This window comes from Primulina huaijiensis, chromosome 2 (assembly GCF_012295235.1).
Source record: "Primulina huaijiensis isolate GDHJ02 chromosome 2, ASM1229523v2, whole genome shotgun sequence".
Lineage (NCBI taxonomy): Eukaryota > Viridiplantae > Streptophyta > Magnoliopsida > Lamiales > Gesneriaceae > Primulina > Primulina huaijiensis.
The window spans coordinates 24,103,674-24,171,235 of NC_133307.1; the positions used below are offsets into that span (position 1 = coordinate 24,103,674).

General features: G+C 35.2%; 9 protein-coding genes across 17 annotated transcripts; 6 read left to right on the plus strand and 3 right to left on the minus strand.

Annotated features, from left to right (window-relative positions):
• Positions 1-1,049: 1,049 nt before the first annotated feature.
• Positions 1,050-19,214, plus strand: LOC140970803 (inositol hexakisphosphate and diphosphoinositol-pentakisphosphate kinase VIP2-like). 4 transcript variants are annotated; one of them, XM_073432713.1, is made up of 32 exons: positions 1,050-1,297; positions 1,734-1,873; positions 2,036-2,095; positions 2,298-2,344; positions 2,479-2,562; positions 3,209-3,272; positions 3,748-3,901; positions 7,693-7,763; positions 7,966-8,070; positions 8,546-8,638; positions 8,897-8,971; positions 9,507-9,592; positions 10,100-10,306; positions 10,385-10,484; positions 10,588-10,658; positions 11,743-11,824; positions 12,577-12,732; positions 12,908-12,950; positions 13,271-13,353; positions 13,552-13,614; positions 13,689-13,763; positions 14,716-14,838; positions 15,021-15,262; positions 15,344-15,388; positions 15,723-15,789; positions 15,949-16,020; positions 16,359-16,615; positions 16,786-16,843; positions 17,071-17,238; positions 18,034-18,108; positions 18,477-18,736; positions 18,842-19,214. In XM_073432713.1, exons 2-32 carry the CDS (start codon positions 1,805-1,807, stop codon positions 18,894-18,896), a joined length of 3,210 nt encoding a protein of 1,069 aa, XP_073288814.1. In that variant the 5' UTR covers positions 1,050-1,297; positions 1,734-1,804; the 3' UTR covers positions 18,897-19,214. The 4 variants fall into 4 exon arrangements, with proteins under 4 accessions (XP_073288814.1, XP_073288812.1, XP_073288813.1 ...); XM_073432711.1 differs by having other exon boundaries at positions 1,050-1,286; positions 1,724-1,873; XM_073432712.1 differs by lacking the exon at positions 1,050-1,297 and adding an exon at positions 1,358-1,373 and having other exon boundaries at positions 1,724-1,873.
• Positions 19,215-23,879: 4,665 nt separating this feature from the next.
• LOC140970791 (plasma membrane ATPase 1-like) lies at positions 23,880-31,749 on the plus strand. Its single transcript, XM_073432693.1, has 22 exons — positions 23,880-24,101; positions 24,196-24,251; positions 24,362-24,481; positions 24,592-24,690; positions 25,147-25,284; positions 25,404-25,538; positions 25,646-25,825; positions 26,052-26,258; positions 26,341-26,460; positions 26,545-26,664; positions 26,797-26,919; positions 26,997-27,101; positions 27,203-27,347; positions 28,032-28,196; positions 28,328-28,566; positions 28,803-28,835; positions 28,928-29,009; positions 29,262-29,422; positions 29,739-29,924; positions 30,006-30,188; positions 30,271-30,446; positions 30,713-31,749. The coding sequence occupies exons 2-22, from the start codon at positions 24,198-24,200 to the stop codon at positions 30,807-30,809; spliced, it is 2,868 nt and encodes a 955-aa protein (XP_073288794.1). The 5' UTR covers positions 23,880-24,101; positions 24,196-24,197; the 3' UTR covers positions 30,810-31,749.
• Positions 31,750-32,734: 985 nt separating this feature from the next.
• Positions 32,735-35,157, minus strand: LOC140970792 (mitochondrial outer membrane protein porin of 34 kDa-like). The gene is made up of 6 exons (XM_073432694.1): positions 34,998-35,157; positions 34,799-34,866; positions 34,033-34,143; positions 33,738-33,824; positions 33,441-33,649; positions 32,735-33,318 (listed from the first exon to the last, which is right to left on the minus strand). Exons 1-6 carry the CDS (start codon positions 35,044-35,046, stop codon positions 33,012-33,014), a joined length of 831 nt encoding a protein of 276 aa, XP_073288795.1. The 5' UTR covers positions 35,047-35,157; the 3' UTR covers positions 32,735-33,011.
• A 665-nt stretch (positions 35,158-35,822) lies between these two features.
• LOC140970793 (FACT complex subunit SSRP1) lies at positions 35,823-41,034 on the minus strand. 2 transcript variants are annotated; one of them, XM_073432695.1, is made up of 16 exons: positions 40,841-41,034; positions 40,023-40,208; positions 39,524-39,629; positions 38,971-39,107; positions 38,735-38,818; positions 38,562-38,656; positions 38,357-38,465; positions 38,112-38,198; positions 37,891-37,983; positions 37,425-37,622; positions 37,169-37,314; positions 36,930-37,077; positions 36,705-36,803; positions 36,446-36,625; positions 36,269-36,347; positions 35,823-36,187 (listed from the first exon to the last, which is right to left on the minus strand). In XM_073432695.1, exons 1-16 carry the CDS (start codon positions 40,892-40,894, stop codon positions 36,060-36,062), a joined length of 1,929 nt encoding a protein of 642 aa, XP_073288796.1. In that variant the 5' UTR covers positions 40,895-41,034; the 3' UTR covers positions 35,823-36,059. The 2 variants fall into 2 exon arrangements, with proteins under 2 accessions (XP_073288796.1, XP_073288797.1); XM_073432696.1 differs by lacking the exon at positions 40,841-41,034 and adding an exon at positions 40,563-40,581.
• A 944-nt stretch (positions 41,035-41,978) lies between these two features.
• On the plus strand, positions 41,979-46,040 carry LOC140970794 (ubiquitin-conjugating enzyme E2 2-like). Its single transcript, XM_073432697.1, has 6 exons — positions 41,979-42,037; positions 42,340-42,472; positions 42,575-42,600; positions 43,141-43,230; positions 44,154-44,242; positions 45,559-46,040. Exons 2-6 carry the CDS (start codon positions 42,348-42,350, stop codon positions 45,685-45,687), a joined length of 459 nt encoding a protein of 152 aa, XP_073288798.1. The 5' UTR covers positions 41,979-42,037; positions 42,340-42,347; the 3' UTR covers positions 45,688-46,040.
• Positions 46,041-51,297: 5,257 nt separating this feature from the next.
• Positions 51,298-53,746, minus strand: LOC140960361 (uncharacterized). The gene is made up of 2 exons (XM_073418613.1): positions 52,719-53,746; positions 51,298-52,413 (listed from the first exon to the last, which is right to left on the minus strand). Exons 1-2 carry the CDS (start codon positions 53,701-53,703, stop codon positions 52,379-52,381), a joined length of 1,020 nt encoding a protein of 339 aa, XP_073274714.1. The 5' UTR covers positions 53,704-53,746; the 3' UTR covers positions 51,298-52,378.
• A 1,234-nt stretch (positions 53,747-54,980) lies between these two features.
• LOC140970795 (protein IQ-DOMAIN 31-like) lies at positions 54,981-59,956 on the plus strand. 4 transcript variants are annotated; one of them, XM_073432701.1, is made up of 8 exons: positions 54,981-55,147; positions 55,343-55,393; positions 55,987-56,102; positions 56,442-56,705; positions 57,500-57,703; positions 57,803-57,868; positions 58,185-59,208; positions 59,679-59,956. In XM_073432701.1, the coding sequence occupies exons 3-8, from the start codon at positions 56,028-56,030 to the stop codon at positions 59,708-59,710; spliced, it is 1,665 nt and encodes a 554-aa protein (XP_073288802.1). In that variant the 5' UTR covers positions 54,981-55,147; positions 55,343-55,393; positions 55,987-56,027; the 3' UTR covers positions 59,711-59,956. The 4 variants fall into 4 exon arrangements, with proteins under 4 accessions (XP_073288802.1, XP_073288801.1, XP_073288799.1 ...); XM_073432700.1 differs by lacking the exon at positions 55,343-55,393 and adding an exon at positions 55,843-55,898 and having other exon boundaries at positions 54,982-55,147; positions 57,791-57,868; XM_073432698.1 differs by having other exon boundaries at positions 54,983-55,147; positions 57,791-57,868.
• Positions 59,957-61,638: 1,682 nt separating this feature from the next.
• On the plus strand, positions 61,639-64,146 carry LOC140970796 (tubulin alpha-1 chain-like). Its single transcript, XM_073432702.1, has 3 exons — positions 61,639-61,859; positions 62,594-63,199; positions 63,304-64,146. The coding sequence occupies exons 1-3, from the start codon at positions 61,767-61,769 to the stop codon at positions 63,946-63,948; spliced, it is 1,344 nt and encodes a 447-aa protein (XP_073288803.1). The 5' UTR covers positions 61,639-61,766; the 3' UTR covers positions 63,949-64,146.
• Positions 64,147-65,446: 1,300 nt separating this feature from the next.
• Positions 65,447-66,997, plus strand: LOC140970797 (small ribosomal subunit protein uS4y-like). 2 transcript variants are annotated; one of them, XM_073432703.1, is made up of 3 exons: positions 65,447-65,606; positions 66,000-66,381; positions 66,789-66,997. In XM_073432703.1, the coding sequence occupies exons 1-3, from the start codon at positions 65,579-65,581 to the stop codon at positions 66,967-66,969; spliced, it is 591 nt and encodes a 196-aa protein (XP_073288804.1). In that variant the 5' UTR covers positions 65,447-65,578; the 3' UTR covers positions 66,970-66,997. The 2 variants fall into 2 exon arrangements, with proteins under 2 accessions (XP_073288804.1, XP_073288805.1); XM_073432704.1 differs by having other exon boundaries at positions 66,870-66,997.
• Positions 66,998-67,562: the final 565 nt, after the last annotated feature.

The following is a 67,562-nucleotide window of genomic DNA, read 5'->3' on the forward strand; positions in this document are numbered from 1 at the left end:
TTTCTTTAGTTTATAAAAATACACAAGGACATATTTATCATTAAATAATTATCAAATCTTCATTAAATATCAAATAATTATTAATCTTTGTATCCACGAATTTTGTGACACTTCAATAACAATATTTACGATTTAGTGATTTTACAGATTTTATCTGGGTGAAAAAACATTGAAGCGTCATTCGTAAATCTATGACAAAAAATCGATATCATTCTGACAGAAAAAATATTAAAACTATAAATCACAATATAAACCAAGAGCAAGATAGTTAATTGATCTGATACACATTTAGAATAAAAAATAATTCTTTTGATATAAAAATAATATATTTTCACTATTCACAAAATTAATATATGAGTTTTTGTGATAAATCAAACATAATTTTCTTTTTCCTACACGAATTAAAAATAAAATAGCTGTCATCGTGTAACCAAATTACACAGTCACACATACAGATGCTACATAAATTAAATTCTATTTATTTCAGAGGGCTGATTATGATGGCGATCCACATACTTTCGCTTATTATCAATTTAATAATGACAAACATATTTAATAATTATTTATGGTCATTTTTATAATATTATTATTTTCTTGGTTCATGCCAAATATACTGAACAGTGATGTAATATAAATTTTAATTATATTTTTAATTGATATGAAAAACAAACAAATTCATATATCTATACTATCTATACTATTTTATTAAAGTTGAAGATATGATAGTAACTATCTAGGAAGGATACCAATTTTTTCTTTCAATTTTACACTTATATGATACTAATATTACACTTTTGTTCTTTTGTTTTTTTTAAATTTCATCACACACTTTTATTTTTATTTTTTTTATTTCAACAATTTGAATATCAATTTAGTCCCTCTATAATTTGTCAAATTTCAATTTAGTCTATCGATAATAATAAAAACATAGAGTAACTAGTTTACGACTATTTCGGAGGCAGGTGGTAAATCCGGTGGATAGATACAATAAGGTCCGATGTCTAAACTTGCCTTTTGACGCTCCGCTTTTGAACGTTATAAAAGACGAACCTTTTTGTGTATATTTTGTATATTCCAACAAAAGATACCTATTTTCCCCACCATGTCTTATATAATATAATAGGAAAAAATGGAAAATCCAGTCTCTGAGTCCGTTTCCGCACACCCGTTTCTTTATATTTTCTGTCCTACGATATCGGGCAATTGACAGCAGTAAAATCTTCGGGAAACGTCCATGTTTGGAACTCTTATTTCAACTCCGTTTTTGTGAAAATCTTGAAATTTTGGTGAGGAACATGTTCTTGCAAATGTTTGTTTTGTAGACATTGGAAACTCTTTTTCAACTCTGTTTTTGTGAAAATCTTGAATTTTTGGTGGGGAACATGTTCTTGCACATGTTTGTTTTAAGATATGATAAAAATCGTTACATTTTTTTGATCAGTGCTGAAGAAATTTGAGGGACTAAAATCTGGGTTTGGTCAACCTTTTTCTACAACATTTCTTCATATCTCTCGCTGTCTTGTTCTTTACATGTATATATGTGTGTATTAATATTATTGATATGTTTTGCGTACATAGGTGAATGGACTTCAAGAAACGTTCAGTTTCTTGCAGAATGTTTTTTCACTCTATTTCCTGTGGTCCTTTTTATTTATTGCAATAATTTGTGTGTGTATAATAATTAATATCGGTTCGCCGGTGTTCTCTGTTGATTAATCAACAGTGTTGGAGAGAAATCAATGAGAGGAGTTGAAGGAGGTGAAATTGGATTCACTTAAGTTTTCTCTTGTTTCGCATCAGAACAATGGAGGCGGAGAAGGATTGTATTAATCAGGAGAAAATAACCATAGGAGTTTGTGTGATGGAGAAGAAGGTACTGTGAATCCAAGATTATATTCTCTGTCTTTACATTCCTCTTCTGGGACCATGCATCATCAGTAATTTTCTCGGTCAACTGTATTGATCATTGCTGATTTTCTTGAATTGTTTCTTCCCATACCCCCTTTTTTTTACCATGTCAATGTTTTGTTTTTAGGCTTTTTCTGCGCCTATGCTGCAAATATTAGAAAGATTGCAGGGATTTGGAGAATTCAAGGTAATAACCTGGGGGCATCTTTAATGATTATGCCAATGAAAATAACATGTGATAAGGAAATTTGTGTTTGGGATACTCGTTTACTCGAATTGTGCTCATATTAATTGATCCCTTTTGGTAGTAAGTGAAGAATTAGCCTTTTAAAGTTTCTTTATGGTTCAAATTTGTTTTAATGCAAAATAATTGTTTTCCGACCATGCAGATTCTGTATTTTGGCGACAAGGTTATTGTTGAAGATCCTATCGAGAGGTAGATCTTCTTTAATTATAAGACGTTATTAATATTGAGATCATCATTTCTTTAATTTCTTTTGCTCATTTTTCTATTTCTTAATTTCCTATTCTCCTGAAAAAAATCGGTTACCTTTATCTTAATTATTGCAGCTGGCCTGCATGTGATTGCCTGATTGGCTTCTATTCAACTGGGTATCCCCTGGAGAGGGCCGAAGCATATGCAGCTTTACGAAAGTAAAATTCAACTCTAGAAGAAGTTTTATTTCCATGATCTCATCCTCATCTTCCATGATCTCATCCTCATCGTCATTCTAATTCATATCATGAATTGTCTGTTTCCAAGTGAATTTTTAACTCATGCATACTTAAGGTACTAGATGTCCCGTTGAAAATATTGTGGTACTAAATGTCCTGTTGAAAATATTGTGGAGTTGAAACAGACACTTCATGACAAGTTAATTTTTCGCTCATGCATACTTAAGGTATTAGATGTCCTGTTGAAAATATTGTGGGTTTGCAATCCTTTTGTGTTGGCTTTGATGCTTCCTTCATCATGTAAGAGGAAATTAGAATGAAGTGGTGGATGGAAGGAAAGTGAAATCTGTGGAGGAATCTTTGTTTTGGTTTGTAGAAGTCTGAAATTTTGTCTTCTAAGACTCTAATTCTAAGATTAACTGTGGAAGCCTGAACTTTGGTCATTATAAACTCTGATTTCAAAGATTAACTTGTCTCGTCTTCCACATGATCAGTAAATACTGATAGTGACGTTGCTGTTTGTTGGGGTAGGTGCAGTTCAACTATTTCCTTTATTATCGGCCATATCCATAAATATTGAAAATGGGGGTATGAGCAATCTCTGATCCTGGTTTGTCATTTTTAGGCCTTTCTCTGTAAATGAATTGGAGTCGCAACACCTTCTTCACGATCGGAGGAAAGTGTATGAGGTTTGCATCTTTCTGTCCATCTATAACGCCGAGGAGTTTATTTCTTGTTTTTGTTGATTCATTGAACACTGGGTCGTCCATCAAAAGAGTAGCTACTATAAAACATTTAATTTGATTTATTTGTTTGCTTAACCATTTTCTTAATTTTATACACCTTTTACTCCCTGATGCACACCAGTTTTGGATTCATGGAACCAAAAGGACTGGAGCCTTTACGATATATCTCCCAAAATATTCTTATTAGCCTATGCCTGACTTTGGCATCTTGCTAAATCTAGCATCTTTACCTGATTTTCTCAGCCATTAATCTTCCTTCCTAACCATCGTTTTACTTGATAAGATTTTATTTATATATGTTATGCTATTAGCGTTTGGTTTTACATATTCACTTCCTCTAAAGAAAATAACCTCATTTTTCTCATCCATTTCAACTTTTTTGGGTGGGGGTGGTGGGGTTAATTTCATGTCTATTCAGCGGCTTGAATTGTGTGGGATACCTGTTCCAAGATACGCCTTAGTTAACAGGGAATATCCTTATCAAGAGCTGGATTATTTTGTCGAGGAGGAAGATTTTGTTGAGGTCCATGGGAATAGATTCTGGAAGCCTTTTGTAGAGAAGCCTGTTGAAGGTAAGATCGCTTGGATATCTCAGTTCACTTGAACAACAATCACTAAGTGCTATGTTGAATTTAATGAAATAGGCAATATGTCTGCACTCTGAAAGCATAAATCGGCTATGACGATACAAATAACTAATATTTGTGTTATATTCTTCTAGTTTCCCTTTTCTGTTGAAACTCAGACTATGGTTGCATTTGTCATTTTGCACATATATGTAAAAATTGCCACTTTTACTTTTCTCAATAACATCTCGCCATGTTTTTATTATACTAGAAAATAAGACGTGCGTTGCACCTGAGACCACACTATTTTGTCCATAAACAACGAAATCCATTGAAAATAAATAATATTTAATGATTGGAATTTTTATTCTATTTTATAGAAAAGAAATAATCAATAATTAAATTCAATGAAACCTAACAGTAGGTTTTTCCGGCAAAAATATATATATGTAATTAAATTTAATTAAATGTATTATTTAATTCATGAAAAACATATAACTAATAATTTTATGTTCTAATTTTAAATAACTAGTCAATGAGAAAAGTGTGATGTTAGAATTGATGTTACCATTGATGAAATACAAAATTTGAAAACGAACATGTCATGCATGATCTTCATCATATGTTTCCCCACTACTATTTTATATTGCAGAAAAGAAAAGTGATTTTAGACAATATGTTCATAGTTTTGAATGAAATTGTTGATCACATTTTTTCTTCCTAAATTTCACGCCTTTTGTCTTTATCATATTACTTTGTTGCCATCTGTTTTTGTTCCTTCAATCTCTATTTTTGTGCTATTAACATCATCTACTATTTGTATTTCTTTACCTTTGTTCTTTGATATCCTCATTGGGAGACTCTTCTCTCTTTCTCCAAGCCATTCCTTGTAAGAATAGCAATATTCTTATCGTCTCCAATCTCAATTCTTGTGTTGTTATCGTCATCTATTGTTTGCTTTCTGTTATCTTTATTCATTTATGTCTTGTGAGAAAGCAATCTTTGAATCATCTCCAATCTCAATCTCTGACGGTCTCTTTTCAACATTCTAATGCATTTTGAAAATAAATTTATATTCATCATTATATCTTGTCTAAAGTTTTGTAATAGTTTGTCATAAGAAAAATGTTACTATACATACCTCAATTATTGGAATAATAAAATCTCCAACACTGCAATAGTAGAATATTCATTTTAAATAATGAAAGTTGTCAATACGAGATTACGTAATTAAATGAAACTTGAATTTTTGGCTAGTGCATTATTTTTTCTTTGATATTTAGTTCATTATTAATATATATTGAAAAAGACATTGCTCATCGCTCGAAAACGACATTCCTGATCAGGCATGACCTAACTATTGATTAGTTTGAATTTATAAAGAAACATCAAACACAATTTAAAATTTATAAATATAACAAATAGGTAAATAAATATTGTGTTTAAATATATATATTTTCTCATTTTAATTTTCTATATCATTATTATCTTGCATTGATTAAAATTTACTTTTATCTTTTTTGCATAATTCATTGCTTTGGAATTTGTTGTGGCTTGAGCCTTAGAAGTTTTAGCATTCTAGTTATTTTTATTTTAAGTTAATGTATCTATTACTATATATAATACAAGAACATCATATACTAACTATATATGGTCGTGGTAGTTTTAGCATTCTAGTTATTTTTTATTTTAAGTTAATTTATGTATTATTATATACAATACAATATCATCGTATACTAACTTTATGAAATCATGATGTAATTTTCGATTTGCCTAAAACACCTTCTTATCAAACTAAATACATGGTTTTACCATATTATAATAACATTTTTTATATTTTATTTTATTTACTACCATTTTAATTTAAAAATTGTGTAACTTTTATTTGAAATTATAAAAAACTATTATATTCTTTTTTTACGGGACATACACATCACGAGTATCACGATCCGCTAGTTTTAGTTAATAGTTTCTAATTTTTCTTAATATTCATTATGCTAAATTAAGATTTTTCTTTAAAATCAAGTTTATTGTAATATAAATCAAATATATGTGACTGATTATTTTATCAAACTTTATTTGATAGATATATATATTTGAGTTGAGTTCTATCTGATAGATGTCATTTTGAATTTAACATTTTCTGATAGACAAGATATACATTATAAATTTGGAAAATCAATAGATTTAAATTATGGTGAGGATTTTCCAATTTTTATCCTACCATGATAATTTATTTCACAAAAATATCGCCATAGTTTATTTTTAAAAATCAAGTTTATAATATATGTCAACTATATTAAATATTGTTATTACTATTATCCAAAAGACTGAAGACATTAGAGAGGATATAGACCATAGGATTAAACCAGGGTGGATGAAATGGAGGATGACATCATGAGTCTTATACGATAGAAAAATGCATGCTAGATTGAAAGGAGAATGTTATAAGACTTGTTTGACCAGCTATGCTTTATAGCTCGGAGTGTTGGGCCACTACAAGACTACATATGCATAAAATGACGTTAGCAAATATGTGTATATTAAGATGGATGTGTAACAAAAACGCAAAGATAGAATTATGAGTGAAGAAATTATTAGCTATTTAGGTGTAGCCTCATCGAAAATAAGATTAGAGAAAGAAGTCTAACATGGTTTGGTCACGTGAAGAGGAGAACAACATTGCCCCAATCCAACATATCTTAGACTGATAGATTAATGGAATGAGTAGAAAGAGGGGTAGACATTGAAAACTCGGATAAAAGTGGTTAATGATGATATCTTAGATCTTAAAAGATGATATATGAAAAAATCGCTTTGTTTGGATAACTAATATCTATGTGGCTGACCCCACAACTAACAGGAATGTGCTATGAGGATGATGATGATTTTTTTCTTTTAATAATTATAGTTTTGTATAACATTGTAATGTATTTTTATCTTAGCACAACTTTGATACCAAATCTTATTTAGTTCTTACACCTTGATTTATCTGTTATTTTATCGATTGACATGGATCAATCATTGCATGCTTCATACCATTTTTGTTTATCATATTTATCATAAATAGAAATCTAAAGTTACATTTAACCCCAACACGTACCTGAGAGAATAGACAATGAGGATAGTTTAACACGTTCACATAGCAAAAACATCGTCAGGAATAGAGTCCTAGGACGATTTAGAATTGTCCTCAACACAATATAACTCCTTCAGTTAATTCACAATCATTTTTTTACCATATTTATCCTCAAATAGAATTCTGAAATTACATTGGACCCCAACATGTCAAACTTGAGACAATAGACAACAAGGTTGGTTTGAAACTTTCACATAGCAGATACATTGCCAAAGATCCGTACTTTTATAATAAATAATGTTGTGGATATTACATACTCTTCAATGTTATATAATCAGTTTTTTTATCGAATATTTTTCATTACAATTTAATTCACCATAATGATGTCAGATCATTGTTTTTCTTCAAAGTCCCTGGTTTCTAGTCTTTTCGAATTCATCAAACGGACCGGCTGATTGTTTTGTCATGGCATGACAGATGCTGAGTCAACATATTTTTTTATGAATTCCTTTTAAGAAATATGATTTCCCAATGAATTTGTATGAATCTTGCACTTTCTCCATTTTTCTTTAGTCTTATGTTAGCATAGCGATCTTGGACCTGAAATTGTTACGGTTTTGAGTGGCAACAAGCTAATTTACGACGTTATTTGATTTGTTTTCCTCTGTCATACTTAATCATACAAATACATGCATATATCTTGTTCTTTTTTATGAAGGTGACAATCACAGTGTAATGATATATTATCCGAGCTCAGCTGGTGGAGGAATGAATGCACTGTTTCGGAAGGTAGTTTTTGATAAATTTATTGCGTCTTGTATGAATTTAGCATCTGTGTCGAGTTCATTTCTCCTTCTTTGTTGCCTTAATCTTGCATATAAGAGGCTATTAAAACTGATTCACCCCATGAATATTTAGGAACAACCATGGAAAACATCAAGGCACGTGCTACTATATCTATGCTATAAAATCATATTTTTCATTTTTTTAGGTTGGTAACCGCTCCAGTGAATTTCATCCAGAGATCAGAAGAGTGAGACGTGAAGGTTCTTACATATACGAGGAATTTCTCCCCACCGGAGGAACAGATGTGAAGGTTTTCTTCCTTTGGTTTATTTGTCTTGATCCAGTAAATATTTTGTAGTTTGATTATCCTTTTTGTGTGCAATTTGTATATCTCAACTTCTTGGCATGTTTTGGAGGGATGAGTGTTTTTTTTATCTCTATATAGTAGATGGTTTTTTCTGTTTACTGGAAATTTGTGATGAAGTATTCTCTCTCAAGCTGTATCAAGTGCCTATCAGTTAGGCTGATGGGTTTGTCCTGTTGTCTGTCAAGCTAGTCTCTTCTAACTTAAAATAATTCTATGCTTTGAGAATGATTCCATCTTAATCTTTTTTTACCTTTCAGCTCCCAACCTTTCATTTTTCTTCTGACAACATTACCCAGTCTACCAAGTTGTTCTTTTAGACCCCTTTACTTTGTTGTGTTAACTTGGTGATAATTGTGCATGAATATTTCCTTATATTTTTTATTGAAAAGCAATTTCAACTTCTTGTTGTGTATCTTAGGTGTACACGGTTGGCCCTGAATATGCGCATGCAGAGGCAAGGAAGTCTCCAGTGGTTGATGGTGTTGTTATGAGAAATCCTGATGGCAAAGAAGTGAGTGGTTTTGCTATACATGCATCAAGAACCTTGACATTGGTAGCATATTTACTTATGCCTCCTGTCCCATTTTCCCCTACATTCTCGATGACCAGTAGTAAAACATAAGGGACCGCCAATCAACATCTAATTCTGCTCTTGTCTGTTGATTCCCAAATTCCCTAGCACCTGAAATGAGTTTACTGCAACTCCAGTCAAGTTACTGTTGGTAGAATTTTCTTTATCTTCTATCTTCCATTTGAACTCTTTTTGTAGGTCAGATATCCCGTTTTACTTACTCCCGCTGAGAAACAAATAGCAAGAGACGTCTGCATTGCATTTAAGCAAGCTGTGAGTCTATCTGATGCTTCAAATATGTATTCTTAGTTGGAATATGAACTGTTCGCTCATTTTGAGAAATTTGTTTTACATTATTTGAAAATCGCAATTAATAGTCAGCTTCCGTTCCAATAATTTATCTTCAGTTTTCAGTGATTAATATCTCTATCTCTTACCAGTTCTTGAGTTTGCTTTGCCTTGATCCATGTTTTTTGTGCCTTTGGAAGATCATTCAAACTTATTGACATTGGATGAAGTCTTTAAAAATATGAAGAAAGTTTCACATACTATAGTTCATTGCATGCATATATTCTCAATGACTGCTATTTGCTAACAACTAATTAGGTTGTGCTTTCCTTTTTCCATGTACCTTTTGGCAGTTGTCCATTATGAACTATGCCTGCTACCTACTTTATTTAACCTATCTTCTGCTTCAAAATTTTTAATTACTGTGCTGACTTCTCTTTGAGGATTTATCTCTGAGATACCTTTCTTCAACATGTCTATGATGAAATTTTGATGAAATAATGTGCTAATCTTATTTTAGGTTTGTGGCTTTGATCTGTTGCGCTGCGAAGGGCGTTCATATGTTTGTGATGTTAACGGATGGAGCTTCGTTAAGAACTCCTACAAGTAATATCTTGTCATCGCTATTTTCCACTTTTGGATGGTGATTCTTTTTTAATGAAGAACGGTGGACGGATTTTAATGAAGTGTTATTTGGGAAAAGTTCATTCCTGTTGTAACACACACATGGAGATATGTGTGTGTGTGTGGGTGGGGCGGGGGGGGGGGGGGGGGGGGGGGGGTGGGGGGGGGGGGGGGGGGGGGGGGGGGGGGTTGGGGTTTTGTGGAAATTTTGTTACAAGCCATTGTATCACTTAGACCAGCTGAGCTGAATTTGGGATCCATGAAATTTCAGTTGCACTTTTGATTTGCTTGTAAAGGAATTATGTGTGACATGGAATTGCCTATGAGTTGAATGATGAGCACAACTGAAATATGAGCCTCTGTGAAAGATGAAAAGTGTCTCGTCTCGACTCTGTCAATATTCTAATAATTCTTTTTGTATCCCATTGTATTATTTTCTTCTTTCTTTTGTTTGGGCCTGTGATGTTAATTGTAGTTTAATTAAAACAGATACTATGATGACGCAGCTTGTGTGTTGAGGAAGATAATTCTTGATGAAAAAGCCCCACACCTTTCTACAACAATTCCTCCAATTCTACCATGGATGGTCAATAAAGCAGTTCAGCCATCTGAAGGACTACCGCGTCACGGAAGTGGGATAATTGGCAACTTTGGGCAATCCGAAGAGCTACGATGTGTGATAGCAATCATTCGTCAGTAAGGCATAATACACCTTACTTTCTCTGATTAGTGTTGCACTTTTAGATCTCCCTTGAGAAATTATTGTTTACTTAGTGGCGACAGAACTCCGAAGCAGAAAGTGAAGCTGAAAGTCACTGAGGAAAAGCTTCTAAATCTGATGTTAAAATATAATGGTGGAAGGCCTAGAGCGGAGGTATCTCTTAATTCTTCTGCATCCACTTTTTTTGATTTCATGCTTGGCAACTATTGCGGATGTGTGTTTTAACCTTTTTCCTCCCACCTGTCACCTTCTATAGACAAAGCTGAAAAGTGCTGTTCAATTACAAGATCTTTTAGATGCAACGAGAACTTTGGTACCTCGTGCTAGGTATGAAAATATCTTATTTATTATTCATTTAGTTTCTTATTTATTATTCATTTAGTTTCACAAACTTTTGTATCGACATGTGCGTACTAGCCATCCTTAACCTGCATTGACTTACTGAAGTTTCTATATTTTTTCATAGAGAAGAATTTAAAGGCATGATTTTTTTGTTTGTGGTTTATTGATTATTACTAGCTGTTCTACAACTTGGTCAGTTTCATAAACAATACTTTTCACCTTACCTTTCATATGATATTTTAATTAATAAAATGCATGTTTCAATAGAGAATCTATCTCACCAAAAAAAATAAAAAATAAAAATCACTTTTTAAAAAAAACAAATTGATGTTTGGATATGGAAATTGTTTTGAAACATGCTAAAAAGCACTTTTCTATTTGTAAGAATGCGCATCATGGAAAAAAATCATCAGAGGCTATATTGTAGTATGCCACAGTCTATAATTCTTGTGGGGCCTTTCCTTCTTTGAACTTTAACCTTACGCTTTTCAGGAACAGATGAATAGATCGCCTCGAAGAGTTGCTTTATAGACAAGTACAATAAATAAGTGAGTAGATCCAAGTACCCACCACCACCACCATATAAAGCAGCCACCCTTGAGCTATTAAAATTTTGGATATTAAAAGCAGTTTAGAACAACTTTTAGCCACCAGAAATGGCAGCGAATCCTACATAGGAAGGACAATTTTCTGACAAATCCCTAGTTACGAACTTTTCTTGGGACCTGTTCTTGGACTTGAAACTTTTTAATTTTATGTCCTTTCATTAATAGTGGATAACAGCAACTGGAGCCAGCTCCACCCATATCACTCCATCCTCTCTATGGTGATAACCAGCAATTCCAAATCTTGATTCTACAGGCAAAAATTGTTTTTCCTTGTTCTCCTCGAAAAAAATGTCTAAGACACGGTTCAAGTGAAAATTCTCTCTTTTCTTCATTATCATAATACTGGCCTGTTTTATCAACTGCTTTTTTCTTATCCATGGTTGAACATTGAAGGTGGGTAGCTTTTTATAAATGATTTAGCTTTCAGTGAACTCTAAACTTACAAAATGATTATCATCCAGAACTGGTAGAGAAAGTGATAGTGAAGCAGAAGACATTGAACATGCCGAAAAACTTCGCCAAGTGAAAGCAGTGCTTGAGGAGGTCCATTTAAATTTTTTGTTATTGATTTTATGACATTCTTTATTCACTGCGCCTGATTAACTGAATAGATTTTTCTTTATATACATTCTTGCAGATAAAAACAGAACTTCTGGATCTTTTTAGTTTATTCAACTCATTAAATTTCATTGGGAATTTTTCAATAGCTGAACAACAATGAGTATCATGATAAATCACCTTCATTTGCACTCGTTGTAGGTGAAAGCAACAGTTTTATGTTGTGTTTACACCATAGTTTTGGTTTCACTGGAAGACAACAACATTTTTTATAAAAAAGATATATTTAGATCATGAGAGTTTCTGAAAGTTTTGACTTTAAGACTTACTGCTTACAGTGTGTGAAAACACAGGACATAGCCATTAATCCAGCAGGATCAGGTTTGGTGAATATATTTTGAGGCATCTAAACTAATATTTCTCTACCTTAACTGTGCTGCCTTCCGATTCAACTCCAAGTTCATGGGATGATTGGAATACTAAATATGTCAATTAGATGTTGAATATAGTTGGATGATCCACCGTTTTTTTATCAAATAGCCACATCAATCACCATTGAGGAACAATGAAAGCACAAGTATACGATTGAAATTTTAATATCTTGTAATTTTTCGCCAAGTGCTATACTTTTTGTCATGAATCTTGGCTAATTTTGGCTGCTTGTGTTTCCTGGGAATCGATGCTCAGTAAACTTAGCTAGGTGTGACCGTAACCATTATCATTGTTTTAATGTTCAGGGAGGGCACTTCTCTGGCATATATAGGAAGGTTCAACTCAAGCCATTAAAGTGGGGGCAAGTTACAAAAAGTAATGGTGAAGTGGAAGAACGACCTACTGAAGCCCTGATGGTTCTTAAATATGGTGGTGTTCTCACTCATGCTGGAAGGAAACAGGTGAAATTTTCTTTTATCATGGAAGCTATCCCAAATCTTTGGCATTTTTACAAGATAATTGCATCCCTTATCCCAGATTTTCATTATTTTGAGGACACACGTGTTGCTTTACATGATAAGTTTATGCTGTCAGGTACTTCTCCTCTTGAACAATGTTAAATAATCTTCTTTGCAGGCTGATGAATTGGGCAGATACTTTCGGAACAATATGTATCCTGGTTAGCTGTTATATGTCCAACTCTGCAGTTGCATATTGGCTGCCTAGTTCTGCATTTTGTTTCAAGTTCATTACTTGCATGATTTTGCGTATATCGTGTCTCTCCTTGAATTTTGAGGTTACAGTCTTCTCAAAAGTGGGGATTCTATTTTATTTAACACATTAATGATACATGTTCAAAAGAAATTCATATGCTCATTCTTCTACGAAATGACTCGCTCTTGAATGGGATCGGGTCTAGCCTTTTTATGACATCGGCAACGATTTCTCCGATTTTGCTGTGTTGTTTGTGCTTTACTTAATAGGTACCATACATTCCAGGTGAAGGTACCGGCTTGCTCCGTCTACATAGCACATACCGTCATGACTTAAAGATTTATAGCTCGGATGAGGGCCGTGTACAGGTTAGTCGGCCAAGTAAAACTAAATATGCATTTCCACATTCTAAAATTTATATTCTCCGAACTTCATTTCTTTGAATTAGTTTGGATAATACTATTTAATTGTTCCAAGTATCATTCTACCTTCTTCAGATATCAGCCATGCCTCGTACGTCGTCGAACTCTTGATTTTTACTGATGTTGTATATTTATTGTTGGCAGATGTCAGCAGCTGCGTTTGCTAAAGGACTTCTTGATTTAGAAGGACCATTAACGCCTATCTTGGTTGGTATAGTTGTATCTAATGTTACTGTTGTGACTATAAGTTTAATAACACTAGTTTTTTCCTGTATGTTAAGGTTTCACTTGTTAGCAAGGATTCATCAATGTTGGACGGACTTGAAAATGCAAGTATTGAGATGGATGAAGCCAAGGTTTGCCTTTTGCTATCTATGCTTGTCTTTTCACCATGTTGGAACTTTTGTTTACGCCTAAGAAAGAAACAGTTGCAACTCGAGGACATCTTACACAAAATACATAATTGTCACAGCAGTCTCAGACTAAATCACGAGCTTCTTGCTGGCTTGAGTAACATTTATGACATTTGGCTTGCGACACAAATACTTGACTAAAACATCTGTCAGCTGTGTAAATCAAATTAGCAAAGCAGGATACCTGTTTTTTTTATTCTTAATTAACACTTGAGCACCACATATCCCATTATGGGTAAATAGAAATCTACACGAATTTTTGGGTCTATTATTTTGGTTTACAAGCCATCTATCCCATGACAAACATGAGTATTTTTTTATTCTCAATTAAAACTTGAGAAAAAATGAATATATGTACTTATTCAATTTAGATACCTCTTGTCTGATATGTAAAAAATGAAAATTTTCGAAGTGTTGTATTTTCCACCTCACACTTACTATTTGAATTATTTTTGCTTAAGTATAAAAAGCTGAAAACTATTGCTGTCCGACCTCTAATAAGCTGAATTTTTTTTAAAAAAAAGTGATTTTCCAATGGCAAAGGATAATACAGCTGGAGCTTGATCTCCTGGTTGATTCACGTGCTGCTTTCATTGCCTCTTTAAATTTTGGAATAAACCTTTCTAAAATGTGAAAAGGTTTCTTGTTGACTTATTTTTTCATCAGCTATGTTTCTTGTTATTTTTTTGGCCAGGTAGGTTATATGAGTTAATTACTTCTGGAACAGATGCCAAACCTTATGCTAAAGAGAAAAAACAGAAGACTAAGCTGATTTGCTATTAGATTTTGCTTATCCAAGTCTATGAGTAGAACTTGTCATAAATTGAATAATGACCCTTAGGGCTTGAAGTTCTGTTTTTTCTCATCGACTTTGTTTCTTTTTTGCTTTTCTCAGGCTAGGTTGAATGAGATTATAACGTCTGAAGCAAAAATTGTTCATGATAGCTTATCAGAAGAACCTTGGATGACCGATGGGGCAGGACTTACTCCAAAAGCATCTGAACTTCTACCCAAATTGGTAAGATGTGCAAATATTCTATATTAGCCACTGTTGGGCTATTGGCATTCCTCCTCCTTTTACAGTTTTTCCTGGCAAGAATGTTGTTTATATTTTCCTGCCTTCATAGACATTTACTGCGCATGTCGAGGTTACTTATTTCTTTCTACGAGTGTTAATGAGATTATTAAGATTGTACTTAGGTGAAACTGACAAAGAAGGTTACTGAACAAGTTAGGCTTCTAGCCAGTGACGAAGATGACAAACTCGCCGAAACAAGCTTGTATAATGTGATTTGTCCATATGATCAAGCTACGGCTCTAGGTAAGACAAACATAGACGTTGATCGTATTGCTGCAGGGTTGCCTTGTGGCAGTGAGGGATTTCTTCTCATGTTTGCTCGGTGGAGGAAACTTGAGAGAGATTTGTATAATGAACGCAAAGAGTGAGTATTCTGGTAATGGCTTATCAGCATTCTCACATTGTTAGTGAATTTTGACTTACAAAGAATGTGCACTATCTGCAGTCGGTTCGATATAACACAAATTCCAGATGTGTATGACTCATGCAAGTAAGGAAATTACCATACCTTTAAGGTGCTAGGATTTCACGAAGGTGTCATTGTTTCATGGTTAATTACGCACCTGTACTCGTTCATTCTTTTACTTTGGTATGACATTTTTATAGTAGGTTGACTGTATCTCTTAGTAGCATACTCTGATAAACAAATCATGTATAATAAATAGTATTTTGACTTTGAAATGTAGAATTCCAATCACAAGCACATCACATCTTGTAGTTTCACTCTTTTAGATATGTTCAGTTATCCATATTGGCATTGATTTATTTAGAACTCCCTCTGCCCATATCCATGTTATGATTGTATTTTTCTATTCTGTCGACAGATATGATCTCCTACACAATGCGCATCTAAATCTAGAAGGCTTGGATGAACTGTTCAAAGTAGCTCAGGTATGAAATTAAGAAATTCCGTGACCTTAACGGTGATTTTGTCTTTTTAAGTCGTCTCTCTAGTACTTGAAAGCGTGAGAATTTTTTGTGGGGTTTGTTGGGGGAGGGGCGTAGTTGATGCTCAGTTTCACAATTTGTGCAACTTGACTTTTTGTTCAGTTACTTGCTGATGGTGTTATTCCAAATGAGTATGGAATCAATCCGAGACAAAAACTCAAGATCGGATCAAAGGTAAACCAAGTAGATATATGTCTCTATCTATTTCGAAATCCTTATCCCCTATCTTTGAAATTTTTCATTAAATTTATCGAAGCAGTTCTTTCAAATAAATTATATATTTATTGAAATGGTGAGGGAGGTAGATGTAGAAAAAAGAGGGTTTCGTTTTAAAAGACTTGTGTTATGAAATTTCGGATTGTCTTGATATTCATTCTCATGTTGGAACCTGTGTACAGACCTGTTTGTCTGGAATCATAGATAATAATATCATTTATCATGATGTAATAATTTTGAGAGGGCTCCAGCGATATACAAGCCTTTCCTATTAGAATCTGTTATGTGGGTTTCAGATTGCTCGCCGTTTGCTTGGAAAAATGTTGATCGATCTGAGAAACACTAGGGAAGAAGCAATTGGTGTTACTGAATTGAAGAGTATTCAAGACCAAAATTCAGAAACCCCCCCTAGAGCTGCAAAAGAAGACACGGATCATCATTTCAAGTCTCATGGTACGATGGAAGGTATGAGACGGTCTAGTTTTAACAGTGACAAATCCGTGGATCAAGAGGACGATGATGGCAAGGAAACGAAATATCGTTTAGATCCAAAGTAAATATTTAGATCGCATCTTTATTTTCATACAAGCACACACTAATCTTACTTTCTCTGTATTAGTAATGAGTAATTGTTATTATTAAGTTCACCGAGGCAAACCTTAAAAGATAAAATTTCGATAATAGAGGCGAATCTAATGTTTATGTTTGCTTAATTTTCTTCAGATACGCAAATGTGAAAACACCTGAGCGTCATGTACGGACACGTCTGTACTTCACATCAGTGAGTATAAGCTTTTTCAGTTTTGATATAGTTATGATGTTTTTTTTTTTTACTACTCTAATATAATAATCATGATCATTATATCCAACCATTAAGGTTGATTTTGGAAAAAGAAGAAGGTGAAAACATGTATTTAATTATTGTTTCTTTGAAGCTTGACGGTGTTAATTTAAATTCTTTGTTTAATTAATCTTTGGCCTTATTTATAGTGAATTTTGAAACGGCAGGAATCCCACATCCATTCAGTGATGAATGTTTTACGTTATTGTAATCTCGATGAATCTCTTCAAGGAGAACCCAGCCTTGTTTGTGATTCTGCTTTGGAGCGCTTGTATAGGACGAAAGAGCTTGATTACATGAGTTATATTGTACTCAGGATGTTTGAGGATACGGAGGTTGTCACTTGTAACCTTTTTTTTTGTCGTACATGTGTAATAGTTCATTATCATCACATCATAGCACATTATCGCTAGTTGCGGGGTCGGCTACAGTGTCATTTGTAAATAATATACACCAAGGTACCTCATCCTGAATATGTCCCGTTAGCTCATCCATAACCAAAGCAAATAGGTAAAGGCTTAAAGTCGATCCTTGATGAAGTCCTATGGCCACAAGAAATTCACATGACATCCCTCCCTACAACAGACCTAACACTAATTACGGTACCTTCATACATATCTTTAATGATCTCGATGTAGCATTGAGGCAAATGCTTCTTTTTAAGTACTCACCAAATTAAATTTCTAGACGCTCTATCATATGTATCGGTCTTATCCTTACGTCTTACATCCTTCGATAACTAACTGAAGCATCTCCGTTCATAGTCAACAATTTGATTTTTTGTCTAATCTGACCTTTGTTTACTTTACTTCTATTCTTAAGGCAAAGATCTAAGATTAATAGTCTATGTTAGGTTTTCAAACATTATCCTGGTATGACTTTACAATTTTTACAACTACCTAGGCCTTCTCTCCTTACAAAAAAGTAATCAATTTGACTTACATTATGTCAACTCCTGAAGTTTACTAAGTGACTCAAATTCTTCTTAAAGAAAGTGTTTATTATCCCAAGATCACTAGCTGAAAGAAATTTTAGAATAAAAACCCCATGTTATTGCACTTTATCGTTCGTAGCATTGCATCTTTTATGATATTTGCTCATGTGGCATTAGAATCTAATTCCAAATGCAGGTGGCATTAGAAGATCCCAAAAGATTCCGCATAGAGATGACTTTTAGCCGTGGTGCTGATCTATCTCCTTTCGAGGTACTTTACAACCCTTTCTGAAAATACCATGTTTGTGTTGCTTTCTAGTGCTAATATGGTAAGTGGTCTTTGGTTGAAAGCAAACTCATGTTGAGGTTTGTAAAAGTAGAATAGGGAACAAATAATACATCAATTGATTTCTGCGGTTCTACGATGAAGGCATACACTCCTGATACAATGCCCAAGGAGTTAAAAACTATAATAAATCCCATCTTGTTTAAGATCAGAATTTCTTTATGTTGGTGAATATATATGCGGCAAGTTTTGTAGGAATCTGCTGATTATTAATAAAATCACGTGATATTGATATCCAATCTGGTTGATTCCAAATTAGAACTAGTAGCCAGCTAATATTTTCATGTTTTTAGAGAAAAAATAGCAAGGCATCTACACTGTGCCAGGATCATACATTGCCAATAATGGGTCCCGAGAGGCTGCAAGACTTGAGATCGTATTTGACCTTAGAGATGATGGAGAAGATGGTTCGTCCATTTGCTATGCCAGCCGAAGATTTCCCTCCACCCTCGATTCCTCATGGTTTTACGGGCTATTTCTCCAAAAACTCCGCGGTTTTAGAACGCCTGGTCAATCTCTGGCCATTTCACAAGCATGGAAGCAATGCTGTGAAGTGAGTAGTTGATTCTAGCTCGTTTCTTCTTTCTTTCTTTCTTTCTTTCTTTCTTTTCAATTAGCATTCACTTGTGGCCCCTAAATGCAAATATCAACCACCCAGAAAATCTTCGAAGCAATCCACAAAGAATAAAGCTGAAGAAATTCCCAAAAAATAATACTGAATCAAGAAAATGGCTCTTGCGTCGTGCCTTTTCATGCGGCAACATGGTTTATTTAGAGGCTCAACTTGAGGGCGTCTTTGGACTTGAAGCGCCCCTGTCCCCCTCCTGCCATGCAATGCTAGGGTCCCATGAGCGAGTATCCTTGGATGTTGAGGACGGTATGGTCGATCCTTTCTTCATTTAAGACTTTGATCGTGATTCATTTATTTACATGTCCATGTATCTAATGTGTTATTAGTTATGTGTCATGTTTCTATTTATCTGTTGTGGTATACTATCCGAGAGGTTTAACACATACACACTTGTACTTTATATGGGATACAAGCACATTCATATGTTGACATCAGGTGCGGAAACCAACCAAATCGAGTCAAATATGACAAATTTAAAGCTCGAATTTGACTCGAATTAGTTCAATTCAAGTTCGAGTTCGATTTGAATATCGGAAATTTTAAATTTTTTTGCTTGAATTCGATTCAAATTAAATCTCGGCTTTGAATCGGGCTCAAAAGAGAATATATTCATTACCGATTAGAACTATCGCTTGAGAATAAATACTTGAAAGATTTGAAATTTATTTATTTAATATTAGTATACAATAATTTTATTATATTAATACATTATTAAGACTATCGAATAAAGTAATTTGACTTGAGTTCTACTCGAACAAATATTTTCGAGTTCGATTTTAATTCGTTAATTTAAATATAAATGAAATTTTTGTTTACATATATCTCGCCTTCATTCTTTGGTTTAGTCTTGGATAGATAAATTTGGGCTGAATTGATTTCAAATCCAAATTCTAAATCCACGGTTTTTGCTTGGCCCAAAAATAGGACGAGACTTGAGATCTATATTCTAACCCAACAAATTATTTTTTTTCCCCAAATCCGAAGTCTTCTGTACAGGTTTGTTATTCCAAAATTGATTATTCTCCGATATTATCTGTCGATTAATATCAAATCTTTTCTGCTGGAGAATGCGCAATGATAATCTGATTTAACTTCGAAATGTAAGTAATAAATAAATAAACATGAAGAATTATTTTTAATATTTGAAATCCCGGAGTCAAGAATTAATGGTTTTAAAATTAATTTAAAAACGTGTTCATCCAAAGAAAAGATTTTATAAATCAAATTTTCAAATATTTTTTTTAAAATCTATTTATATAAATTAAAATCAAGATTTTATAAATCAAAATTGTCGCAGCAGCAATCCAAGTCAAATTTCACATATTGTCTGATGCTGATTATCGATTTGACTCTCTTTCTCTTTTACTATTTCTTGTCTGCATATTAATAAATGATCTCCCCAACTGCAAAATAATTGTTATATATACAATGTAATAATATATAATTCACATTTCCATATGTTCTAAAAAAATTGACTAATGCGTTTAATTGTGATTTTTTTTTAGTAATAATAACATGTCATTTGATTTTTTAAAATAGACTTAAAAAATAACGGAATTGCATCCAACCACCCAAAACTACTCTCATGAGCCATCTGATTAATCTTGTGTGGTTTGTATTGTGACTTGGGATCATACCTTTGTATTATATGAGTGAGTCTTTTGTGATACGTTCTCATGGATCTATATATATGAGATATATTGACTCGATTCATATTTACAAAGATAATTAATATTTTTGATATAAAATGTAATATTTTTTCATAATTCGGGTTGGCTTTGAAATTAATTTTGCAAAATTGAATTGTGAAACAATTTCACATACGTTTTTAATCATGCAATAACATTTATTATTAACTAAATAATGGCTTCATGGGGTCAAGATGAATTATATAATTATAATATATGATAAAATAAATTCACGAACTCTCTACCCACTTCGCTTACATTTAATCAATAATAAGGTAAGATCCGCGTGGAAGTCGTTTTGGTTTGTTTAACTAATACTAAAAAATACTAATTCGTTGTCCAAATCTCACCAAAAAAATCCATTCAATTATAAATTTTTTTTTTTAAAAAATATCTATATTTATTTCGTGCCCGAGAAATTTAAAAATTATTATATTTTATATTATTTTACTTTGAGTACGATGATATCAAATATGGAATATTATCTGAAGGGGAATATTATCTGATTTATCACGTCTTTTTTGTTGGGCTTGGATTCTATAAAAAGCAAGTTTGATGAGTCATAACACATAATGAATAAAAAGGTGATTTCTTCTCTAAATTTTTTTCATTTGATTTTTCTTTTTGGATTTTATTCAAAATTATCATTTTTTAAGATTTAAAAAAAACATAAATTATTGCAACATACGCGTTTGAGTGGAAGTATTGGTTATGCACTACCCTTGATTTAGAATAAAATATCATCTCATGCCTAAATTATTCAATATTAGAACTTTGTTGGTTGGATCTTTGTTGGCGTTAAAATTTGGACAAAGCTTTTCCCATATTTATGAATTAATTTATAACAAAAACTCGCTCTTATGAGTCAATTTTGTAAGATATATCTCCTACATAACCCAAAATTTATGTCAAAAAGATTACTTTTGACTTTAAATATGGATCGCGACGACCCCTATCACGTATATGAATTCGTGAAAACATCTTACAAAAGACATTTTCTTTAATTATTTTGTTCAAGAAAATTCAACGTGTATTGTAAACGAGGACGAGACGAGACGAGAAAGAGACTAGAGAATACTTGTCAAATGCCTTGACCTAACAATCCATGTAAAAGGACTCCTGACCACGAACCTTCGTGGTGTAGTGGTATTGGACAAGCGTGGGTTCGAATAAAAGGAATAAAAAAAAAATTTCGTTGATTGTTGAAAAATAAATGCCAAGAAATTAATGCTATACTTTTAAATTATTTGTTTCTCGAGAATTTCTAAGGTTGGAAACGCATGAAGTCATGATAGTACGACGGAAAGTACTGAGTCACCAACGCAAAGATGTGAGAGTTTGGTTTTTCTCACATTTCTCGGAAGCTCCCAGGAAGCAACTCGGTGATAAAATGGAATTTTTTATTTATTTTTAATTCCATTTCCAAAATTATTAATTCGTTCTATTGTGATTATTATNCTCACGCGGGGAGAGATGATCAAACCCGAGAAAACCGACTATTTCGACAGGGGTGAGACCACTGGGCTACAAGCCCGGTCTCATTTTTTTTAATATATTATTTTGATTCATATGTAATACCTACAAATGTCCATGTTTTTCTTCATCATTATTATGACCAGAAAACCAAGTTTTGGCTCATTGGGTTGAAAAGGCCAAAGCAACAATTATTTATGTTGCAGCTCAAATCACTCGATAATCATGATTTGACTAGTTGACTATGATGATTTGGAAATTGTAATAACAAAAAAGTATCCAAAGATTATTTAAACAATTATATAATTTTACTGTATATTTTAAACTTTATTATAATGATAATATCTAAAGCCGGAAAATTAATAATTGAAAGTTCATGTCACGATACAATGACATAAAATAGTGACATGCATAAGACGAGGTCTAGTTACTTAAATTAATAAAGTCCGAAATTTCTTGAATTTCTAAAAAAATTCAAACCTTCCTCTATCTTCCATTTGAACTTTCAACAAGTTAATTGTATAATATTCAAGTTTAAATATTTGGGTTTTTGAATAAGAGAACAAGTAGGTGGTTAAGAACTTGATTTACTCAATTTGTACCATGTTCCTCTTAAATTTATCATAGAATACATACTTGAACATTTTTATATTTATTTAAAAATTTAAAGGGCTTTCTATATATATATATATATATTAATACTTGATTTCAACAGAGCTCGAGTTCGAACTTGAATATTAAGTGTTATGCCTTATTTTGTCAATAAAAAAAATGAGCAATCATTCTCTTGCAATGTATAAAAAAAATGAATGGATCGTATAACACAATTAGCTCTTCTCAATCGTTAATTAATGTAAAATAATTGATCGTACCGCCTCAATGGACTCAAAAGATTGGACTAACTTACACGTATGTGATTAATTTAGATATTAAGCTTTTTGGCCATATATTTTCTGGTCCACATGTGTGTTGGGAATATTTTAAATATAAAATTATTGATTATATAATTTTCAAATAAATCGATTTTTTTTTTTGTTGCACAAACGACTTTTTTGTAGCATAAAAACTACTTCAACATCAATAATTGAGTATCATCAAATTTAAATGTCGATATTTGCAATTCTATGCAATTTGATGGAGAGTAACATTGCCCAAAACATTGGGGCAACATTTAATGTTCGTACAAATTGGTATAAGTTAGGAAAGTTTACATCGTATTCCAAATTGTGACCCCACTTCATTATTTTGCGTATTTAAATTAAATAAATACGAAATAGTATCACTTTATATTTAAGTGGAGGGTGGGGGGTGACGGGACGGAACGGGACGCGAGTAAACATTATATTTGATTTGCCACATGTAAAGTAACATTTGTATCTTGTGTATTTGTATATGTGATTTTTTTAAGACATGAACTTATGTAAGATGGTTTCACGGATCGTATTTTGTAAGACGGATCTTTTATTTGGGTCATCCATGAAAAAATATTACTTTTTATGATAAGAATATTACTTTTTATCGTGAATATCGGTAGGGTTGACACGTCTCACAGATAAAGATTAATGAGACGTCTCACAAGAGACATATTCTTGTATCACAATCTGTATTTATCCAAAAATTAAACCGGCATATTTTACTATTTATTATTATTATTTAATAATAATTAATAAATAAGAGGGTTTCATTGAAATTAAAAAGATAATCTAAAACTCTCTTTAATTTAAAAGATAAAATTATTTTGTTACTTATTAAATTTTTATATTAAAAAATAATTGTAATTTGTAGATAGTAAAAAAGGAATATTCTTTTTAGAAAGGAAGGAAAAAGAAAAAGAATAGTTGGATGGGGCTGTACTTGACAAGTACATGTACACGACCATTATTATTATTAGAGGTCACACAAAATCAAGAAAACCTTTGTTCCAGAAAAGAAAATCAACCGTTCCACCCATATATTCCCCCTTTTCCACCACGCGACACGGGGCGCGCGTCAGCGCGTGCCCGAGAGGTGGGGCGAATATATATGCCGAGCACTCAACAACCGTTTGATTCCTTCCAAATTCCTATTTCCAACCCACCCTTCCTACATTCCTTCTCCGCTCCTTCCCTTTTTCCTTTCCAGATTCAGTGAGATTTTTCAGTTTCATTTTGGCGTACGCACTTTACTCCAGACTGTATTTTTTCATCTCAATTTGGTTTGTTTTGTGTTTGTTTGATGTAGATATGGCGGCGAAGGATGAAGCTATGGAAGCTCTGAAGAGAGAAGCCGTGGATTTGGTTGGACTTTGGATTTACTTCGTTTTTTCTTTGTTTTCTGTATTTTCCGTTGCATGTTGCCGCTGTTTTTTTATTTATTTATTTTGTTTTGGTGGATACTACGGTTGCAGGAGAACATACCGATCGAAGAGGTGTTTGAGAATCTGAGATGCACGAGAGAAGGGCTATCGTCTGAGAATGCTAACAGAAGGCTCGAAATTTTTGGTCACAACAAGCTCGAAGAAAAGGAGGTTAGTTTTTCAATTTTTAAAATTTTTTTAAACTTTAATTTTAAGTTATTATTTCTACTTGTCACGTATTTTTCGTGTTTATTGGGCGGGAAAAATGTGGATAATTGCAGGAGAGTAAGATTCTGAAGTTTTTAGGGTTTATGTGGAACCCGTTGTCATGGGTGATGGAAGCTGCGGCAATTATGGCCATTGCTCTCGCTAATGGAGGAGTTAGTGCTTTTCTTTCTTAATAATTGCTACTTTTTGTTGTTCGTGTGTGTGGTTTCTCCGTTGCTTAATTTGACTATGTACTGTGCAACAAGCAAAGTTGTAGTTGAGTTTCTTTATTACGGGTTCTGTTTGAATAATGTTCAACAACATAGTATAAATTTTAATAATCGTTTGCTACTCCGGTGGTTGTCACGATATGAAATGTTTTTTTCTTTTGATTTTGTTTTTCATTTCTCTTGGAGTAACTTATTTGCCCGTTTGAAACTAAACTATTTTTGTATGTGTCTGTCGGTTTTTCCCCCCTTTTTTTTGGCATTTGATTTCTGGTCAATACTGGTTTGCAGTTTTGACAAGCCTTTTTTGGGGAAAAAAAAGTCAATATTTGTGGAATTTTAATATTTTGCAAAACATTTTTTCGGTTTTATGCATTTAATTACTTGGGGAGTAATTTGCAGGGGAAACCACCAGATTGGCAGGATTTTGTTGGTATCATTACTCTTCTTTTAATCAACTCTACCATTAGTTTCATTGAGGAAAACAATGCTGGAAATGCTGCTGCGGCACTCATGGCTCGCCTTGCTCCAAAAGCGAAGGTGGTTAAATGTTATTTGGTCTAGTTGCATAACGTGTTTTGGTTATTTAATGTACAAATTTTGCATAAATTACAATGATTTCATTCAATTGAAAGTATGTTTTAATGACAAATGTGAAGGTTCTTCGAGATGGGCAATGGGTTGAGGAAGATGCCGCCGTTCTTGTTCCAGGGGACATAGTTAGCATAAAGTTGGGAGATATTGTTCCAGCTGATGCTCGACTTTTAGAGGGCGATCCTTTGAAAATTGACCAGGTCCTGCTGTGGCTTATATGCCTTTTCTTATGATTTATACTTGTAATTCTGTTCGTTCGTTTACCTTTTCTGTCGGTCACCTGATTATTTTCTATTTTTTGTTACAGTCTGCTCTAACAGGGGAGTCCCTTCCCGTGACAAAAGGCCCCGGGGATGGCGTATACTCAGGTTCTACAGTCAAACAAGGGGAGATAGAAGCAATGGTCATCGCCACTGGTGTACATACATTCTTCGGAAAAGCTGCCCACCTTGTGGACTCCACTAATCAAGTTGGGCATTTTCAGAAGGTGTGGATTATAAATCCAATTGTTTCACTCAACGCCACGATTGAAACATTGATGTTACTCTGAAACTATGGGAATCTATTCATTTCATACCTTTATGTTATTTGTTTTAGGCAAATTTTGCCATATTTGTTTTGCCAATCCAATTTAGTGTGTAAATTCGTCATTTTCTGCACACTAGTACTTTGTTCGAAACTTGGTGTTAATCGTTGGTTTCTGTTTGCTGAAGGTCTTGACTGCCATTGGAAATTTCTGCATATGTTCTATTGCCGTGGGGATGATAATTGAAATCATTGTGATGTACCCAATCCAACACCGCCCTTATCGTCCAGGAATTGATAATTTGCTTGTGCTCCTTATTGGAGGAATTCCAATTGCAATGCCCACAGTGTTGTCTGTTACAATGGCAATTGGTTCACACCGTTTGTCCCAGCAGGTACAATGGCTTTGATGTTTTCGTTGAAGCTGAAAGTGTTACGTTTGAAGTTTTTATATTAATAGATAGTTTATTCTATCAGGGGGCAATCACTAAAAGAATGACAGCAATCGAAGAAATGGCTGGCATGGATGTGCTTTGCAGTGACAAAACTGGAACCTTGACATTGAACAAACTTACAGTTGACAAAAATCTCATCGAGGTCAATAAAATTGTCTATGGAATGTGAATGGACTGGGCGTTTCAATGCCTGTTTTTAATTCCTTAGTCTCATTTATGATTGTAGGTCTTCTCTAAAGGAGTGGATGTAGATACAGTTGTTCTAATGGCTGCCAGGGCCTCTCGGTTGGAAAACCAAGATGCCATTGATGCTGCCATTGTAGGAATGCTGGCAGACCCCAAAGAGGTACGAAGACATTAAATTACATCCTTGTAAGAATGATTTTATAGGAGATTACATTTTGATCTAATTGTTATTACCATGAACAAACAATGTTTAAGAGAATTTTTTTCCTCTGCTTCTAATATATGGAAAAAGGCAAGGGCGGGCATTCACGAGGTTCACTTCTTACCATTCAATCCAACCGATAAGCGCACTGCTTTGACATATTTTGATAGTGAAGGTAATTGGCATCGAGTCAGCAAGGGTGCCCCTGAACAGGTATAATAAAAATCTGACAACCAAATGCTGTGTGTTGCTTAATCCTTTTCTGATTAGCTGCACCTTTTTGCTTCTAGATCTTACATCTTGCGCATAACAAATCTGAGATAGAACGTAGAGTTCATTCTGTGATTGATAAGTTCGCTGAGCGCGGGTTACGATCTCTTGCAGTAGCATATCAGGTGACCTGTTTTCTCTGATTAATATTTAGTCCTACGCTAATACTGTTCTGTGAATAAGTCCTACCTCTTTTCATTCATTTGACAGCCTTATTGTATTTCAGGAAGTTCCTGAAGGAAGGAAGGAGAGTCCCGGAGGTCCATGGAAATTTATAGGACTCTTGCCTCTTTTCGATCCTCCCAGACATGATAGTGCAGAGACAATCAGAAGGGCTCTGAATCTTGGTGTGAATGTGAAGATGATAACTGGTGAGCGTATAGTTTTACAAGAACGTTTGCTGCCTATGTGCCTTGGTTAATGATTCGCCAAATAAGAGTTGGAATGAATCAGGCATGTTTAATTGATTGGTCTATCACTTTCTAGCAGAGATCTAGTGAAATTCCTCGCTGGATATCAGTAATCTCCTTGTTTCTTCCTTAATTGTTTATCTTAATTAGTTCCCCCCCAACCACCACGCCACTTGATACAAAATTTCTAAAAGAAATAATTTATCAATTGTCGTTTTAGTTTAGGGTCTTTTATACCTAAGGAATTTTTTTGTTTCCTGCTCTCGGTCAGAAGCCACCGAACTGATGGCAAGGGGTTCATCACAAGGAAATGTTTATTTGGTGCTTCTTAACTCATCATTGAACCCTGTATGTCGGTTACCTATTTCCTTAGGGTTTAAGTACCGACTCTCGGTGTCTTGGCATATTTTCTCTGGTTGGAGGTAGGTAGCATCAAAATAGAAGTTCTCAGACCTGTGAAATTTGCAGTTTGTGTCGTGACGTTGGTTTTAACCTAGTTGTTTTGAAAGTTTTGACTTAAGTAGTTTCTCCACTCGTTATTGCACATTTGCACTATCTGGCATTTAGGGTTTCTGACGACTTTTATCTTGTTCGGGTGTACTTCCAGTTGGTATTTCGAAATGATCCATATTTGATTTGCATCAGGTGATCAGCTCGCGATAGGGAAGGAAACAGGGCGGCGTTTGGGGATGGGAACCAACATGTATCCTTCATCTACTTTGTTAGGGCACAACAAAGACGAGTCCATTGCTGCCTTGCCCGTCGATGAGTTAATTGAAAAGGCTGATGGTTTTGCTGGCGTTTTCCCTGGTACGGTTCTTTTTCTCTTGATGATGAATTACAAGTACACTTTTCTGATAGTGCCAGCACCATATTCTACGAGAATAAATACTGTCTTTACTTAATTTAATATTTTTACTGATTCAAGTTCGCATTTACAGAGCACAAATACGAAATTGTCAAACGCTTGCAAGCCATGAAACATATTTGTGGGATGACTGGTGATGGGGTGAATGATGCCCCTGCTCTCAAAAAAGCTGATATTGGCATAGCTGTTGCCGATGCAACTGATGCTGCTCGTAGCGCATCTGATATTGTCCTGACTGAACCTGGCCTAAGTGTTATCATTAGTGCTGTGCTAACTAGTCGAGCTATCTTTCAGAGGATGAAAAATTATACGGTAAGTTTTTATAATTGATCTTCTTGGCAAGAAGACCAGTCTACTCGTTTTTTCTGGGTTGGGGATTGGGGCCGTTTCTTTTAGCTCTTCCACTTCAGTATGCAGACTACCTCATTTAGCTATAACCAGGCAATTTTCAATCATTTCCCTTTATTCACAAACACCAACTACGCTGCCGTCTTATGTTGCACAAGTCTGGCAAATCTCTCTTAATAAGCTTGTTTTTTATCATGCAGATTTATGCCGTTTCTATCACAATCCGTATAGTTGTAAGTTTCTGAATTTGTATACTTACTAACTACGGTGGCTTGACAGTGATTAAGTCATAATCCTGTTCTCTGATATAACTTTTGGTATACAGCTTGGTTTCATGCTGCTTGCACTGATATGGAAGTTTGACTTCCCACCTTTCATGGTTCTGATAATTGCCATACTGAATGATGGTAAATATTTTCCCCTTGCTCCCTCCTTTCATTTTTCAACTATCCTTGCCAGTTAAACCACGCATGTACGATTGCTATCCAGTTTTTGTAATTTGTATTGTTACTCTAGATTCTATTTCTATAGATTAATCACGGCGAACTTCTGTCCTTTTACCTATGTATTAAAGAAGCACACTAGTGCAGTGCACATGGAAAGATTAGCCATTATGGGAACTATGCTCTGGTAATTCTGAAGCTTTAATTTTGACCCAGGTACTATAATGACAATATCTAAGGATAGAGTGAAACCATCTCCTTTACCTGACAGCTGGAAGTTGGCTGAGATTTTTACCACGGGGATCATTCTCGGGAGCTACTTAGCTATGATGACAGTCATTTTCTTCTGGGCAGCATATGATACAAACTTCTTCACTGTATGTATCGTTTTAGTTCCATCAAATAATGGATGACTATATCTATGATCTATTCTGCTTGTGTTGGACATAATGTTACTTGTGTTCATGGTTATCAAAATTTGGAAATTCATAAAAATAGTACAAGGGAGTTTCAGAAACAAAAATTTGACACAAAGGGTCAGGTTGCTTCTTGTATTATTGCACGGATTATGGACAAGAAAAAGATGTTCTGGCTTATTCTGGCTATTCATTATTTGTTTTAAAGTGGCTTTTAAACTATAAGTCAAGAAGAATGCTCTAAGTCTTTTTTTTGCCTGCATATTCTGAATTACAGAGTGTATTCGGCGTTCAATCTCTCGAGAAAAAATTTCACCCCCACTACAGAAAGCTGGCCTCTGCAGTATATTTGCAGGTTAGCATCATCAGTCAAGCCTTGATATTTGTGACGAGATCGAGAAGTTGGTCTTTTGTCGAGCGTCCCGGACTTCTGCTCATAGGGGCTTTTCTCGCTGCTCAGCTTGTAAGTGCATTACTGGTCCTGTGTTTCTTAATTGGGGGAAGCATACAGACAACCTGAAATTTCACTTCTTTTTCATGGCAGGTTGCAACCCTAATTGCAGTATATGCCAATTGGAGTTTTTCTGCGATAGAAGGGATAGGATGGGGTTGGGCAGGAGTTATATGGTTATATAATGTCATATGCTATATTCCACTCGACTTCATCAAATTTATCATCAGATATGTCTTGAGCGGAAGGGCTTGGGATCTTGTCTTTGAGCAAAGGGTATGTCGACTGGAACCATAATCTCGTATTTACTGGATTATATTTTTGAAGTTGCTCCATTCATTTTGGGATGATGATGTAGATTGCCTTCACAAGGAAGAAGGATTTTGGAAAGGAAGAACGTGAACTCAAGTGGGCACAGGCACAAAGGACTCTCCATGGACTTCATGCACCTGAGACACAGTTTGGTGAACGCAGTAATTATAGCGATCTAAATCAGATCGCGGAAGAAGCAAAACGACGTGCTGAGATGGCAAGGTATGTGTATTAAAGGAACTCTCGCTGGACAATAATTTAAGCCAAAACTGGAAATTTCTAAATTTCTCAACACAACTTTTTCAACAAGTTATTGAAAAATGCCAATTAAAGTAGGGCTATACGACTCAACCTCTAATAAAAAAGACTAAATCTCACCCAATACACCCAATTAGATTCGCTGGTCTGTTCTTGTTTCGGGCATATGTTTGCTAAATTCCTTCTCTGCTCTATCGTTTCTCACAACTGTACGCTTGGTAATGTTGCAGGCTGAGAGAGTTGCATACTCTGAAAGGGCATGTGGAATCAGTTGTGAAGTTGAAGAATCTCGACATAAATACAATTCAGCAGTCATACACAGTATGAGCATGACGGGTGCAGCCTACAGGCTAACAGCTATATATAGATAAAGTCACATTACTTAATGTCAGTTAAACCTGGGTTTTATTGGTTGTGTCTAGCTCATATCAATTAATGGAGGTAACATCCGTTTTTCCTTCTAGTTTCAGTGCATGTTCTTTTTTAGGGGGGGCGCGTGCTTGGCAAGATTTTGAAATCAGAGGGGTTGAGTGGCCTCCCTTAATGTACTACATAGTCGTTATGCCAATGGTGAATCGGTTTGAAGGCTTGGTTTTAAGATTATATGGTATCTTTACGGTCTCTGCATTTTGTTTTCTAAAGGCACCTATTACTTCTAAACGACATAATTTTTTTTATTTTCCTTTTTCCTAACTTTGGCCAGTTTACGGTTATTTTTTAATAATTTTGTTGTGTATCGACTAATTTACATTTCATTTTAATAAGATTAAAAATTCCCTATTAGCTGATAAATGGAATTTTTATGATTCCAGTGCTATTCATTTTTATAGACTCTGTATTTTATAACCACTCAGGATACATTAACCGGAAAAGAAAATATCAGTTCTTATACCAAATATCGACATGATAATATCAAATTCAATATCCCCAAAATTTACCTTTCAAGGGAAATAAGAATAATTTGTCACGGCAAATTCGGCATTCCTCGTTCTCTCCGTTGTGGAATCAATTTTCTTGGTTTCTGAAACCGCTAGGCGCTATGGCGGTACTTTGTTTTATCTGTACGTTTCGAATTCGTATTCCCAAATGCCAATAACCAGTTGAAGTACACGTGCATTAATTCATAGCGTATAGCGGTGATCTTGTTGGATACACGCGTTTTTGGAGCAAAATTGTTTTCCTGAAAAAAGAAAATTCTTTTGTTAAAAATTTGTATTTAGACGGGTTTTTCAGAAGGAAACATTATCTAATCTAAAATCCTGAGAGAGAGAGTTTAGACTCCTAAAATCTGATTTTAAAAAGATATTTAGTAAGAACCAAATATAAATATAATTAAGATGTGATCGAGGATTTTGTTAATTGTCCTCTCCGCCTATGCGCCGCAAAATCAATTGTCGATATGGAAAGTGGAAACCAAATTTGAAGAACATCCCGTGGAACACCCGCACAATGAATTTACAAGGACCTCAACAAACTAGCATCTGATCACTGATCGAACAAATTTACAAAAGAAAAGACAGGAAAAGCTTATCTGTACGCAATGAAACGACGATTTCAGCCCCAAGACATACGGCCGGGATCTAACAATGAGATCGCGTAAACTCATAGAACACATTCGGAGGGAAAATTTTGATAGGAGAAATGTGTACGGAAATTTTGATAGGAGAAAGTATGAGAATTAGGTAATAAGTGGACGAACCGATTAGCTAGATTGCTTGCAGGAGTTCAAGTGGAGTTTCCAGCACATATACACTCTCAGCCGCGACGATACAGGTGACTAGACAGCGTGATCAGATGACCTCCATTTCTCCTCCGCCGGCAAGGTTAGAAGTAGTCATTCTCTCTTCAAGTTTTACTTCATAGTCTCCGGCGAATAGCAGAGATTTCGCGTAACGAAGTGAATGCGTGAAATGCGACACGATTGTCAAACAGTCAACGCTATCTAAATTCTAAACTCGCTGACATTTGGGTATTGAACGGGCCTTACCAAGAAAGCCCATTTATGAAATTATGGACATACAGGCCCAAACAAATTCATACCAGCATATTGCATCTTGGTAAAATCTTTACATAAATTACGAATGAACCTTTCTTTGGTTTCCATAATGATGAAGTCCAAGAAATTGTTAGTAACGCAAACAATTGAGCTTCTACTCCTTTGAAGAGACACTTTCAGAGAAATATCGGAATCAAACGTAACAACAATCCAAGATCCGATAAAACACAGTCTCTTCTAATAAAGCAATCACACATACGGGAAACACATCACTTCAACTTAGACAGAAAACCTCGTGTTTCAAATTTATAAGATGTTTTATCAAAGGAAAGAGGAAAACTGCATTGATGGGAGAAAGTTTCAGAAGCCAACTAGACACCGCCATACTAGTTCGCCATACTAGTTCGGTACCCCAAAAAGGGAGAAAGAAAGGATAACTACCATAGCAAAGTTTGAGAACCGCCATTATTTCTAAAATCACCAATATAGTCCACCAAAAAACGAGCAATACAACAGTCTTTCATACCCGCTCATCAAGGCTTCAGAGCCAAGGCCAGACCAAACTTGGCACTTTTGTCAATAGACTTGGTATCCACTTCAGTTGAAATGGTGATGAGGGACTTTGGGCGCCATTCATGCTGGATTAAAGCACTTGCCTTGCCAAAGTGGTTGACACGTGCTTTCACAGTGGTCAGTGGATCCAATGAATGCTGAGTGCCGACGGTGATGGTATTCTCGTTATTCGAAAAGCTGTGGGTCACCTCCGCACCAACCGCAGTGTTGGTTAATGGGCTCACAGTGTGGTAGTATGATGCACTCAGGGTGTCACCCTTGTCGTTCCTGAAGCAACATCAGTCCCATATTTACTAGAGACAAACTTTATGATACACCATTCGAATGAAAAAGCCTTCGATGAAACTAGAACAAGTGTGAAATCTAAAAAAAGCCAAAAATAAACTCACAGAGTTAAAGCAGCAATGAGGTCAGTATTTGTAAAGCTTGCTCCAAAGTTCAATTTGGTTAAGGCTCCTTCTTTGGTATCAAAAGAAAGATCACTCCCAAGAGCAACAGAATTGTTTCCCAGAACACCAGAAAAGTTAACAATGGGATTTGCAGTTAACCCTATGCTTGAGCTTATCCCAGCGTAATCATGCAAGTATTGAAGCTCCAGCTACAATTATCAATACAAACAGAATCAGGTCAAATGCTCCAAGCTACAGTCCTTGACAAGGCCAGAGACTACGTAGGTTTTAGCTCACCTTTCCAGACCTTTGATCAGGAACTCTAAAGCTTAAGATTGTTTTCAGCCCAGGAGCAGGCTCATCAACAGTGATGGTGGTTAAGAGCTGAAATTCATTCCAAAATTAGTAAGTGCTTAAAAGGATTCATAAATTTAATCTATAATTATTAAACGAATTGTAAGAATTGTTTACATTACAGCATAAGAAAGATGACTGAGATACAAAGTATTTAACCACAAAAGAATAACAAGTATTAGTAATTAAAGATGTTGTGTTTCATGATAAAAGCAGGGATGCAGATGAAAGAACATACATTGGAGGCGGTATCCACTTTAAAATCAGTAGTGATGTTTTTGTGCTTCAACTGAGTATTGATATCAGCCAAAAACAATTCACCTTTCTTTGTTCCGGTAGAAGTGAGAGTCTGCAAACAAAGCATTAAGATTCATTCAGATCCATAAACACATAGCAGAATAAAAATACAGCTAAATTGTAAGAAAAACTGTGCATCCCCCAGACCAGATGACATCACCTATAAATCAAACCATCTACCCAAAAGGACTTCTAGTTTGAAAATCAAATCCGTAAGCATCACAAAATTCTTCAATAGGAAAAGCATTTAAACTTCTTCAAGCATGATTCAATTTAATAAATGCAAGATGAATAAAATCAGCTACTTCATCAATGGATATGAACCGAATACCAGCTTCAGCATTACAATTCATGCATCCACACCCCACACAGATGTGACACAGAATATAGACAAGAAAACATGTAAATATAAACACTATACTCAACAATTCCAAAAACAAAGTATAGAAGAATGATTTACATTGCACGATACATGTCAAATGAATTTAATATGTGAGGAAATCAAATCATTTTAGTATAGAAAATCCAGTCAGGATTCTTCGTTTCAAATGGTGTTCTAAACATACATACATCGAAAACATGTGTTTTGTAGCCCAAAATAACAAGTCAAAATTTCAAAATAAACCATTCAGAGACGATTATGTAGCAGAAAAAATAAACCGATTCTACTTTCGAAACAAGAAAACCCCCATAAAATCAATACTCACAACTCCAGTGGGCGAGTAGGTGGTGATAGTAAACTTCTGGTCAGCATGATAATCCTTGTTCAGAAGATCTAATTCCAACAAATAAAATTAGTAGAAAAACAGCCCAAAAAAATTACCAGCAAAATGTAACAGAAAAAATTGAAGAAAGGATATCCAACATTCATCAAAACCACAATAATGAAGAAATGAAAAGCCAAACCTCGAGCTCTTTTGCCAATATCGGAGTAGAGACCCGGACCCTTGCCCATGGTTTCCTTGCCGAAAATCGGAGCTCGCGAGGAAAATAGAGAGAAAATGAATGCTGAGAGAGAGAGAGAGAGAGAGAGAGATTTCTAGAAGCGAAATTATTATTATTATAAGGAGAGGTAAAAGCCCTAATTTTTTTAAGGGTGTGATGTGTCATGTGTGAAGGTGGTGCAATTGGAATCTCAGCCGTTGATGAGATTGGGGTGTGCAACGGGTGGAGATAAGCCGTTGATTTGGCTAATTTCTTTGGCAATAAGATAGGTACAAATATGTATTGTCCCTCAAGAAATTCCAGTTTTTTTATAGTAAGAAAAAACAAATTTTGGGGAAAAAGTCAACACTTGAACTAAGAGGAACGATTTGATAAAGAATTTCAAATTTATTGGTACTTAAAATATCAAAACGTCATTTATTTTGATTTCGACAGCAAAACCATTTTCCCCCAATAACCAATTCCTATAAATTTTAGAATCATAATTTTGAAATCAACTCTCGTCCAATTTTGAAAATTGAACATGTCAGTCCAGTAAAGTCATATATCATCAGTCATAATTTTACAATTGTGAAACAATACCTAATTACAATTTACAAACAGATGTGTCCAACTTGCCATAGATCTTCCACAATCTTAAAACTACTTACAAAATTTTGAATAAGTAATAGCAATATGTTACAAAACATCATTCAATATTTAAGTTGTTTCAAACCCATACCAACAAAAAAACCTTTCTCGATCAAGTACACTGCAACGATATTTTTTTAATTATCATAGAAATAGTTGCGAAACCACCTTCAAATCTGTCTTTGACATAAATACAACAAATGCAACAATCGTAATACAGCATTTCATAATTTGAAGGGCGAAAATTTGTTCAAGAGCCTACGGCAACTGGTTGGAAAACAACATATATTCTCAGCTATAAAAGTTAGTAGATGTTATATTTTCCAGAGCAGAGTCTTGAACCAAGTACAGGCGTCATGACCTCTGAAGCTATGTAACGACCCATCAAGATTCTTACTCACTGTCAGATTCTTCTGCCAACCCCATGGTTGAGGCCTGTGGGTTCTTGTAGCCCTTGATTTCCTCGCTATAACGTTTTTTATCAGCCCGTGCTTTTGCTTCATATGGGGCTTTCTCCTCAGCTGTAGATCAACAACACTAGTGTGAGGACCAAAATTGTAATTCTACAAAGTTACCAAGAAATAAATGCCGTGGTATGATACCTGTCAGCTTATTCCACCTATCCCCAAGTTCTTTCCCAACCTCCGTGAATGAAATCCCAGGGTTGTTTTTCTTCACATTCTATGTCACAAAAGAAACATGGGTTCCGTGACCATAAAATTGAGTCTTTGGAAATATAACTCAAGGGAATATGATTTCAGAACTTATCTTAAACGAACCTCTCTTTCTGTTTGGGAGAAGAACATAAAGGCGCTGATGGACCTCTTTGGTGCATTTGGGTCCTTTTTCTTCTTCTGTTTCTTCTTCTTTGACCCATCTTCGTCACCATCTTTAGTTTTTTTCCTACTTGACGATGCCTTGAAAGAAGGCTCTTTCTTGAGTTTCTTTTTAATCGGTACCTAAATCACCATCCACCGATGGAGTCTCAACATACGGGGAAGAAACTGAATCACATGTGGAAATTAGTAGTAAATTTACCTCTTTCTCCTCTCCACTGTCACCGCCATCAGATTCTCCTTGCCCTGAATCATCTGTAGGGGAGCCTCCATCGTCCTTGTCGACAACAAAATCTTCATCCTGCAAAGATTTCAAACCCAAGTTATTACAATTCAAAAGTTAATTTTGTGCACACTAATAGCATGTCCGCTTTGATTGCCATTGTAGATCCTAATAAAATAAATTATTCAAGAAAATGACACTTACCTCTTCATCGCTCTCATCTCCAGCTGCTTCATTCTTGATGCGCTCAAGATGCGGGTCAACAGCATCATCATCATCACTCTGCAGAACAGCTGCTACTCCCTCTGCAGTCTTGGCACTCCCCAAGTTCATAATCTTCAGGCCCTTGATACTGTAACAACGAACTAATACAGTCAGAATTTAACAAGAACGACTCTTTTCTGATGGGAAAAATAAACAACCAGTAAGAGAGATGTACTGACCTAATGAAGTCAAAAAGTGAATGGTACTCATTTCTTTGTATGTTTCGGAAAAGGTGCTCCTGCTCAGTCTTAAGTCTAATGAGAAGATCAAAGTAGTGCATATTTGAACCTCCAGCAGTATGCCTCTCAAACTCTACGTAGTCAATCTAGATTAATATCAAAACAGCAAACACATCAACTTCTGCAGAACAAATACAAGCATATGATACATATAGCTGCATGAGAAAATATTTATAATTATAATTGCAAATTTTACCTCCTCGTGAAGAATGAGAGTGGGTGGTTTGGGTAAAAAGAAAAAGCTCTTTTCGAGGGGATAAAGAACTCCATCTTCAGCTTTCAGGGATGACTTCACAGCATAGCCATCCTGATTGCTGCGGAAATTTCCAGGTTTAGTGATTTTGGCGCCAGACAAACCCCGGAGAATTGTAATAAAGACTTCATGCACCAGACCCTGATATTTTTTAAAAAAATATATCATGACAACCATCATCAAGGTGAATTCACTGTAAAATCATAACCAGTTTCAAGTGCTACACAATCATGACTCCAACTTCCCATGTATTAATGGGAAACACCCACTATTGACGGAGGAGCCACTAAATCTTAAGTAGAAGAAAGATGAAGGAAAACAAAAAAGACAGTGTTTCTTTCAAATGAAATATTCAAAACCGAAAGGCAAACCCAAACCCAAGAAGGTAAGAAACAGATAAGGAGAATACCTTGTGTTCCGGATTAAGCTTGTCCTTATACTTGGTCTGGTAAAGTTCATCACTCATAGACAAGGTGGTGTCCATAACAGAGTCTGTCTCAAACTGCAAAAGTTAACAAGTATCTCAGAAAATGGTTAACAGCATCATTCATCAGAAAATGGTTAACAGCATCATCATCATCACTCAGCATTTTTATGGTGAATATTAAAATATTTGAAAGGAATAACTACCTGCATCACTATATGTGGATATAAAGTTTGGCCCTTCCGAATTGGCGGGTCAAGAGTAACAACCACAAAGGTGTGAGGTTGGTTAGACTGCAGTAGAGAAAACGATGACGCATCAGATCAGATGCAAACAATGACGATCACCAAACTATTTATAGAAATGAACCAAAGAGCAGGAAAGCATATACATGATATATGCATACACACAAATTTCTATAGAGGCTTTAGAAAGAACAGAGGCAAAGAACCTTAGGCAACCAAAAAACACGAACAACGCTGCTGTACTGAATTTTGAAATCATTAGCTTGCCCTTGGAGACGCAAAAATGACAGATGAAGTTCAACATTGTATCGTCCCCTAAAAGAAAAGAACATCTATGTTGGACGTCATGCAATAGAGAGAAATAACTGACACTGAATCAGTAGATCATGGTACCAGCTCAGAATTACCTACCTAGGAGTGAGGATGGCAATTCCATCAAAAGTAACGACAGCTTCTTCACCACCGGCTCCAACATCAGCCATTGACACTATCTTGTCTCGGAACACCTACATCAAGAATAATTTCTTATACTAAGTTTTTTTATCACCCAACAAGTCCAGGTCAAAGTTCCATGTAGAATTTACCTGAGCAGAAGGGCGATTTTCATCACCGATGAATTGAGTGTTCGAATTTGGGATGTGAAAACTGATTTCCATTAAGGAATCTTTCTGTAAAACAAGTACTTCATAAATTTGCTAGTAATAAAAAAAAAAAAGATATCCAATCAGGGTTATCATTCATGTGATGCATAATAAACTCACAAAACGATTGCAGTTGGGGTGTGTAATCGTGAAGAACAAGATAGTTATGAAGTAAATACCTCATTAGCTCCAGTCGTGTCATCCACATGAAATTCCAACATGACATCATTTTTCCCTTGAAGTTGGGTCTGTGCAACATCAGCTAAAGATATCTCAAATGCTTGCTTACCACCAACTAGAAATGTGAGTGTATTACCTGGGGAAAAAGATCAAGACATGTGAACTCCGTGATCTAATAATCACATCTTAAACAACATGGAAGGCATACAATTCAAAATCATCTCACTAAAACACAACACATTACTTCAATTCTCCATGCATAATAAACGATGATGGAAATGCGGAAAGTCAGTTTTCTTCACACCAAAAAAAACATCTGTCGTGTTTATCTTGCATAACTTTAGAACAGTCGTATGTTCATCAAAGAAATGGCAAATTTTAATACCAATCAATCCCGATTCATGATACAAAATTGAAGAATAAGAAAAGTAACTGAGTTATTTCAACAACAATTACCATAACAGCTTGTGTATATAGACAATACCACAACACAAAATGAGTGAAAAAGGTAGAGACAGGTATAGATCCTATGAATTTAAAATTTTCACATACCATTTAAATCAACATCTCCCCAATTTTTCCCACTCACAGCGAGCTGCTTCTCCTCTGGTGTTTTCCCATAATTGGATTGGAAAAACGCAGTCAGACCAGTAACATCCTGCACAAAAAGTACCTTCTAAACACAAGGTAGAGTGCTTTCTGCGTAAATGAACCAACCCCATAACAAAAGAACTGGGAACTATGAAAGACAATAATTTCGACATTGAATTTTGTGTTCAGAAGATTTGATGATAGAAGATATGGTTGTGAAACATAAGGAGTGCAATAGGACGGATGGAGAACTACATTATAAGTTATAACGAGACAACATGTATAATAATGATCTTCGCTAATTAACAATTTCCAAACTTAATTGATGGAAAAAATAATAAATGGCTTAAAGAATAATTAAACTCGGCTTGAGAACCAAGAAAAGCAACATAGCTTCAAGAATTCATAACATAAGATAACTAGAAATAAGAGGTAGAAAAAGGCACGAATAGGAGTTCACCTGGTCCCGAAAACCTGTAAATTTATAGTGAAGACCATCTTTGGTTCGAACACCTAGTTGATTAGATCGAGGGACCTTCATCCAGGTAAGGGCAAGCAAGTCAGATTTATCAACTTCCACAGCCTTGCCACCTCCTTGTTTCTTCCATACTATCCCACCGGAGTGAACTTTAAGTTGACCAGGATTCTGCAGTTATAACAATATTTCAAATTGATTTTCACCAACCAAAAGAAAAAGAACAACAGGGTAATCTGTTATTCTAGGATGCAACTACTGGGACATTAAATTAATGACTATCGAGAAACAAATCCTAGAGGAAGGATGAGGCAAAAATAATCGAAGATTCTTCTTAATCTTATTCAAATAAACAGCCAGGGCAGGAAAAAAAAACTAGCTTCCGATTTTGAAACTCTAGGGAAGTTATTTAGATTTCCGTATTCTGCTATCGCAATCAACTGGGAATCGCTTACTTTGAAGAAAACGCAGAGTGACAGATGCAAATTTAAAACTCTACAGATCACCCTAAATTTAAATAAATACTCGAAAAACAACGACATTGACGATTTTATCACGAAACACACCAACAGAATTAAACACCAACAATTCCACACAAGCCCTGGAAAATAAACGGAAGAAATCATCTCAAAGAAGAGGGAGAATTGCTCTTCCGAGCTAAACATAAAAAAAAAACATCAAAGGCAATTATTAGGGCTCATAATCACGAAGAAGCAAGAAAACAAACACCACGCCTAAAGCAGACAAAGAATTTGCGAATCAATAAAACTAGACAAGAAAAAAGGGTAAAACTCTGAGCTTACTGTTCCGCCACGACCGCCAAGAGAGATACTGTTGAAGGAGTGACCGTCCGCCATTGCCAATTTTTGAAGGTGACGGAAGGTTTAGGTTTACATAGAGAGAAAGGTTCCGTCTTCCGAAGCGCGAAAGGATATTATTCAGTGAGGTCGGTGCAGTGGACAGCGCGCAATCTCGAGCACTTCTAAACTGGGCCGTAACCTGATTTCTTTTATTTTATGGGCCACTGTTTAATACTCTGTGACATGCCTTCAAAAATTTTGAGAACAAGACGAGATCGTGTAGTACGGGGAATGTTTGGCTGTTGATCATATTATATGAAGTTATTACCTTTGAGCCGTCTAAAATACTCTTTAGTCCACTGTTTCGACGCGTCTCGATCTAATATTAGACAAAAACTTGTGTGATACGGTCTCACGGGTCGTATTTTATAAGACGAATATCTTATTTGGGTCATCCATGAAAAAATATTAATTTTTATGTTAAGAGTATTACTTTTTATTGTGAATATCGGTAGGTTGACTCGTCTCACAGATAAAGATTCGTGAGACCGTCTCATAAGAGACATACTCCTAATATTATTAAGTGGATTTTTTGGAATGTTACGGTTGAATTCCAATATCATCATCGTCAGATTTCCAACATTGTTTTGGTTTGTTAGAAAAAAAAGTAGTACAAATATGCATATTCTTTAATTTGTTCCAAACTTTTAAAATTATATATAAAAGTTTTATTTACAAAATAAAGTTGTTGACCTAGAATAGATTTTGTTTTTGTAATCACAAAGATATTTTTTATCTTCACTTTCAAGATTTTAAAAATATATAATTATTGCAACTTGATATTTTTTAACTTTTAAATACGTGTATATCAATAGAAAGTATTAGAATTTGAAATTTTATATTTTCAAACGAATTAATATATTTCAAATTGATATTTTTAAACTATATATTGGAAATCAATATAGATCTAAACAAAGGATTTCACGAAATTAATATAAAATTCTATAATCACATATTCGAAGTCACCAATTAAAACAAACACTTAAAATTTGATCTGTTAAGCAAAAAAATTAAAAAAATAATCAGACAAACTCCGACAGCTTATATACGACGCGAGCAAAAAAATTTATGTGCCATTTCAGTGCATACACATANATTCAGAGAGGAAAGGGAAGAAAAGTTTGCAGCACTGAGTTTCAGGTAATTTTCTACTGTTTGGGATCGATTTTTGATTTGAGAGCCTGTGTGGAAAGCTGCGAATTCATGCCTATGGATCCAAGGGTTTCGTTTTTTTTAATGATTAACTATATTATCAGTACGGTTTAGGTAATCGTGGTATTTGGAAATCGTAGCCTCAAGATGGAAATGGAAACGAGTATATTTCAGTTTGAATTGATTTTGTCGTATGTTTTTATATCTGAGGCTTAATTATCTGGATTCGAATACATTAGAAGATCATTTTAATTGAAAATACGACGATGTTTAATTGGTGGTGATTGTAGGCGGCGGGATGTCGACGCCATCAAGGAAGCGGTTGATGAGGGATTTCAAGCGGTTACAGCAGGATCCTCCGGCTGGCATCAGCGGCGCGCCATATGATAACAACATTATGCTCTGGAACGCTGTTATATTTGGGTATATCTTGCAATTTGTTCTTTTTTTTTCTTCTTGTTGGCGATCAATTTAGAAATTACCATATTTTTACTGGACCTGTTATGGCTACTTTTTTTATTGCAGGCCAGATGACACTCCTTGGGATGGAGGTGGAACATTCTATCACTAAGTCTATTTCTCATCGGAATTTATGGATGACTGATGCTCTGATAGGATTATTTCTCTCTCTTTACTTATTTTAGAGTTTGCTTATAACACTAGATTTATGCTATGAAGTTATTTCTACTCGTGCAAATGATACTCGACTTCATCAACAGTGATCATAGTTCATTTGGTCTGACAAATTTTTTTGTGTCATTGCAAATTTGAAATTTAGGGTTTTGGGGAAATGTTGCCTTAGGTGGCGTTTGGTGTAGCGAGTTTTTGTTTGGTCTTTGTAGCCTCGGTTGCAAAAGATCTCGTATTCCAAAGCTCTTCGATTCAGATATACCACTGTATTAAAATGAAACAAATCCAAATACTTTTCATGCCTCTTATGGTGCATTATATCAGACATGCTTTCATTTTTCCAGTGGGTTATTTAAGCTGTATAATGCATTTCTACAAAAAGACTTGATTAGAATCTTGTTAAGTTTTATTGACATTTTCTAATTGTCGTTTGTCTCAACCATTCAATTGTTTAATACCAGGTACGTTTAAGTTGACAATCCAATTCACAGAGGATTACCCAAATAAACCCCCAACAGTGCGGTTTGTATCTAGAATGTTCCATCCCAACAGTAAGTTACTGTAATATTTCATTGCTTGGGTTTAATTTTTTTGCATGGTTCCTGGTCTGGCTATATTTTCTTTTGAATGCTCACGAGCTAAAATAGACGATCAACATAGCTCATAGTAAAAAATTATCTAATCATGCCAACCCAGGCCTTTCATTAGAAGAAACAGTGCCTGCTGTTAAAAAAATTGTGTGAAGTAACTGCTGCATGCAGTGAGTACTGGCATTGGTCTTCTTGGTTGCTTTTTCGTTTTGTTCAAATTTATTACTATGAATGTAGGTTGTGATGCCATTTCTCCAATATGCTATCCAAACTTCATGCCTTAGGATCTTAATTAATTGATTATCCAAGGTATTGTTGTCAACTTTACTCGTATATAGTTCTGTTTGGTATTTTGTGTTTTTACTCCCTCAGTAGCAGTAGGGCCAAGCTCTTAGGTAACAACATTCCTTAGTGTAAATGTGTTACGTATATGAAGGAGGTTATTTAAACTCACTATTATTATTCAATATCGCACGTTTCTCCTGCTTCGGTTTATTTTGTTGCTGCGCAATGGAACTTCTGTTTCTTATGAATTCAAGAATTGCTTTTTTTTTTTTAATCGAAATTGGCCTCTTCAACATCTTCAAGTAAAGTTTCTTAGGTCTCGTATTCAAACTCACTAGTTTTTGTGCCTCCTGATTTTCTGTGTCCCACAGGTTTCTATTATCATTTTTTTATCAACAGATATTCTGTGAAAAATTGGTAGACACACATTTCATACAAATTTGTTGCTGAAAGTCACTTACCAGTTGCGTCTAGACTAAACTAATCTAATGCTATAATATGGAATCATGATTGATAATTTGTTCCAAAATATAATGTTGAAACATGAAAACATTTATTACGCAGTTATCATGTTGTCATTTACTTCTGTTGTTGATCAGTTTATGCAGATGGAAGTATATGCTTGGATATTTTGCAAAATCAGTGGAGCCCAATATATGATGTCGCTGCCATACTTACATCTATTCAGGTACACTAAGGTCGAGTGTGGTTTGTGAGATGGGATAAATGTGATTGTTTATTTGGACGATAAAAAATATGATGTTTGTCAGTGAGATTAATATCTATTTTGACTTTTCATATGATGTTTGTCAGTGAGATTAATATCTCTTTTCTGTACTTCATTTCTTTTATTAGCATTTCATAAATCCCAACAATAGAAATCACAGACAGATTTCGGTCCTCAATCACCTCTTTACCGTTCTTAATTTCTTGATTAGTCTCCCCTTTTCTCATCATCTCCTCCCCTTCTATTCCTCTCCTTCACAAATGATGGTTGGTTGCTATGGTAGATGCTAAAGAAACTTTGAGAAGATTTTTTTTGGGGAGGGGGGAGGGACGCGGGTAGTGAGGTGGTGGATGAGCAATGGTTCTGGCAACAATGGAGGTGGGTGTGGAGGAAAGAAGTGTGGGATAGTGTATGCCGTCCTTTGTGCCACATGGATTGAAATTGAAGATAAATTATATGAAAATTGGTGGAAGTGAAATTGATTCCCTATTTCGATTGCTGATCCTACTGCAGCCACAGAGCTGCTGGCCCTATCGCCCTGACATTGTACCCTGACAAGGAAAAAAAGACGGAAAGATTGGGTAGGAAGGCAATTTTGGTTGTCACCGGCATCAACTATTTACAATGAAATTTTCTAATAAAATAAAATTATGAGATTTACTGTAATTCTCTCTCCTAAAAGTAGGATTTGATTGACAACATGGAGGTGTCTGGAAATTGAGTTGATTTTTTTTAAATTTTATTGTAACATGAATGTTGATATCCAATTGAAGTTTTGTGTATCCTCAATAATGATGTAAACTTTTGCTTAGCGAGATAGATGATCTAGCTTTTGTTTTCAATTTCTTCATCTCTCGACTGAAACTAAGCCTACAGGCCATTTACTTTGTTTGCAAACGGATTTCTTGAACTTTTAGAATTTCCCATGATCATTATCAGGAATTAATCATATGAAAGAAACTATATTTTGTTTGTTATTTTGCCTGGTCAGAATTGACATAAAGTTGTTTTTCGCCTCTCAGTTTCCCTGAAAGAACATCGTGTATAAGCTGCCTTGATTAATAAAATTGAAGTTTGTCATTACCTTTCAGTGTTCCACTATTGTACAGAAAAGCTAATAATATTTTCAGATTTGATGGACAGAATAAAAATTGATGAATGGACTAATAGGTTGTGTTTCAGATCTCTCCATGAAAAAGGATTTGCTGAATCATGTTTCTTTCTGTTAACTCCAGTGGCGATTCAAACATCATCTTTAATTTAATATTTTCTTACAGTCATTGCTTTGCGATCCAAATCCAAACTCACCCGCAAACTCTGAAGCTGCTCGATTGTTTAGTGAAAACAAGCGTGAATACAACAGGAAGGTGCGCGAAATTGTTGAGCAGAGCTGGACAGCAGACTAGTGTTTCCATCTCAAGGACATTACGTGAGATTCCACTGATGGGCGAGGTTCATCCTTCAAGGTCCTTTCTCCTGTTAGAGTGATCTTTGTTTATGTGAAACATTTGTTTCAGTGTTATTCCTACATTACCGACTCTTACAGTTTGCGAAACACTGTTGTGATTGTATTAACTATTACATACTCAATTTCAGGGGCCCTGAGTTTCATCTCGATATGCTTTGGTGCTCGTGTGTGTAATGCACATAATAACATCTTTTAGCAGCTTGAGTGAACATGTGTTGAGCCGTCTGATTTTTCCAATCAATTTCTCGAGTATATGTTTAAGGACAAGAATCTAGATTTTCCGGTGAATAACCCATGAGAATCTCTTAATAGAGTTAACTCATTTCTAGTTTCATAGGTGAGATCAGATACTTCTCTTACCTACTGGTTTTGACGACTTCTTATAAATTTTTGTGGTGAAGGGCTTGTATTCAGCTAGTGGAAATATTTCTTCAGGTAAGAATTTCGTAATATTCATCACACCAGTTCAGATCTCTTGTTTTAGATGGTACTCCATCTCCTTTATAAATGTAAAATTTATGATTTGTATCAGTTTCTGCATCACGGAGCTGATAACATGAACATACATATGTCGGTAAACATGGTCATAGGAGTAGCAATATTAAGCTGTCATCATGAGATGGATTATTGTCAATCAATTCTTGGACCACTCTTTATGTTGTGTTCTCTCAAACAGAGTTTTATTTTAAATCACCAACCATGTAAGATTGTATCATCTCTAATTACTTCTAATTTATCTACTTCATCATGATAAGTGTTGGACCTTTAGTCGTTCATTACACATTGCAAAACTCCTGGGTAGTTTTATTTCATTATCTTCCTTTGCTATAAAGTATCCGCATGCACATATTACGCGTGTGCCCTATAGAATAGCGGTTACGAATTAAAACTATTACTGTGATTTTATTCCACTATGAATTGTATTTCTGCGGGGAATATCATGTTATCCTTTTGATAATACCTCAAGAGTGCATCTAAAGGGGTACATTTCTATCATATATGAGATCTGCTTTTTAAAAAGAGTATTGATACATATCTATCATCGAATGCTCTCTTAGGACAATGCCCTAAGGGTAGCATTTCATTTTCTTTATGTGCACATTTGCGTCTTGTTTAATTGCATATTTTTTCAGTCATAATTATTTCGACGACACATGTTCGATATTATCAAAATCATTATCTAAATTTGTCAATAGGTTAATCTAAATGTTCATATGATTCCCCGAGATGATAGCTTGATTTTATGCCACACATGAGTATGTGTGTAAATTGCCTCTAATTAAATTAAAGTCGTTGCATTGTATCCTGAAAGTGTCGGTGGTTATTGAGTACGCACGACCAACTACTCGAAGTTGCATTTGGTTATATTGGAATCGGGCTGTAGAAAATATGCTAATCTAAGTCCACTCTTGGAGCCGGGCACATAAGTTGTATTCATTACACACAGCTTACATTTATATAAGATTTTGACATGCTATCCATATGATATATTTTGAGAAAGTGATGTAATTTTAATTATTATTATTATTATTATTATTATTATTATTATTATTTTTGGTTTATCAGTATTTGTTAAGATATGCATTGGAGAGGCACCAGTACAAAACCAAATTTATAATTTCATGCTTTTGATTTAAGGCAGAAACTTTCTGGCCTCAACTTGGTTCTTTTTTCCCTATTTGTTTTGGTGCAACCAATAAAGTAAAAGGGGGCCTGGCCAGCTTGCATTTCAGAATCATGGGTTAAGTAGAAGGTTCGCTTGGTTAGTAGGAGGTGATAGTTGAATGATTAATAATTTGATTGATAAATGTTTGATAGGATAAGATATCTAATTTGGGTGGTATATAATATCATGTATGGTGCAAATTTAAAAAGAGTGATAAAATCATGACAAACTTATTAATGACCAAAATATCCTTAAATGTTATATTTTAATTTATTTGTCATAACTGTTCACTTCTCCCCTAAGCTACGATATGTTTCCCAAAAAATCTGACGGGAAATGAAAACCCTCTCCACATTGTTCTTCCTTCAAGATCGTAAGGCGAGGTCAGATCTGTGAAAGATATGAATCGAAGATCCACCGGTAAGCATGAACATGGTGTTCTCGTTTATTTTTTTTACAGATGATCTAAGAAATTATATCTACAAACGTCGTTTGAATCAGAGGAAGAAAATTGTACGGACATACCATTTGGTGTAGCAGCAGGAAAATTCTAATGTTATGACGTCTACCGTCCATTTTGCACACTTACTTATCAAATGCAGCCGAAAATTAGAACGAGCCAATACGTAAAAAACCAAATCTCACAAGCATGGTTAATAAAGTTGTAACTCTTGTATATCAGTTTATGAAACATTAGAAAAAAATTCTACAAGTTACAAAACAAGATTTTTTGTTGGACAACAGCCCAACACAAATTTACAACGAATGTCTCTTACAATGTCACATGATAAATTTTTGTACAGGATTTACACAAAAAAATAAAAAGTAAAAAAATTACAGTATAAGAACTGAAAAAAAAAAACGACAACAGAACACTATTAGGATATGTTCAACACATTTGTACCAAAATATGAGAACGTGAAACACAAATTGTTCATCACTCGATAGTTTTCCTCAGGTTTATCTACTCTGAAATACGTTATGCATGAGATACAAAATCAATAATCACACATAGCTTCAAAGCTGTATTTTCTCGAGTTTTACCTTCGAATAATCTTCAAATTTCTACATATCGGACTTAGAAATGAGGATTTTTGGTTCACCACTTTCCATTTTTAAACTACTGCGCAGCCATCGGTTCTTCATAAGAAAGAAGGACAATGGCGTGTCCGTAGGCCACTTGCAATTTTTTATTTTACAAACAGGGGTATTTTGGTCAATAAACTTTAAGAGTGCAGCCGGATAAATATTTTCCACATTGAATGCATGGATTTATTCTCCAAGGAAAACAATAAAATTTGTCTAACTAATAGTCAATATCAAATATATAAATGAAAGCAAACAAAGGATTACTAAACAATCACACCTTAATAATGCTTACCAAACTGTACCTAAACCTGTTGGAAAATTATTGCAGGATAGCAACAATGTTACAGGATGCTTAATTGAAACTGCCAAAAAAAATGGAGTTCAATGATAATAAAAAAATCAAATTATGTCATTTAAAAAAAAAAAATTCAAATTATGTTAAGATGCAGTAGAGTAAGAACAATCCCCAAGAGTCATGAACAATCTCCGAAACAAAGTGATTTTAGACTTTTTCTGTGTAAATTTGTTTAAAAAAAAACCTAAAATTCATATTTTTAAAGATTGCAAATTTTTTCAGCGTGGAACCAATGAAAACCACAATTTCCTTAAAACAAAGTTCATCGTCTCATTCGGGTTTTTAACACTAAATGGGCGACCATTTTTCCATTTTCAATCGCATCAATCCAACAGTCCACATGTTTATCGGGGTAACAACTAATAAACGAGTTTCAATTGTTGGGCATTTGGGAAAGAAAATCGGTAAACCTTACGAGATCTGTTGAGTGAAGAAATAAGAGAAGAACAAGCTCTGCACACGTTGAGCTGAATCTCCAAAAATTATTAGAATGCTGAAGAATACATGTTATTTATATGTCCAATACTCAAAACTGTAAAAGTGCTACTCTAACATTTAATAAGGAAAATGAAAGTATACTAATTGTGAACACGCTTCTTTACAATAGTATAACCAACACACCCCCCTCAAGCTTGATACAAGTTTCGAGTACCAAGCTTGCACAGAAGATGACGATGCTGATCTTTACCCAAACTCTTGGTAAAAATATCAGCAAGCTGATCATTGGAAGAGACATAAGCGGTTTGAAGGATTCCCATGGTGATTTTCTCACGGACCACGTGGCAATCAATTTCAATATGTCTGGTACGTTCATGATACATCGGATTAGCAGCAATGTGAAGAGCTGCCTTATTGTCACAGTGAAGTGTGGCCGGTGAATGAATTGGGACTCCCATATCAAGCAGAAGCCCACGAATCCAAACGATTTCATGAGTAGTAGCAGCCATAGCACGATATTCTGCTTCCGCGGAAGATTTGGACACGGTTTGTTGTTTTTTTGTTTTCCAGGATAATAAAGAATCACCGAGCTTGACACAAAAACCAGTGAGGGACCTTCGAGACATAGGACAAGAAGCCCAATCGGAGTCACAGTAGGCCACAAGAAACAGGGAATTCTGAGCTGCCAAGAGGATGCCCAAGCCAGGAGAACACTTAATATATTTTACCACCCTAAGAGCAGCATCCATGTGAGATTTTTTAGGAGAATGCATGAATTGGCTCAAATGTTGGACTGCATAACAAATATCGGGCCGTGTGATAGTAAGGTAAATCAAGCGGCCAACCAACCTTTGATATGATTCTGGACTGCTTAATAAAGGATCAGGGGGACAACTGGATGTATCTTGAGCGAGTATGGTATCCAACTCCACAGTTGTCAACTTCTTGTTTTGTTCCATTGGTGTCTCATATGGTTTACTATTAGATACACCAGAATCAGCAATGAGTTCCAGTGCATATTTACGTTGATTGAGATAAATGTCGTGCGATGATCGAGCAATCTCAATCCCCAAGAAATATTTCAGTTTACCAAGATCCCGAATTTGCAAACGAGAATGTAAAAAAGATTTGATCTTCGCAATCAATTCCAAGCTACTCCCTGTGATGACAATGTCATCTACATAAATCACTAAAATGGTGATATGCTGAGATTCTCGGCTGGTGAAGAGAGAATGATCATGATGAGATTGTGTAAAACCAGCAGCGTGCATGATGCCGACAAATTTATTGTTCCACTGCCTGGAGGCTTGTTTCAAACCATATAGAGATTTACACAAGCGACATACCTTATGAAGGCCATGAACATGATATCCAAGTGGAAGCTTCATATAAATCTCCTCATCCAAATCACCTTGGACAAAAGCATTAGCAACATCCATTTGTGTCAAAGACCAATTGTTTTTTGCAGCCAAACTCAGCAAGCATCGGATGGTAACTATCTTGGCAGTGGGGGAAAACGTATCATGAAAATCAATGCCTGGTTGTTGTGTATACCCTTTTGCAACCAGACGGGCCTTAAATTTATCGACTGTGCCATCAGGATGATATTTAATCTTATATACCCATCGACATCCAATGGGTTTAGCATGGGAAGGGAGATCAACAACATCCCAAGTGTGATTAGCATTCAATGCTGCAAGCTCTAAATCCATAGCCTTTTTCCATCTAGGATCTGTCACTGCCTCATGATAAAAACGTGGTTCGGTGACTGATGATATGGCAGCCACAAAATGTTGATAAGAAGGTGTGAACTTAGAATAAGAAAGATATCGAGAAATGGGATAGGCGCAACGAACAGAATTACTATGAGGTAAAGTAGGACAAGAATAATCTTGTGTCCACGAAGGGGCCATTCTTATTCGTTGAGACCGTCGGAGCGATGAGTGAGAAGCCTCATTGGGTAACGGAAGGGCTAAAGACTCATTTGTTTGTGGTAGAGGACAATCATCTGTTGGAAAATTTTCTGGGCAATTGGATGAGGATGGAAATGGTGGAGCAACTGGCAAATTTGAGGCAAATGGGAACAAATTTTCATGAAAAACAACATCCCTAGAAATAGCTATTTTCCGGTTCTGAAGATTCATAACCTTATAGCTCTTTTGAACATTAGAATATCCTAAAAAAACACAAGCTGTGGCACGAGCAACAAATTTGTGTTCAAGGGTCGGAGAATTAACATAGCAAAGGCAACCAAAAACTTTAAGATGATTGTATGCTGGAACTTTGTTGAACAAAACTTCGAAAGGAGTTTTGTTTCCGAGGATAGGAGTTGGTGTTCTGTTGATGATATATACAGATGTGAGCACACAATCACCCCAAAATCTTAAGGGAAGGGAAGCTTGAAACCTTAGGGATCGGGCTATGTCAAGAACATGTCTATGCTTACGTTCTACTACCCCATTTTGCTGTGGTGTATATGTGCATGAACTGAAATGAATGACACCTTGTGAAGCAAAAAACTCACTGCATTCGGATTTAAAGAAATCAGTCGCATTGTCCGACCTAATGGATTTAATTCGAGCAGAAAACTGAGTGTTAACCAAGGCAAAAAAACGCTTAAGAATTTGGAATACATCAAGCTTAGAATGCATGAGATGAACCCAAGTTCCTCTCGAAAAATCATCAACAATTGTCAAGAAATATCTCTCCCCATTCTATGTTGGTGCACTAAATGGACCCCAAATATCCATATGTATGAGTTGAAAAGAAGATTGAGACTTTGTCAAGCTTACCTTTGGAAATGACAACTTAGATTGTTTCGATTGAGGACAAACAGAACAATGCTTTAACGACATATTCTTTGATAGAAAAGGAAGTAAGTACATTCTGGAAATTGGCATATGTCCCAATCTTTTGTGCCAAGTGTCACAATCAACAGAAATTGAACTCTGACACACAACATTATTTTTATAACGCAGAGTATTACAACTGGGATTAAAAGAGGGCAACAACATTACAGTATTCGAAGGGCTGAGATGTTGGAACAACTTGTTGGTAAGATGATACAATCCACTCTCTTCTTTACCAATCCCAACTATTTTCCCACTCATCAGGTCCTGAAATATGCAAAAATGAGGGAAAAATGTGATAGAGCAGTTGTGAGATTTGGTAAATTTGGAAACAGATAAAAGGTTGAATTGAAAATGAGGAACACAAAGCACATTTTGCAACGTAATTGATGGTGATAAAGATACGGATCCAATGCAACTAATGGACAACTTGTTACCATTTGGCAGTTTGACTGAACTAGAGGAATCAACCATGGACTTAGCATTTTGCAATAGAGATGAACATCCAGTCATATGTTCATTTGCATCTGTATCAATAATCCAACTAGTGCAAGACCTTGGAAGTTCATTACCTGCCATATTAGCAGCTGGAGTATTCGAGCTATATGTGTTGTGGCCTCCCAACAACTTCATAATCTCAGCATATTGTTCTTGAGAGAAAACTGGAACAGGGGAAACACCATCAGCTACTGATTCCTTATGACTGTTATCTTCCACTAAATTTGCTGATACAACGGGTTTTTTTGATTTCACATAGGTTTTCGAATTCCTTCTATTGTCACCACGAGGTTGCTGTCCATATAAGCGATGTCCCAGAGGATAACCAACCAACTTGTAGCATGTGGCTTTCGTATGTCCTGTCCAATTGCAATATTCACAATATAGCTGATTTTTCTTCGGTTCCTCAGCTTTGTGTTGCATAGAATAAAAAACAGATGCTGGTTTAGACTCCACTGAAATCAATGATCTATGGGATTCCTCTTGTGATATAATAGAAAAGGCTTGTCCAACGCTCGGTAGTGGACTCATCATAAGAATTTGGCTACGAATTTGCATGTAGCTATCGTTTAATCCCATAAGGAATTGAAGTAACTTCTGCTGCTGATCATGATTCAAGTACTTTCTAGCTGTATCACACTCACAAGAAGGAAGAGTAACCAACGATGCATATTCATCCCATAGGTGTTTGAGTTTCGAATAATAACCCGAGATTGTGCTGCTCCCTTGAGTTAATCGATTGATATCACGATGGATAGAAAAAATTCTTGATCCATTAACTTTATCAAATTGTTCTTTCAAATCACTCCAAACCATTGAAGCGTCCGATGAATACACAATTCCTCCATAAATCTCTTTAGATACTGTGTTCATTATCCATGAAAGTACTAAAGCATTGCATCGTTCCCACTGATTCGAAGTAGCATGTCCAACCGCAGGTCGTGGAAGAGAACCATCAATGAACACAATCTTATTTTTAGCTCTCAAAGCGATTATCATAGCTCGACTCCAAACTCCGTAATTCTCCACGCCAAGCAATTGATCATTTACCAAATTCATTCCTGGTGTGTCTGAGGGATGTAAAAATAAAGGATCGTTGAAATTACCTGGATTTGCCATCAATTAATGTCTTCGCTGATCTATTAAGTGCAGCTCCTGTGGCTCGATTGCAATAAGGACACAGCTAAATCCAGCAAGATGTTCTGGACAAAGAAACGCAGCTCCTATTGGCGTAATCTAGATATCGTGTTGAATCAAGAGGCAGGATCGAAACCTAACCTCGCTCTGATACCATGTTGAGTGAAGAAATAAGAGAAGAACAAGCTCTGCACACGTTGAGCTGAATCTCCAAAAATTATTAGAATGCTGAAGAATACATGTTATTTGTATGTCCAATACTCAAAACTGTAAAAGTGCTACTCTAACATTTAATAAGGAAAATGAAAGTATACTAATTGTGAACACGCTTCTTTACAATATTATAACCAACAAGATCCAACAACCCAAGTATTGTTTTCACTGTAAATCTAATAATTATTATTGATCTAAATATATAGAGTTTATGTTTGATCTCGCATAATTTTTTTAAAACAACGACAATAATTGCATCTATCAAGAAGTGTTGAACTAAAAAAAAAAATCAATTGCATCGTTCTAACGAGAAAGAACAGTTAGCCATACTCATTAATAAAACTTTTAGATAAATATTATAATTTTTTTTTACGAGAAACCTGATTTATCCAATAATTTATAATCGGTGTAGGATTTAATTAGCCGTGATTCCAAGTCAGACCTTGAAAGCATCTAACTCATTTATTTTAAGATTTATTGTAATTATAATTATAATGGTAATGCACATAGGTTGATTTTGTGTTGTATTGTTAGGTACTTCCTCTATGTCCCGTATATGTAGATTTATATACAAATTAAAAAGATTTATTGAAAGAGTAAATTTTATTATTAAGTAATGAATGTTTCAATAGGTTAAAAAAACTTATTGGAGGAAATTAATGTATGTAAGGACAAGGTTAGAGTAAAAATTTGTGTGAGACGCTCTCACATGTCATATTTTGTGAGACAGATCTCTTATTTGGATGATCCATGAAAAGTAATACTTTTTACGCTAAGAATATTACTTTTTATTGTGAATATCGTTATGGTTGACCGTCTCACAGATAAAAATTCGTGTGATCTTCTCACAAGAGACATGCTCCAAGGTTAGAAGTAGAATAAAAATGTGATTTGTAATTTTTATATTTGAGACGGTTAGTCTTACATATCTGTTTTAGGAAATTTTTACAAGTTATTACATATGAGATATCCAATAATTTGATAAATCGAATGGATATTTATTTAGTCCACCCCTCCGCAGAACTACTGCACCATCTTTTTGCAGCAACCGGAACACGAAAAGAGGTGGAAGTCAGTGAAGAAACTCTGGGAATTAGTTGATTTACGAGGGATCCATTTTTCTTGGCCCGAGTGACCGAAACTATTCCAACAGGTATTGGCCATTTGAAGCATTTTCATCTCCACTTTTTTTAAGCTCGCTTACTTGTTAATCCATCCTTCTCTTGAATATTTTCTCCACTTTTATCATTTGCATTTGGCTGTTTCTTCGAAAGAGAGAAGAATCGCTCTTTTACTTCTCAATTGTCTCTCTGTGTGTGTGGATTTTGGGGGTGTTTTTTTTTTGAAGGATTTGAGTTGCTGTTGGATCTTGGATTTGGATAAACCCTTGGCTTTTCAGGTACAGAAAACCCAGATCTCAGCTGCATTATACTAAAACCTTCCTCTATTTTCTTTACCTGTTTTATGTGATTTCTTTATTTTGCATTTATGTATATGGGTTGTGGCTTTTCAGAGGAAAAGTGAGTTTAGATGCAGATCTTGCTGTGTTTCTGCATTTTCAACTAACTTGTTTTGGTTTTGCATGGTGTGTTAATATCTCGGTTTCTACTTTTTAGTTTGTCTGGAAATGAAGATTGGTGGTAATGGTCACTGTCTTTTGACCGATTTGTTTATGTTACCTTTTTTCTTCTTATTTGTTGGGATCTTTTTGGGGGACATTTGTAGCAAATTCTCCTTCTATTCCTTGTAACTTCAAAATGCGACCATTGTTATTCCTATAGATCTCGGCTTTGTTCTGTATTACATATTTTATGTGCTGGACATTTAGATACGTTGCTTTGTTGGTAGGCAGTAGAAAGATTGGCTTAAAACGGTGACTGATCTTTTGTTTTGTTGGTTGATTTGTAAGTCGGTATCTATTTTTCCCTTAGAGTTGTTTTTATTAATTCCAATTATTGTGATGTGAGGATTGATCTTAATTAAAATTTGCAGCTTTTGGATTGAGTAATTGTTGTTTCAAAACGTGGTTTGCCATGGGAAAGTCTCCCGGGAAATGGATCAAGACTGTCCTGTTTGGGAAGAAGCATTCAAAGACTAATTTATCCAAAGTAAGACAATTGTTGTCTGAGCCATTTGTGTTATTGACCCACGTTTGTGGCCTCAGAAATGAAACCTTTAAGGCTGCATTAGTTAGTTTGTTGTTTCTTATGGTATGTGGAATTCTATTAAGTATTAAGTTCAATATTTTGAGATTTTTGAACATAATTTCACATATTTCTTTTTTTCTTATATTTTTTAATCTTAGGAAATGATAATTTTGCTAGCAGATCCACATATGTTATTCTTGGCTTGAAGATATTGTTGCAACGATGTTCTAAAATACAATTTAAATTCTATTGTGTTGATTGCATTTGCTGTTGGATGTAAAAAATGTGACTCATAATCAGGCTGCCACAAATACACAATTAGAGAAAGTGGCTGGAGATTCTTCACTTGTCACAGATCCACCCCAGTTGACTACCAGAGATGCAGAGAATGCGGGATTTGGGAAGGGAGCATCTGGTACTCCTTATGTTTCTACTGGCTCATATCCAGGGAACCAAGACGTAGATTTACAAAGTACTTATGTACCAGTCCCATCTGGTGATTCAGAAATGATTAGGCAAGAGCAAGCTGCCACGAAAACACAAGCAGCCTTTAGGGGTTACTTGGTAAGGCTCTCTGGTTGTCATTCAATTCTGTTAATTTAAAATTGGATTTAGCATAGTTTTCATTCTGTACACACTTTTGTCAATCTGCAACTAATCGGTTTATGGATGTAAATCTCTTGTCATTATTAATTGGACTTTTAAAGTTTATGAACATGACTTCTCATTACTGATGACAATGGGTCGGATTTGGGTAGGATTTCATATTTGCCATCTCCGTCTCCATCGGGTATTCAATTTCATCCTCATAAACATAAGAGGATTGGATATACATACTCTACCCAAATATCAAATTACCATCTATAATTGCATTTTCTCAAATTTGAATTATTTCAATAAAGCTATGGATTTTTACTAAATTATCGAGAACAATAAATAAAAAAATTAGAAAATTAAACAGAATATTAGAAACTATTTATCCTAGCATTTTTAACCTACGAAAATAGCATCAACTCGCAAATAATAATTTATTTCATTCTACCCAACTAATATTATTCAACAAAATTATATTAGAATTAAAACCATAGCCGAACCGAAAAATCGTGTGTGTGTGTGTGTGTATAGTCGAGTATTCAGGTCGGGTATGAGTAAGATTCTTCAAGACCCGCTTCCATACCCATACCCAAAAATCTCCGTACCCGATTATACATTTTTACCCTCTATACTCCTCTGTTTGGGTCGGATATCAGATTTTCAGTCGGTTCGGAAGAAATTGTCATCCCTACTTCCCATACGTGTTAATGGAACGGTCAAATGGTCTTTGCCTCTCCTAATTGTATTTTCATCCATGTGCACAGGCTCGCCGTGCTTTTAGGGCTCTTAAAGGTATCATAAGGCTACAAGCTCTTATACGGGGTCATTTGGTGAGGAGACAGGCTGTTTCCACTTTACATTGCATGCGGGGAATTGTTAAGTTCCAGGCAGTGGCTCGTGGACGAAGAGTTAGACTCTCAAATACATTGTCTGGATGGTGTAAAAAATACAATATTGTAGAGTTTCAGGTAGTGTGAATTTCTGTGACCTAATTGATTAAATTCTCTGTTGGGCGTTGAAGCTCTTGTTTTGACTATGTTTTTATACTAAATCAGGAAGCTAAACAGGTGGGCGCTGGAACAAGTTCATATCTTGGGTCAGAGAGTCTAGCCACCAAAGTGTTTGTCTGCAAGGTTTGTATTTGGTTTTCATTATCATCTAGGCTCGTCATCTGTGTACATTTGAACAGTTACCATAAGACCTTCAAAGCTTCTAGCTCTTAATGCATGTAGAATGGCGTTTAACTCAGTTATAAGTTATAACTTGGAATCCTACTAATACCTTATTGTCTGCACGAGGTTTACTAATCATCAGACGACCTTCAGATGATGTTGGATACGCATGTTCTGAAAATAGAGAATGTTAAAACTAACTATATATTACTTCAATTGTTTCCAATTAATATGTAATCTTTTGGAAAGATCTGATGGACACACTTTCATATTGTAGCTTCTTATCCAATTGCCAACTGCTTTGCCATTGAGTCTTCAATATGATCTGTCTGAACCAAATTCAGCTTGGAACTGGCTTGAGCGCTGGTCGATATCTCACTTTTGGAAACCGTGTGCACATTCAAAAGGTGTTTTGATCAAGAATCAGCAAAAGCAGGGTGACACACAAGCTGTCGAGTTTAGAACTGGAAAATCAAAGAGAAGTGTTAGAAAGGTCTCTGCCCTTGTTAATGGGGACACTGGTTCTTTAGCTTCTGTTGATGCGGATAAGCCCAAACGCAACCCTAGGAAAATCACAACTCATCAGACAGAGTTTGTGCAAGAACAGCCCCAAAGTGAATTTGAGAGGGTTAAACGTAATTTAAGAAAGGTTTCTGCATCTGCAGCGGTTGCTTCAGAAAAATCAGAAACACAAAATGAGAAGCCAGAGCCGCAGCCAAGGGCAAAAGTAGTGTTAAATTCTACTGCTTCTGATGTTCCTGACCAGCAAAAAGTAATTTATTCTGAAAACCCAACCGGATTGGACGTTGTAGAAAATAAACCAGCTTTAGAAGAAGTTCCTTCAAATATAACAGCAACGGATGAGCTAGTAGATGTGCCACGAGATGATCATCCTGTTGCTGAGCTTCATTCCTTGGAAAATGGTGGTAAGTTAGAGAGTCCTCTAACTTTGAATGAGGAGTTGAGCTCTAAAGAGGAACATAGTAACAAAGAAAATCAGAAAATCAAGAAAAGGAGATCTCTTACAACATCGCAGGAACATCCTGAAAATATCTTACAGAACACCCCAAGTGTGCCAAGTTACATGGCAGCTACTGAGTCTGCCAAGGCAAAGCTTAGAGCTCAAGGGTCATCTAAACTTGATGAAGATGGTGCTGATCATGTGTATGCCCGTCGGCATTCTCTGCCCGTTTCCTTCAGTGGCAAATTAAACTCATTGTCCCCTCGGATACAGAAGCCAATTCAAGCTAATGGCAAGGGCGGAAACAAACCTAGCAGATCATTGACTGTTCCCAAAGATGGTATGTCGCATACTTTCAATAAGTTATGCAGTTTAGGTACTCATTCTGCCAATACGTTTCTGTGTTGTCGGTCATCATTGTTAAAATAGAAAGCTATTGTTTTTTTTTACACCTTTAGTGAACTTTAGCTTTCAGGAAAAGTGATTTATCATGATACGGCGTGTGCAATTCCTGTTTACATTTCAAATAGTTGGTCTTGGGTGCTTGTTCTTATGCCTTTGTCATATGATATCCAACCTGCGTGCAATTGTATGTCTTAGACAATAATTCCGAGTATAATCTATAGTCTCCGACATAAACATGAAAGGGTTCTAAAATAGAAAATTAGTGTTTGTAGCACCTTCAATGTGGCGTTTGATATGATATTTAACTTGGGACACGCATTGCATGTGGATGCTATTTCATTGGCATTCGTGGTTGATTCTTTCTTGTGTGTTTTCTTTTTTCATTTGGGGTGTCTTACATTTCAGATAAGATGCTACAGCCCGGTTGGAGGAGATGAGATAATGATGATGATCCAGAATGTAAGCTTCGAGTGCGATATCACGACTACATTTTAATTTGGTTCTCGCTTAGAGTTAGTGTTAAAAGATCAAGTGAAGAAAATGATTGACAATTATGAATCGTGCATGTTTTCCTCTTCTACCGTGGCTTTTCTTGTTATTGTTTGTCTGTATAGTCGAATACTGATGAGTCTCTGTTGTTTGATTAGATTAAATTTGAATTGTGTGCTACACATCTAGTTTCATTTGATGTTTCCCTTTGTTGCACACTCATCGGTTATTCTCCCATGTTTTTTTAAAATGAGTTTCACTCTTCCCAAACAATGTTTCATAGTCCGATGATCTTATCGGTCCGTTTTAAAATAGCAGTTTAACCGATTAGACCAGATCAACTGGACGGTCGAATCACATCGGATAAAATAATAATATATTTTCAATTTTAAATATCTTTTATATAGATGATAAAAAAAATTTATTTCTAAAGTTTTAAAAAAATGTTATTAAAATAATAGTTTTCACAAAGCTTAAAAATCAAATAATTATATATAATAAAAATAAAATAAAAATTGTGTGAAATGTCCGATCGGTTTTTATTGGTTTTAACTGGTTTGATATCAATCTGATCGATAAAACGGCTTTTGGATAGGACTTGTGATCAGTTTTTCGTCGAACTGATCGATTCGATTTTGAAAACAATACTCCCAATGCATTAAGGTAAGACAAAAACTTGTGTGAGACGGTCTCACGGATCGTATTTGTGAGACGGATATCTTATTTGGGTTATCCATGAAAAATTATTACTTTTTATGCTAAGAGTATTACTTTTTATTGTGAATATGGATATGGTTGACCCGTCTCATATATTAAGATCCGTGAGTCTCACATGAGACCCACTCTTAAGGTAAATGAGGGTTACATTTTTATGATGATTTAATATTCATATGAGATAAAGATACGAAATTTAATTATTATAACAAATTTCTTCCTTGACTAAAAAAAAAGTACATTTGTGAATGACTTCTAGTTACTTTATTTATAAAATAATTTTAAAAAATTTCGGATATTGTCTCAATGACAACAAGAACTCAATTGGATGAATGTGTATATTTTGGGATTGATAATAATAATAATAAAAAGATGATTTTATTTTCTGGGGTGGAAAAATGAAACCAAACAAGGGTCGCTCAGTTTTGATTTTCAATCTGTGGTGGTCCGATGTCCCTATCATACCAATATGAAGTTGCTATCGAAACATTTTTCTATATTAATGATATTTGATTTGTTTGTTTTTTATAGTCAATTTGATTTATATTTAATCATAATTATGAAAATTAGTTAGAGATTAAAAAATAATTTTCAAATAATAAATAAGAAAATGACATTAAGTTTTTTTAAAAAACTTTATAAATAGTAAGATATATAGATTGCTGGATCATACACTCAAAAATGTATTTTTTTAATATTTTCAAATTATATTTTTGTCGGATATTGGAGACAGAACCACGATATTGCTTGCAACTTGCAAGATTCATTATTGTCTGAAATAATAATTATTTAGCTTTTCTTACATCAAACACAACTCTTGATTTTCCAAAAGATTATGTCTAAAATCTCAATTAATTAATTAATTAATTAATTGAGTAAATTTCTCTTGTTGAGGTGACATTTGGAAGAAATGGAGGATTTCCATAAATCTTACTCAAATTAAGCATTTTTGAAAACGATTAATACTAAATGACAAATTTTTTTATATTCAAAAAGTTTTTTTTTTAAAAAAAATATCTAAAAGTGGAGCCAATGGCAATCCATGCATCCAGCTGTAAATCTCAAATAATTTAAAAGTAAATAATACCGCTCAAAAATAACTAAATAAACAAAATAAAATACAACCCCAATTTTCGGGTCACCGTTGCTATAAAAGCCCTCTCCTCCTCTTCGCAGTTTCCTCACACCTTTACCCCAGGGACGTCTTTGTATACGCCTCTGGTGTTTGTTTGAGCTTCCCTCTTCTCTCTTAATTCAAATCCTCCATTTTGATCTGACAAATCAACCGAAATGAGAGAGTGCATTTCGATCCACATTGGTCAGGCCGGTATTCAGGTCGGAAATGCCTGCTGGGAGCTTTACTGCCTCGAACACGGCATCAAGGTTTGATGTTCTTTTCCTCATTGATTTCTGAAGTTTTTCGTGTAGATCTGAGGTAGATCTATCAGATTCAGTGATGTTGTTCTGATTCGTTTTGGTATTTTGTTTAGATCTGGACCTTTTTTGAGTTTTGATGCCTCTGTTGGGGGAATTTGTTATGTTCGTTTGGTTTTGAGATGTTGTGTTGAAAAATCATGGATATGTTTGAACGCGAGATGTAATTCATTGTCGCGTAACTTTTTTTTCATCCTGATGTTTTAGCTACATTTGATTTGTTTCTCGTCTGATCTAGATATTCTGCGTTTTGTTCTAGTGGCTGTTTTGTATGGATATGTAGCTTTTCTACTATTGTATTTTGTATATCATTGGATTATGAGATGGTGGGAATTTTTTTTGTAACTCTTGTAGAATAACTAATTCTAATTGAACGAAAATGCCGGACGCCTTATAGATCCAAGTGGTTGTTTCATTTTCCTTTTGTTTCACGTTGATTATCCAGGATCTATGTCAATCAATTCATTTAAATCTTTCACTTATTGTGTGTGAGACTTCCATTACTTGTGCTTCTTACATTCGTGTGCTATACAAAATTCAAATGCTTTTAAAATAATTATTATACCGTTTTTTCCTTCGCTCTTTCCCTTCAAAACTTTAGATCCATAGGTTCTTTCTTACTTAGTACGTTGTACTTCTGCGGTTGTTTATACGAGAATTTATTGAATAATGTTTGTATGTAGCCTGATGGGCAAATGCCTGGAGATACCACAGTTGGTGGAGGTGATGATGCTTTCAACACATTCTTCAGTGAAACGGGCGCTGGAAAACATGTCCCTCGAGCTGTGTTTGTGGATCTGGAGCCGACTGTCATAGATGAGGTCCGATCAGGTTCTTATCGCCAGCTCTTCCACCCAGAGCAGCTGATCAGCGGCAAAGAAGATGCCGCCAACAACTTTGCCAGGGGTCATTACACTATTGGGAAAGAAATTGTTGATCTCTGCCTCGACAGGATCCGAAAGCTCGCGGACAATTGTACTGGGTTGCAGGGGTTTTTGGTTTTCCATGCTGTCGGTGGTGGTACTGGATCCGGCCTAGGATCTCTGTTACTTGAGAGGCTATCTGTTGACTATGGTAAAAAATCAAAATTGGGTTTCACTATCTATCCTTCTCCCCAGGTTTCAACCGCAGTTGTCGAGCCTTATAATTCCGTGCTTTCAACTCATTCCCTCCTCGAGCACACAGATGTTACCGTGCTTCTTGATAATGAAGCCATTTACGACATCTGCCGCAAGTCACTTGATATTGAGAGGCCTACCTACACTAATCTCAACAGGTTGATTTCTCAGGTAAATAAATTTACCTGGCCCGGTAAAACAGTATATGGTTCTTTATCTATTCTGTATCTCTCTGTTTGTCTGTAAGTTATTAATCTATTTCGTAACTTGTCTAGGTGATATCTTCATTAACTGCATCTTTGCGATTCGATGGGGCGTTGAATGTGGATGTGAATGAGTTCCAAACTAACCTGGTTCCTTATCCAAGAATTCATTTCATGCTTTCCTCTTACGCCCCTGTGATCTCTGCTGAAAAGGCCTATCACGAGCAGCTATCAGTTGCTGAAATAACAAACACTGCATTCGAGCCATCATCTATGATGGTGAAATGTGACCCTCGCCATGGGAAATACATGGCTTGCTGTTTGATGTACAGGGGTGATGTTGTCCCCAAGGATGTTAACGCTGCTGTTGCCACAATCAAAACCAAGAGGACAATTCAATTTGTCGACTGGTGCCCCACAGGGTTCAAATGTGGTATCAACTATCAGCCTCCTACTGTCGTTCCTGGTGGTGATTTGGCTAAGGTCCAGAGGGCAGTGTGCATGATTTCCAACTCGACTGGTGTTGCTGAGGTGTTTTCGAGGATTGATTTCAAGTTTGATCTCATGTACTCAAAAAGGGCATTCGTGCATTGGTATGTTGGTGAGGGCATGGAGGAAGGAGAATTCTCGGAGGCGAGGGAAGACTTGGCTGCTCTCGAGAAGGACTATGAGGAAGTTGGGGCGGAGTCTCCAGATGGAGATGAGGACGAAGAATAAGTGAATGATCTATTTGTTTGATCTCGAGTGGCTGTCTGTTTGCTGTTACTCGATCTTGTGTTGATTGTAGTCAGAGTCTCTCCCTCGGCTGCATTTTTGCATTCTTCGTATTTCTTTGCTTTGTTTTTACTTGGAGATGTTGTAATGTGTTATGCTGTGTTTCACCTACTTTGAACTTGAATGGGTTTATGATTTCAACTCTGTATCTTCTATGTTCCATGTGGAATGTTGTTACGTGGTACATCCTTAACGACTTAAAATGAGGAATAACTACACGTGTGTCGATGACACCGAAAGTAAATCATGATCCCAAGTTTATACCATCCAAAGATGGTTAACTACTAAACTCCATGTTCGCAGGTAAGATCAAATAACGGGACGCCTTATTTGTTTCCTTGTAACTAGTAATTTAAAATGCCGCCTTAACGGAGAAAACTCGGGGCTTGATGTCTGTAAAATCAATTCAAAGTTACGTCCAGAGCCTATGGGAGAGTGTGTTATGATCTTGGCCAATGTATGAAGACCCAAATAGCTAATTATACTTAAGTGTCTTATGGTACTTCTTCGATTGGGTGATTCCAAAAGAACACAAAATAAAGCGATGTTGACACCGCGTCCCCTGATTCAGAAACATGGCAATCGCCATCTGATGCATAGGGGATGGAACCCAAGGCACTAGAAAATTATAAAACAATGCTTCCAAACAACCGAAAGCACTTCTACTGAGCAAGGTCACATTGACACTCTGATTGCATCACTTCCTATCGTCATTTCAAACATTGAAAACTCGATATACACAATAGAATAAAATATTCCAGGTTAAAGTTTTTTTAGTCTACAACTTGAAAACAACAGATTTCTTCCACAATAATCTAATTAAGAACTGAAATAGTTTTCAACGATAAAAATTGCTATTATGCGTAGTCATAACTTAAACGTAAAAACGAATGTGAGACGGTCTTAGGGTCAATTTAGTGATACATATATTCTTTTTTGTGTCACTCATAAAAAATTATTACTTTTTATGCCAAAAATATTAATATTTATTGTAAATATGAGTATGATTGACATGTTTCACAAAAAGAGATTTGTGATATCGTATCATAATAGATATATTTTAACCTAAATTAATTACATTCGACCATTATCCTCCACAATTTTAATACCATTTTTTCCCTTTTCTATTATTGTCTGCCTCACAAAAGATCTATTTTAACATAAATTAGTTACATTCTCCAATTATCCTCCACAATTTTAAGAAATTTTTTTTCCTTTTCTATTAGTGTTTCACTAATACATAAGAAAATTTAATCCCGATTATTGGAATTTCATTAATTTTTCATAATAACCTCTAATACTGCAATTCATGTTTATTTTTTTTTTCTACCGTATTTAAACGTCCAAATATCTTTTTTATTAATGAAAACTAAATATTTGTTACAGATAAATTATGTTCACAATTTACAAATGGACTGAAGCCCAATCTAAAAGATACATGATTGGTGAACAGAGCCCAGTTTCTATTTAGCCCAATGCTGGACTAGGGTTGCCTCTTCCAAATTTACTCTGCAAAAACAGGTGAGGGTTTGTCTCATCGTGTTCCTTAGGCAGTGCGACGTAGCCGGAGACGATGGTGAACGTTAGTTTCTACCGCAACTGTAAGTGTCTGCAGGAAATGCTCGTCCTTTTCGTTTTTTTCTACTTGGTGGATTATTGGTTGCATGAATTTTGTGAGCCATGTTTGATCAGGGCTTTTAGTCTGCTTTTTTAAATTGGATTTCCGAGAATATATGTTGTGATTTTAAATCTTGGATTGTTAATCTAGATTCCATGCTTTTTGGAATTAATTTGGCCCTTTGCTGTAAAAAAGTTTGATAATGCATTCTGTTTTGCTGCTGTTTGAGTTTTTTGACATTGTCTAGGTCCAATACCTTGTTCAAATGAATGAGAAATCTGAAGTTTAAGGTCCTGGTTATGTGCTAATTTTTTATCTCTTTCATACGGTTGAGTTGAATGATTTTCCCAAATTTGATGTATAATGATTTTGTTAGATGGGAAGACTTTCAAGAAGCCTCGCCGGCCATATGAGAAGGAAAGATTGGATGCTGAGCTGAAGCTTGTTGGAGAATATGGACTTCGATGCAAGAGGGAGCTGTGGAGGGTTCAATATGCGTTGAGTCGCATCCGTAATGCGGCAAGAATGCTTCTTACACTGGATGAGAAAGACCCTCGTCGTATTTTTGAGGGCGAGGCCCTTCTTCGGAGAATGAATCGGTACGGGCTTTTGGATGAGAGCCAGAACAAGCTTGATTACGTGCTCGCGTTGACTGTGGAGAACTTTCTTGAAAGACGTCTCCAGACTCTTGTATTTAAGGCTGGTATGGCTAAATCTATTCACCATGCTCGTGTGCTCATCAGGCAAAGGCACATCAGGTGTGTATTCTTTTGGTTGATATCTTAAAAAAAAATTGGTTGTGGTACCTTATCATAGACAGTGGACTGTGGATTCTTGCAATGATAATTTATGCGATAATTTATCCTTATTTGAATTATTAATTCCATATCCATTCTAAAGTTCTCTGAGCATATCTAATATTTTGGTGGATGAGATTTTCTATCCAAACAAGTGAGCTCCATATACCCTGCAACTCAACCTGTTTTCAATATGTATTCACGTGTTATTTTCATATTCTGAATAGTCTTGAAGTGATCTAGTTGCCATATTATGGCAACATGGTTTTTGGTTCCGTGTCATTCCTTTTGCACATCCCAGCATGACCTTTGTGTTATTCTTGTACTATATATACAATCTGCGTAGTGACCGACTTTATTCCGCTCAGGGTTGGAAGGCAGGTGGTTAATGTACCATCATTCATGGTGAGAGTCGACTCACAGAAGCATATTGATTTCTCACTTACTAGTCCTTTTGGTGGCGGTCGCCCTGGAAGAGTGAAGAGGAAGAACCAGAAAGCTGCAGCAAAGAAAGCCAGTGGTGGTGATGAAGAAGAGGATGAAGATTGAGCTATTTCAACAATAAAAACAAAAGCAATAGGCATCGCGATGCTTTCGTTTTCGTCATCTCCTCAAACTGGAAATTTTCTTGCTTGAAACTAAACTGTGTTTGATTTTGGTGGCTACCCCTTCTACATTTTGTGTTTGTTTCTTTCAAAGGATTTTTGGTTAGGTTGTTGCCTAAAACCACCGTGCTTTTCTTGAACGATAGGCATTTTGTTGTGATGTGGTAAGAATTATGAGTCAGGTCTGGATTTTACTCAAATTTGTCATTAAAAAAAAACCTAAAAACGGTTATACTTTAGATAAAACAAACTAATGGATTATTTTGCATGTATCGAGTTATGTCAACTAAGCGCGTGGCTTCTTGCCAAAAAAGTCTGGTTCAGATTAAATTTGTTAAATTTGACCAAAAAACAAGAGTAAATTTGTTTAAATTCCTACACCCAAATCTGTGAAAAAAATATGTCTTAGTGTTATCTAATTTTAAAAAAAATATTTCTTTACTTTTTGGGTCCATGTGTTTTCTTGGATGAAAGGTGATACAGAATTTTAAAAATATTGTATTAATATATGATATTCGAATACTTTCAAATCTGATA

What these genes read in the sequence shown, in the direction of transcription:
- LOC140970803 (XM_073432713.1), top strand. Translation starts at nt 1,805, where the DNA reads ATGGAGGCGGAGAAGGATTGTATTAATCAGGAGAAAATAACCATAGGA. An exon ending in GCATATGCAGCTTTACGAAA is followed by an intron (nt 2,563 to 3,208) that starts GTAAAATTCAAC and finishes TGTCATTTTTAG; the next exon opens with GCCTTTCTCTGTAAATGAAT. An exon ending in CGGATGAGGGCCGTGTACAG is followed by an intron (nt 13,354 to 13,551) that starts GTTAGTCGGCCA and finishes TATTGTTGGCAG; the next exon opens with ATGTCAGCAGCTGCGTTTGC.
- LOC140970791 (XM_073432693.1), top strand. Translation starts at nt 24,198, where the DNA reads ATGGCGGCGAAGGATGAAGCTATGGAAGCTCTGAAGAGAGAAGCCGTG. An exon ending in ACAAGCTCGAAGAAAAGGAG is followed by an intron (nt 24,482 to 24,591) that starts GTTAGTTTTTCA and finishes GGATAATTGCAG; the next exon opens with GAGAGTAAGATTCTGAAGTT. An exon ending in ATGATACAAACTTCTTCACT is followed by an intron (nt 29,423 to 29,738) that starts GTATGTATCGTT and finishes TCTGAATTACAG; the next exon opens with AGTGTATTCGGCGTTCAATC.
- LOC140970792 (XM_073432694.1), bottom strand. Translation starts at nt 35,046, where the DNA reads ATGGGCAAGGGTCCGGGTCTCTACTCCGATATTGGCAAAAGAGCTCGA. An exon ending in AAGTGGATACCGCCTCCAAT is followed by an intron (nt 33,825 to 34,032) that starts GTATGTTCTTTC and finishes AATGAATTTCAG; the next exon opens with CTCTTAACCACCATCACTGT. An exon ending in CTCATTGCTGCTTTAACTCT is followed by an intron (nt 33,319 to 33,440) that starts GTGAGTTTATTT and finishes ATGTTGCTTCAG; the next exon opens with GAACGACAAGGGTGACACCC.
- LOC140970793 (XM_073432695.1), bottom strand. Translation starts at nt 40,894, where the DNA reads ATGGCGGACGGTCACTCCTTCAACAGTATCTCTCTTGGCGGTCGTGGC. An exon ending in TTGGCGGTCGTGGCGGAACA is followed by an intron (nt 40,209 to 40,840) that starts GTAAGCTCAGAG and finishes TTATAACTGCAG; the next exon opens with AATCCTGGTCAACTTAAAGT. An exon ending in GTGTTTTTTGGTTGCCTAAG is followed by an intron (nt 38,199 to 38,356) that starts GTTCTTTGCCTC and finishes TCTCTACTGCAG; the next exon opens with TCTAACCAACCTCACACCTT.
- LOC140970794 (XM_073432697.1), top strand. Translation starts at nt 42,348, where the DNA reads ATGTCGACGCCATCAAGGAAGCGGTTGATGAGGGATTTCAAGCGGTTA. An exon ending in TGACACTCCTTGGGATGGAG is followed by an intron (nt 42,601 to 43,140) that starts GTGGAACATTCT and finishes GTTTAATACCAG; the next exon opens with GTACGTTTAAGTTGACAATC. An exon ending in CCATACTTACATCTATTCAG is followed by an intron (nt 44,243 to 45,558) that starts GTACACTAAGGT and finishes ATTTTCTTACAG; the next exon opens with TCATTGCTTTGCGATCCAAA.
- LOC140960361 (XM_073418613.1), bottom strand. Translation starts at nt 53,703, where the DNA reads ATGAATTTGGTAAATGATCAATTGCTTGGCGTGGAGAATTACGGAGTT. An exon ending in TCCAGCTGCTAATATGGCAG is followed by an intron (nt 52,414 to 52,718) that starts GTAATGAACTTC and finishes TGCATATTTCAG; the next exon opens with GACCTGATGAGTGGGAAAAT.
- LOC140970795 (XM_073432700.1), top strand. Translation starts at nt 56,028, where the DNA reads ATGGGAAAGTCTCCCGGGAAATGGATCAAGACTGTCCTGTTTGGGAAG. An exon ending in ACAATATTGTAGAGTTTCAG is followed by an intron (nt 57,704 to 57,790) that starts GTAGTGTGAATT and finishes ATACTAAATCAG; the next exon opens with GAAGCTAAACAGGTGGGCGC. An exon ending in ATTGACTGTTCCCAAAGATG is followed by an intron (nt 59,209 to 59,678) that starts GTATGTCGCATA and finishes CTTACATTTCAG; the next exon opens with ATAAGATGCTACAGCCCGGT.
- LOC140970796 (XM_073432702.1), top strand. Translation starts at nt 61,767, where the DNA reads ATGAGAGAGTGCATTTCGATCCACATTGGTCAGGCCGGTATTCAGGTC. An exon ending in GCCTCGAACACGGCATCAAG is followed by an intron (nt 61,860 to 62,593) that starts GTTTGATGTTCT and finishes GTTTGTATGTAG; the next exon opens with CCTGATGGGCAAATGCCTGG. An exon ending in TCAACAGGTTGATTTCTCAG is followed by an intron (nt 63,200 to 63,303) that starts GTAAATAAATTT and finishes TAACTTGTCTAG; the next exon opens with GTGATATCTTCATTAACTGC.
- LOC140970797 (XM_073432703.1), top strand. Translation starts at nt 65,579, where the DNA reads ATGGTGAACGTTAGTTTCTACCGCAACT. An exon ending in CGTTAGTTTCTACCGCAACT is followed by an intron (nt 65,607 to 65,999) that starts GTAAGTGTCTGC and finishes TGATTTTGTTAG; the next exon opens with ATGGGAAGACTTTCAAGAAG. An exon ending in ATCAGGCAAAGGCACATCAG is followed by an intron (nt 66,382 to 66,788) that starts GTGTGTATTCTT and finishes TATTCCGCTCAG; the next exon opens with GGTTGGAAGGCAGGTGGTTA.